At 33.0% G+C, this 72089-nt stretch overlaps 6 protein-coding genes across 6 annotated transcripts in view; all 6 read left to right on the plus strand.

The window, feature by feature from the left end:
• Nucleotides 1-906, plus strand: part of LOC107414382 (transcription factor bHLH126) — a 1397-nt gene extending 491 nt beyond the window's left edge. The window contains exons 2-3 of the mRNA XM_048470831.2: nucleotides 231-578; nucleotides 701-906. Of these exons, the coding sequence (XP_048326788.1) occupies nucleotides 231-578; nucleotides 701-769 (417 nt within the window). The 3' untranslated portion in view covers nucleotides 770-906. The remainder of the gene's footprint in view (nucleotides 1-230; nucleotides 579-700) is intronic.
• Nucleotides 907-8303: 7397 nt separating this feature from the next.
• On the plus strand, nucleotides 8304-9272 carry LOC107414385 (transcription factor bHLH118). The gene is made up of 3 exons (XM_016022498.4): nucleotides 8304-8474; nucleotides 8709-9062; nucleotides 9204-9272. Exons 1-3 carry the CDS (start codon nucleotides 8313-8315, stop codon nucleotides 9270-9272), a joined length of 585 nt encoding a protein of 194 aa, XP_015877984.3. The 5' UTR covers nucleotides 8304-8312.
• Nucleotides 9273-16643: 7371 nt separating this feature from the next.
• LOC107414374 (PTI1-like tyrosine-protein kinase At3g15890) lies at nucleotides 16644-18690 on the plus strand. Its single transcript, XM_060820001.1, has 3 exons — nucleotides 16644-16893; nucleotides 16997-17590; nucleotides 17837-18690. Exons 2-3 carry the CDS (start codon nucleotides 17205-17207, stop codon nucleotides 18480-18482), a joined length of 1032 nt encoding a protein of 343 aa, XP_060675984.1. The 5' UTR covers nucleotides 16644-16893; nucleotides 16997-17204; the 3' UTR covers nucleotides 18483-18690.
• A 26034-nt stretch (nucleotides 18691-44724) lies between these two features.
• Nucleotides 44725-49205, plus strand: LOC107414384 (uncharacterized). Its single transcript, XM_016022497.4, has 4 exons — nucleotides 44725-46115; nucleotides 46306-46728; nucleotides 46840-46890; nucleotides 47186-49205. The coding sequence occupies exons 1-4, from the start codon at nucleotides 44990-44992 to the stop codon at nucleotides 48685-48687; spliced, it is 3102 nt and encodes a 1033-aa protein (XP_015877983.3). The 5' UTR covers nucleotides 44725-44989; the 3' UTR covers nucleotides 48688-49205.
• A 17607-nt stretch (nucleotides 49206-66812) lies between these two features.
• Nucleotides 66813-68148, plus strand: LOC107414380 (carboxylesterase 1). The gene has a single exon (XM_016022493.4). The coding sequence runs from the start codon at nucleotides 67044-67046 to the stop codon at nucleotides 67989-67991; it is 948 nt and encodes a 315-aa protein (XP_015877979.3). The 5' UTR covers nucleotides 66813-67043; the 3' UTR covers nucleotides 67992-68148.
• A 3578-nt stretch (nucleotides 68149-71726) lies between these two features.
• LOC107414378 (carboxylesterase 1) overlaps nucleotides 71727-72089 on the plus strand; it is a 1340-nt gene continuing 977 nt past the window's right edge. The window contains exon 1 of the mRNA XM_025071456.3: nucleotides 71727-72089. This exon is cut by the window's right edge and continues 977 nt beyond it. Within this exon, the coding sequence (XP_024927224.3) occupies nucleotides 71835-72089 (255 nt within the window). The 5' untranslated portion in view covers nucleotides 71727-71834.

Genomic DNA, 72089 nt, shown 5'->3' on the forward strand with positions numbered 1-72089 from the left:
GTTTTCCTCTCTCTCTGGCTTTCATTTCTAGTTAAGTATTTTTTTCTTAATTTAGTATTAGCTAGTACAACTTTATTAACTAGGTTAATTTTGTAAAATTATATATTTTTACTATTTTGTATAAGATTATTTGCTAAAGATTTCTTTGTATATGGATATTGGAGAGAAGAGTGAGGTTTTCTAATTATTCCTTTTAGGGTTTTGTTAATGATGGAAATAATTAACTACAGGGAAAGCGCTCAGTCGCGGATCATATTAATGAGGCCGTAAATCATATAAATAACATGAAGAACAAGATCGAGCAACTCACAGTAGAGAAAGATAAGATTGAAAGTTCATTAAATATCTCAACAAATAGCCCCAAAAGTGAAACTAGTTCAGATAATAAGCAGTCTAACTCAGTTGTAATTAGGCCTTGTTGGGGTGGAATGGAGATTGTGATAAGTGGAGGCCTTAGTGGGGAGGATTTGCCTCTATCAAGTGTCCTTGAAGTACTAGTCCTCGAAGAAGGATTGAATGTGGTGAGGTGTGCTTCTACCAAAGCAAATGGAAGGCTGATTCACACAATTCAGGCCGAGGTACTTATATATATATATATATATATGGATCAACTTCTACAATCTCAATTTCTACTACTTAGGGTTTCTGATACGATATCATAATGCAAGAATGCCTTACATTGATGTTTTTTTCTTCACAGGTTGATGATATAAATCGTGTTGATTTGTCTGAGCTGCAACAAAAACTAAGTATGTGCAGCCGCGACTGACATGACAGTATTCTCTGGTTATGGAGTAGTGTATATATATATTTTCCTGCATTGCTTTGGTCTGAACATTGATCACAACTCTTAAATTTGGTTTTAATATCTGTGGGAACTTGTTGATGGCTTTGAAGTGTTTTTGAAACCTTTGCAGTGCACTATGTGAATTTTTAATAAGTTTCTCTTATATATATATATATATATATATATGTATGTTGTATGTTAATTTTTTTTTCTTTTAAGAAAATGATTTCTTTTAATGTTTGTGAGATTTTTATTTCTTGTATTCTTCTGCCAATCCAAATGCCTGTTGAAGTTAAAACTGAAATGGTGCAAGTAGAGCAACCGAAATGGTGCAAATAGCTTTGGCATTCAACCGTTCAGTAATATTTTATTTGTAATCATATTTGGGATCAATTAGTTGTATGTTCTAATGAAATGTTCATTACACATCTTTCTAATGAAATGTGTGCTAATTTCTAAGGAATGGACATTTCATTCATTCCTTTTCATATTTTTCTATATTTCTCTCCATTTTCTATCTTCCAAGTTTTTATTCCTTTTTTTCTCTCTTATCACTTTCTTTCTCATACAAGCTAGTTTCCCTTTCCAATTTAAGCCTTTATATATTAATATATATTGCTTATTTATCTCCAATTTGTTTACTATTTCTCTGGTTGATTTTAACTTAAATATAAATCTTCAACTTAAAAAAATTAATTCTTCAATGTAACATTTTTTATCTTCAATAATTTCTGTTTAATAATAGATGTATTATAGCTTTTCTGTTATGCATGTTGAATGTTTATTAATTCAAATACTTCTGATTGACTTTCCTTCAAACTTACAGATCCTCTAACCTCTAAAAGTTCAGGTTTAGTTTCCTTAACTAGAGTCTTCGTAATTGGTTAGAAGCTGTAGGCAGTTGTTTCGGTAGAGTTTCAAAGATTATTTAACTGTCCAAATCATCAAGATGAATCCTAGAATCAGTATGAGGCTTCATTTCTTGACTTATGTCTCTTTTATCTGAAGATTTCTTGACTTATGGCTCTTTTATCTGAAGTTGATTTGAAATTGGTTTTTTGAATCAAAATAAATGCTAATTGTTTACAATGTAAGAGATTCTAATTTCTTTTATAGCTAGTTTTCCATTGGATATTTTTTTTTTTTTTTTTTTGGAACGTTACAATAATTTCTTTCCCATGGGACTTATGTTTCTGTCACTATATGCAATGACAATAAACGAACTTTATTTCCTTTTTTTCAGAGGTGTCAATATATGACAGCTTAAAGGGGCATTGAGACCTTGAGATTAACTGAATATTTGGCTCATACAAACATAGAAGTCCAAAAACTTGGAAAGAAAAAAAAAAAAAAAAAAAAAAAAAAAAAAAGGGAAAAAGGTAGGCATGTTAATGTGGAAAAATGGAGATCAAAAAGGAAAAAGTTAAAGTAATAGAAAAATGTAGATAAAAAAGAGTAATAGTATTTATACTTTGAGTATCTTTGTTATCTTATACTAACAGAAAACTCAAACCCACTTCAGGAGTTACGAAAACACAACAGATTTGATAACTCAGTCACTGAGTCAGATTGACAGTCAGCTATGAGGCTAATTAACCACTCCAGAAGCTACTAACTCTTCGCACATAAAACAACCCGAACCTACACAAATAATGTACCTACCAAAAAATATATATATAATAAATTACATTGCAGATATTGCTGTATTGGGTACTTAATTAATGTTTTACTGCCGCAGAGCCATGAGGATCTTGAACGTTGATATAATTGCCTTTTCTAGAAATTGTATGAAAATGTTGTGATAAAGTTTAGAATAGAAGATCGTAGTAGAAATTGGTCTTTCTTGGAAGAATTGGAAGAATACTGAAGGTTGATCCCAATAAATAAATGAGATAATATAATAGAGAGAGTTATGTTATGTTAGAATTAAAATGTGCTGATATGTAAAATATTAAAAATGTCACTTTAATTAAGAATTTAAAATTAAAAATCTAATTAAACAAATTAGTAATTTTTAATACATGTCATATTTATATGTTGCTAACATATCGAAATTTTTTAAACTATGCATATATACAATATTGAAAAGATGCTTAAGATTTTAATAATTTTGTTCATCAGAAAAAAAAAAAAAATCAGCCTATTCGAATTTTGTGTATCATTAGGCTAGTACGTAGTTGGTTGAATGCCTTAGTCATTCAAGTTTATTGTTCAGAGATTCGAACTTTGAATGTTGCCATTCAGCTGTCTAAATGAACAATAACAATGTAATAATCTAATTTGCTATTTATTTATATAACTTAGACAAAAAATATAGGATAATTATTATAACAATGAAAGAAGGATCAAATAATTAAGAAACTGGACAACGTCTTCTTGAAAAATTATCATAATGTGGCCATTTCAAAAGTCAAATGGGTTCAAGGTTTTTTTCGTGCATTTTTTGGTTCCTCCATTTTTTGGGCTGGAGAAATTGAACGCTATATATAAATAAAAATCTTTGTGGTTTATTTGAAATTTAAGTTTCTAAGTACCTTTTTCTTTTCCGTTGCTTTGATGTGAATACTTGTAAACTTAGTCCTAATTAAAGAAGATGCCAGAGAATAGACACTTTAACATGTGTAAGCATTTTGATCACTAATTAATGTTGATTATAATTTCAACAACAAAAAAAAAAGAAGTAATAATGTTGATTATAGTGTACCAGCTAGGTAGTTGCGATATAGATAGAGCGATGTTCCCTACATCTATAAAGGTGCTTGCTTAGAAAGGATATCGTTGATTGAGAAGTCCATATTTGGCTGATCTTCTGCCCCTTTTTTTATTTTTATTAATTAATAATAAAACAATTTTAAAGTATAATTAGTAGAGAAATAAAACAAACCAAATAAAAAATAAAATAACTGCTTTGCATTTTAAGATAATATGAGATTATATCACAAAATTTTTTTTTTTAAAAAAAAAAAAGATCTCATTTTTCATTTAGAGCTTGAATTGTATGATCGGAATAGATTACGGTGGAATATAACATTCGCAAATCTGTCATAAATAAATAAAGAGAAAAATAAATAAAAGTCAAGTTTTCTTTACTTATAATATAAAGTAATCAATGAAAAAGATTAGTCCAGTATTTTTTTAAGAAAATTACATAAATCTCCTTTTTCTTGTTGTAATATTTTGAAATAATATATATATATATATTAAAATATATATTTTGAAATTTGTCATACATAATATTTTATTTTTTTTATTTTACGTGTAAATTCTTTGTACAGAACTACATAAAAGGGGGGTTAATACAATAGAAAGAGTATCCATTTGTAAATTTAATGTTGTTGACTACGTTCAAAGATTTCCATCATAATAAATTGTTAAAACCAGTACTTCCTCCAGTAAGAGTTTAGTGTTTAATCCCTTACCTCTAATATTAAAAAATATATATATAGATAAAATAAATTGTAATGCATGCAGATTAGAAAATGTGCAAACTTCAAGAATGCAATTAGATGGTTTCTGGATAGCCCAGTTGAAATTCATCATTGGTTTAAGATAAAATAACTTTTTAATTTCCTATTCAAAATTTGATGTTGAAATCTCATAATCTCCTTCTCTTTGTGTGTGTGTGAATATATATATATATATGTAAATAAAACTACCCAAAAAAAAAAAATACAATAGCTATTACACAAAAAGCTCACAACATTTTGGAACTAAGCCATTGACCGATAACTACTAAACCGGTAAAGGTAATTTATTTTGTGTGCCCAACGGGGTATAATAGAAGAGGAGAGTATTCATCCCTTCATAAATAAATATATATATATATATATATATATATAAAATAAAAAAATAGTAAAGTATCCCCAAAGAGTTTTAAACAAAAAATTCAAGCGGCCGGAGGAGCATCGGGATACTTAAAAACCATCTACTATATATTTAATATATTATCTCATTTAATTAGAAGCTTTTACTGGCAAAAAAATTAAAAAATTAAATTATTAGCTTTTCCGTGGCATTTCTGCAATTGCACTTAAATTCTGTCCTCTTTTTCTTTTTCTTTTTCTTTTTCCTTTTTTTTTTTTTGGGTAAATCTGTCCTCTTCTTTATATTTAGATCCCTAACAATATAAATTTAATGAGCATTAATATAAGGATCAAATTTCAGTTTTGTTCATTAATTGAGACCCTTTATTTAGCAGGTATGGAGTTTTTGTTTTTATTTTTATTTATTTATTTATTATTGGTATATTTCTCATCTTTTGAGCTTTTTTGCAGATTCCATTAAGATTGGCAGAGATAAATTTAGACATCAACTCTTATAATCAGTCAAAAAAAAAAAAAACTCTTATTTTTGTGGTTTTTATTTCTGTACCCCACTTGCTGCCTACCCAATCTTTGTTTATGCATTTGCTTTATTCTTTTCAATACCTTGTCTAATATAACAATCAAATCAAAGGTCCACACCATCCCTTCTATTTGTCATTATGCATTAATAAAAATTGATTAATTAGTTGGGATTCTAAAAATATTGTGGTCTTCTTTTTCTTAAATCACGGTAAAAGAGAGCCAGAAAAGAAGTTAGGTAGGGGAAAGAAAAATACAAGAAATTAAATGTTTTGCAAAATGTAAATAATTCTCTTATTGACTTAAGAATATTAATTAATTAAGAGCAATATTCTAGAGGTACCATAGAGTAGAAAATTGGATAATTTCAGTGGATAGTGGACTCCCCTGTTTCCCCACCCTAATAACAAGACAAATAGAAACCACATGCTATACTTCCTCTATGATCTAGCTGGCAATTAAGCCATCAAATATTTAGACTATGGATGGTCAACGAGCAGAGCCTCCTCAGAACAAGTACTGGAGGATCGATTTGGCAAGAAAACCAAATAACATTTGTATTATAGTGTTTGGAAAGCAAGAAAATAAAAATAAAAAGATAGAGAGAAAAAGAAGAGAGAAAATCTGATATGTTAATAGTACTTTTTCGTACAAAGCAATTACAGAGAAGAAAAAGCTTTTTCTACAAAGAAGCCTACACGCCTCGTTTCTTTTATGTTCCAACAAAATTAGTTAGAGCTGCCAACTATAAAATGCCACATCAGACACTTAGTTACACCGAACTTGGTTAACAGATAAACAAAAAGATAAGCTGACGCTGCACAACATATAAACATAGGGGATCCCAATTAATTCTTCATCTTTTTCACTGTGGGAGTTTGCATATTCAAATTCAAAATCATTTTTTTTTTTTGGAAAAAAAAAAAAATTCCTCTATTTGTTGTATGCGTGCTTGTTTTTGTTAAATTTTTTGTTGATAAAACGAGAAAGAATCTTACAACTTGATATTATCCATTGAATTGACAATTTAAATATGTGATTGAAAGTCAAACATAGATCGATCCTAATTTGCCAAGAAAGGGAGCCAAAACTCTATTGTTCTTGTTGGAAAGTATTAGCGGTCTTGTACTTGTAAAATCGTAACTTCTCTATCTTTTAAAATTTTACAAAAATATCTTTTATTAATTCACAAAAACAACACTGTTCACATTTCTTTTTTCTTTTTTTAATATGTAATCCTTTTTTTACAAAACTTTTTTTAATTTTTATATATAAGATAAAATGTATGAAAATATACAATATTTATATATTATTCGCACCAAAAAAAAAAAAGAAGTGATAATATAGTAACAAAAATTAAATGTTAAGAGATACCTTCGTAATTTTAAAAAATATGAAAGCGTTTATGTAAAACAAAATTTTCTCTGCTTTTTTAAAAAAAAAAAAAAAAGAAAGAAAAAAATCCATTAGTTCGGATTGGGCCGGGCTTGTCACTCGGGGACTGGACAGAGAAAAGGCATCTACCGACTAAAGGTCTGGCTTGTAAGAGTCTTAGTACAGGTAAAGTGAAGTGCCCAATAAAGGAGCTTTACCAAAAATAAGAGACAATACAAAAAATGCTTTATTAATAAGTGGCTCACAACTAAACCAAGTGTTTCCAAAGCCTTTATAGGATGGCGAGATTGCCACATGAAATTAAGGTTCCTGCCACTGCCACGGGCATTTAATGCCCTTCTTTTTTTTTTTTTTTTTTTTGGTAATTTCAATTTTATACTTTGTAACGTTTAAAGTTTCTTAAAAAAACATGTTTAAAGTTTTATTAATCATTAAATCGTTTACATTTACAATTAAAAGAATATAGTTCAAAATAATGGAGTAGAGAGAATTATTTTGAATGTTAAAGAAAAAAAAGATTAATCTATTTTATCTTTTTTTTTTTTATTGAGTCATATTACCTTTTCCTACTTAGATGAAATTTCTATTTTTAAAACTTTTAATTACTCACTTTTATTTTCCTTATAATTACTTATTCCTTTTAACTCAAATACATTTAATGAATAAATATCATGAAATAAATAATACATATAAAAACAAAAATAAAAAATATGGAATAAATTGAGGTTAAAATTACAATAAGTCAAAAAAAATAAAAATCAAACTATATACCAAACTAACAATCTAAAACAAATATGATAATATAACCAAAGTTGTTTAGTTGTTTCTAATCATAATATTTCCAACAACAAATGTTGATGATGGAAAATTTTTTTATCAAATATTGGTTCAATAATTAGATTTTTTGATTATTTATGATATTCTTCATTATTAATAAATAGAGAAATTAGATATATATAATATAGAATACTGAATTTTTTTTCAAACTAAATATTAAATTTTTCATAATTTACAAAAACATTAAAGCAATTGAAAATTTAACTAAAAAGGATTTCTAAACTACTAATTAAAAAAGTATAATACTAATTGCAATTTATTCTCTTCTTTAATAATATATATTATTGTTGTTTTTGGGTAAAAAACTCGTGTCAAAAGGAAAAGCCAATAATATAATAGAGAAAATATATAAAAAGGAGAAGTTGGAGAATAATATAGGGAAAAAAATTAGATGATTTAATTGTATGGTTAAAAGGACAAAACTAGAATTGCAAAACAATGGGCAACAAATGTTCGTGGCAGAAACCTTATTTCCCGTGGCAATAACACCTGCCGCCTTTTTTTTTTTTCTTTTTTTCTTTTTTTCTTTTTTTATTGTGGTGAAAATAACACCTGCCGCCATGACAAGGAAGAGATCTGACAGAGTCTTTGCCTGTTAATAATTAAATTCCATCAGACCCCTCATTCTCTTTAAATTGTAATCTTTTTAGCTCCATAGCAATCACATACCCAGAGGGCCAGAGAAATTATTTTTTAGCTTTTTTTTTTTCTTTTTTTTTTCCCCTTAAAATCTTTCAACCAAAAGACCTTGTATCACAGTGTCTCTGTTCACTGTTTTCATTCCAAAAAAGATATATATGAGTTGAAATTCCAAACCTCCTCGATCCCCACGAAGAACATATTATCCAATAAGATCTGATTTTGTGTCAGAACGATGATTAGAGGGAACTAATCACGCCAAGATAATAGGAAGGAAAAAAAAAAAAAAAATAGAAAGGCCAGCAATATATATGCTTCTAAAACTAACTATGTCTGGTTCGGACAACAGAAGAAACAGCAGCGAAAATGATAAGAAGAAGATGATGCATAGGGACAGTGAACGCCAAAGAAGGCAGCAAATGGCATTACTCAATGCTTCACTTCGATCCCAGCTGCCTTCTGAATCGATCAAGGTCAACAAATTGTTTTTCTCTCTCGCTGGCTATTATTTCTTTCTTAATTTTGTTTTTAGTACAACTTTACTAACTAGGTTAATTTTGCACAGTAGTTATTATATTTTTGCTTATTTGTACAAGATTAATTTCATACGAAACATTTTTTGGCATATGGATATTGGAGATCAGGACAGTGAGAGGTTCTGATTTTGCATTTAGGGTTTTGTTAATGATGAAAATTAAAATTAACAGGGAAAGCGCTCGGTCTCCGACCATATTAATGAAGCCGTGAATCATATAAATAACATGAAGAACAAGATCGAGCAACTTACGGTAAAGAAAGATAAGCTTGAAAGTTCATCAAATATATCAACAAGCAGCCCCAAAAGTGAGAGTAGTTCAGAAAAGCAGTGTTTGGCTAACTCGATTGTAATTCGGCCTTTTTGGGGTGGAATAGAGATTGTGATAAGTAGTGGAGGCCTTAGAGGGAAGGATCTGCCTCTATCATGTGTGCTTGAAGTACTAGTTCTTGAAGAAGGATTGAATGTGGTGAGGTGTGCTTCTACCAGAGCAAATGGAACGCTGATTCACACAGTTCAAGCCGAGGTAATTTCATAATACTTTCATATATATATATATATATATATGGATCACCATCCACAATCTAAATTTCTACCACATAGAGTTTCTAATACATTAGTTTATGATCATCATAATGCGAGAATTATGTCTTACACTGTTTCGCAGGTTGATGATATAAACCGTATTGATTTGTCTGAGCTGCAACAGAAACTAAGCATGTGCTGTCCCGACTGACATTACTGCAGTCTCTTTTTATGGAGTACTCTATATATATATATATATATATAGATATTCCCTGCATTGCTTTGGTCTGAACTTTGACATTAAATATCGTTTTGACGTCTGTAGAAACTTGCTGATGCTTCAGGTTCTATTTCCAGTGTATTTGAAACCTTTGCAGTGCTCTATGTGAAAATTATTTTAAGATATCTCTTATGTTACTCTTTAAAATATCTCCTATGTTACTCTTTAAAATTGTGTGCATGTTGTATATTTTTCTTTTTTCTTCTCTTTTTCTTTTAAGGAAAATGTTGTCTTTTTATGTTTGCGAGATTTGTTATTTCATTTATTCTTCTTCCTATCCAAATGCATGTCGAAATTAGCAACTAAAATGATGCAACTAGCTTTGGCATTCAACCGTTCAGAAATGTTTTGTACGATCATATTTGGGATGAATTAGTAGTGTGTTCTAATGAAATGTTCATTACACATTTTTCTTAAGAAATGTGTGTTAATCTCTAAGGAATGAACATTTCATTCATTCCTATTCTTATATATATATATATATATATATATATATATATATTTATTTATTTATTTATTTTCTCTCCATTCTGTGTAATTCTAGTTTTTCTTCCTATTTTTTTGTCATATTACTTTTTTCTCTCGCTAGCTAGTTTCTGTTTTCAATTTAAGTCTTTATATATAAATATATATTGAGAATTTATCTCTAATTTGTTTACTCTTTCTCTTCTTGATTGTAACTTAAAAATAAATCTACAGCTTAAAATAATTCTTCAATGTAACATTTTTTTGTCTTCAATAAATTTCTGTTTAATGGATATGTTATAGCTTTTCTGTTGCGCATGTTGAATGATTATTAATGCAAATACTCCTGATTGACTTTTCTTCAAACTTACAGATCCTCTAACCTCTATGTTCAGGTTTAATTTCTTTAACTAGAGTCTTCGTTATTGTCAATGAACAAAAATAATAATCTAATTTGCTAATTATTTATATAACTTATACAAAAATATAGGATAATAATAATAATAACACTAAAGAATGATCTAATAATTATGAAACTAAACAAGGTCGTTTCTATAAAAAAAACATAATGTGGACCTTTCAAAAGTCAAATGGATTCAAGGTTTTTTCCTACATTTATATACAGTAATATTGGTCCCTCCTCCATTTTTGGGGTGGAGAAATTGAACGCTATATATAAATAAAAGTATTTATGGTGAAACTTTTTCATTTCGTTGCTTTGATTTGAATACCTGTAACCTTTGTTCTAAAAAAGAATGCCAGGAGCGTTGACGCTTTAACATGTGTAAGCATTTTTGTCCCTAGTGTTGATTATAAAGTACCGGCTAGGTAATTGCGCTCTAGCTGTTTCCCCGCATATATATAAAGGTGCATGCTTGGAAATGATGTTCATTGAGGAGCTTTGGGTCTTCAATCACTTTTTTTATCTTCATTTTCATGTTCACTGTTTATTATATACTAACTCATTTAAAAGCATAATTAGCAAAGAAATAAAACAAACTAAGTAAAAAAATATAACCGCTTTGCTTTCCAGAGATGAAATGAAATTCCGTTATACAAGATTAGAAATGGAAGAAAAAAAGTGAACAGAAGATCCCATTCTTTACTGAGAGTTTGATATGAATTGGTTATGGTGGAAGACATATATCACATACACAAAATCTCTCCTCTCCCAAACAATTAAAAAAATAAATTAATTAAAACTCAAGTTTTCTGTCTAATATTTTTTAAAGAAAATTACATAAATCTCCTTTTTTTGGTTGTAATCTTATTTTTTTTTCATACGAATATACACACATATGACATATATATATATATTGATTGTGGTCATGCATAATATTTTTTATTTTATATGCGGATTGAATGTACAGAACTGCATTAAAGGAATGTTAATATATTAATGGAAAGAATTTTTACTTGTAAATTTAATGTTCCTAACTACATCCAAAACCATTGTAATAAATTGTTAAAACCATAATTCCTCAAATAAAAGTTTAAGGTTTAATACTTTAATCTCTCACTCCAACATAAAATAATAATAATAATGAATAGGATAAATATGTGAAGTTCCATATCGGTTAGAAAGGAAAACGAAGCACGCTTTATAAAGTGGTGTGGATATATTTTCCGTATGATCCGTTCCCATGAGGGAAAGTAAAACCGTGTGGGCTGGGTCCAAAACGGACAATATCATGATTGTGCCTGGAAGCCCGGACCAGTGGGACTGGCAAGTAGGGGTTGGAAGAGGATTCTCCCTAACCATTACGACGCGTTTTGACAAAACCTTGAGGGCTGGGTTGTAAAAAGATTCCCCAAAACCTTGAGGGCTGGGTTGTAAGAGGATTCTCCAAGTGCAAAAAGGACAATATCGGACGCGGCTTACAAATAAGTTGTAATGTATATATAATGGGTTGTAAAAGGATTCCCCAAGCCCAAAGAAGACAATATCGGACGCGGCTTACAAATAAGTTATGTATATATAATGGGTTGTAAGAGAATTCTCTAAGCCCAAAGAAAACAATATCGGACGCGGCTTACAAATAAGTTGTAATGTATATATAATAGCCATTTACTTTCAGTTTAACTTAAAATAACTTCAATAATATTATTTAACGAACAGCTCACAACATTTGTTGTATATTATTTTTATCACTTTTTAAAATAACAATGCTATTTAACAAATAGCTCACTACATTTATATAATCTCGTTGTATATTATTTTTATCATTATTTAAATTACTGTAAAAGATATTTAATAATTATTCATATTTACAAAAATCTATGATTGAATATTTTAAATATGTTTAGAAGTATACGATCAAAAACGTCTTCAAAGTTGTTCATAAATTTAATACCTAACACTTCAACAAATAAATCTTTGACATCCTTTAATAGTATGAAATCAAATGCCTCATTAATGTTTGATTGAGCACGGCTTTACATGTTCTTATATGTTCTACCAGTACTAGGGTCAAATATACCTATGATCTCAATTTCAAACATTTAAACAAAAAAATTGGCACCATGAGTTTATTTGTTAACACAAAAAAAGCCACTGCAATACGGGGGAAAGCTTTTTTGGCATCCACTTTTTCCACTCTTGGAATGAGATCCACTCTTGGCAACTCTTGGAATGAGATGCGACTGTCGATTTCCTTCGTCCAAAAGCCTCTAATCGTCATGTCAGTAGATTTGCAAAGACCAAAGATACACCAAGACAATATATGGAAGAAGCAAGTGAGATGAGATAGAAAGGCTGTCAAAGTATATGCTGAAACGAAGGTTTTGACTTATGGAGTGAGTTGTCGAAATTGTGGAGTGAGTAGTAAGAATTAAGCTTTTAGTCTTTAGATTTTGTGTCTAATTTTGGTGTTTGATTTTGTGAAAGAGACATTATTTTGAGTTCACTTTGGGATTGCATGAATTATAAGTGTTTTGAGTATTAATAATAATATATAAAATTATTTTATATTTTTTTATATATTTAAATGATAGTGTATAGAAATTAAAACTGTATAAAATTGTTTTGAAATTATAAAAAGAACTTTTCTAAGATACAATCTACCAATAACTACTAAATTAGTAGGTGATTAATTTTATATGTCAAACAGGTTATAATAAAATAGGAAAGTATTCATCACAAAAATAATAATAATAATAATAAAAGAAAATGAAGCTGTTACACCCGAAATCATATTAAATTCATGGCATCTTAAATAATTGTTTGACATTTTGCATTCTAAAAGCCCTTGCACTGCTAGTCACGTCATTTTCCATTGTCTTCTTCTTCTTCTTCTTCTTCTTCTTTGTGTGTGTGTGTGTGTGTGTGTGTGTGTGTGTGTGTGTGTGTGTGTGTGTGTGTGTGTGAAATTGCCTCTCCATCTGAATGAGAGAGACATATCAATTATCTCATTTCTGAAACCAATTCTTTCTGTGATTTTGCTTTGAATCATGCTGTTTTCTTGCTTGCTGGGAAGACCTCGGCATCGACCATGAATGTGGCTGGTGTGGTTAAGGATTGATTGCTTACAGCCTCCTCTTGGTCGGTTATCAAGGACACAGTGACACCCATCAATTTGTTCGGCTATGATATGGCTTTCTTGGGTGTTGCTTACTATAACCATTCGAAATTGCAGGTTCTTGAGGCCAAGAAAGCACAAAAGAAGGTTTCTTAGGCTAATGAGGAAGGTAGCAGATTGTTGGAGGGAGAGAAGAAGGACTGGAGAAAATAAATGATTCCCAATACTAAAAATTTTTTTAAAAAAATTTTAATTTTTTATTCAAAGGGAATGTGGATCAAAATGATGATAATAAGAGCAATATGACCGATGAGAGAGATTAAAAAAAAAGGGGTCGAATTCGGATGGATGAAATTCGTTTAATTTTGGCCCCTTTTTTTTTTTTTTTTTTTTCTCCCTTTTCATGGTTTTCTTTACTTTTCTAGAACATCGTGCCTATCGGGAATAATCCGGGTTCAGAAATACCATCAATTGGGATGAGAAGAAGAGTGAGGGTTTTGAGATCAAGAAGATGGTTATGGCCATACTCCGACGAATCCAAGCTAAGGAGATCCAATGATTGCAATTACTGGTTCAATATTATCAAGAGCGAAGGTAGGAAAGACGACAATGGCTGTGATGGACTAGCCTAAGTGGAAAAAAAAATAATAACAATAAACTGACGTTATTATCCCCTGCCTAAGCCTCACATGATCAGCACGTGTTGGGTTCCATTTGGGCTTTTCACATAATGACTAATGGTGCCGAATTATGTAAGTTCATGATGCAAAATATAAGACAAAATTTTATAGGGTGCTATATACCCAATCTGATATAGTTTGGTATTAATTTCCCTAGGAATAATAAAATAAGAGAAAGTACCCCAAGAGTTTTAAACGAAAAATTCAAGGGGGTGGAGGGGCATTAGGACACTTAAAAACGATCTACTATATATCTTTATTATAATATATCATTTTATTAGAAGCTTTTGAAAAAAAGGGGAACCTTTATGCAATTGCACTTTAACAATTCAACTCTGTCCTCTTTTTATATTTCACATCAATCCCTAACAATGTAAGTTGAATGAACATTAATACGAGAATCAAATCTCAGTTTCTGTTCATTATACTCTCTCATCCCTGGAATTACGTAATTAGTACATCCACGTATGAGTTACATATGTTAATTAATTAATTTGATACGTACCTTATACCAAATAAGACCCTTGAATATAAATCATTTGATGACCAAAAAAAAAAAATATTCGGTATTTATTTAGCAGATACAGTTTTTTTTTTTTTTTTTCCCTCATCTTTTGAGCTTCTTTTGCAGATTCCATTAAGATTGGCAGACATATACTCTGTTCCTGGCTTTAATTTAGTTGTCAACTCTTGTTTTTTTTGGATTTTATATCTATACTCCACCTTGCTACCTATCTAATTACTTTGTTTATGCATTTGCTTTATGTTTTTTTAACACTTTGGCTAATATAATAATCAAACAAAAGGTCCACATCATTCCTTCTATTTGTCAATATGCATTAACTAAAATCGATTAATTAGTAGGGATTTCTAAAATATTATGGTCTGCTATTCTTATTAATCAAGGTAAAAGAGCCAGAAAGGAAGAAGTTAGGTAGAGGAGAGCAAAATACAAGAAATTAATGTTTTGCAAAACGGAAACAATTCTTTCAAGAATATGAATTAAGACCAATATTGTAGAGGTATTGTAGAGTAGTATCTGGCTATCAGATGTCAAATAATGGATAATTTCAGTGGATATTAGAGCATTCGGCCTCCCTTTTCCCCACCATTAGAGAAAGACAAATAGAAACCCACAGCCTACTCTTCCTGCATGATCTACTGCTAGCAATTAAGCCACCATCAGATATTTGGAGGGTCATTGTGCAGAGCCTGACCAGCACAACTAGAGGATGGTACAAGGAAACCAAAAGACATATGTATTAGAGGATCCTAATTAATTCTTCATTTTTTTTTTTATCATCAGGTATGCAAGTTCAAACACAAAATCATTTTTTTGAAAAAAAATAAGTAAAGGATCCTCTTTTTTTTTTTTTTTTTTTTTCATGCTTATGTATGTTTGGTTTTTTCAACACTGGTGATATATATTAACGTATTTCTTTTAACTAAAAAATAATAAATGTTTAATTAATTTGAAATTGATTATCTTTTAAAAATAAATGATTTATTAGAGTAAAAATTCACGATCAGCCTTGAAAATCAAGCATACACACACACTCTATATTTGTTACCGTGTATTGATTAGCAGATGATCAGCATCAATCTTTAAAAGGACACGGCCCAAAATGGTCAGACTCAACCTTCCATGGTCATTTTACCAAGATTTGAGCCTTTAAATAGGTAATCGTTCAATTTCCTACCAAAAGAAAAACGTTACTAAATATAATTAAACAAATGTGTCCCTGACAGCACCATATACAATTATTTATGTGACCTTCCTTGAACTATTTTTGCTAATTTGCGACTTCTTTTAATCTTGTCGTAGTTGACGTGAACATTTTGGTTGTTTCATTTGATTGAACTTTCTACCTTTTTTCTTTTTTTTTATACTAAAAAAATCGGTGCTCCGATTGTCCCCTTTGAGTACACATCAATTTTAGACAATGAGGATTCTCTTTATATTTGTCATTTTTGAATGACAATTAACTTCCCTTAGTTTTCCTTAAAAATAAATAAATAAATAAAAATAAACGTTTCATTAGTTGCCCCCCCAAAAAAAAAAAAAAACTATATTTATTATAATGAATTGGGTACAGCTAATTGATGCTGACGTGTGGGGGAGCTGGTTTTGGTCTTTACATTTTGCTTACTCAAGGTTAAATAGCTGCTATAATCAACTCACACGCATCCTTAGTTTTGAAGGGTCAGGATTGAATCGATTGATGGATTAGTAAGGGTTGAGTTCATATTCATGCTAATAAAACTATAATAATGTCATTTTCAATTGAATAAATAAAAGCAATATCATAATATTACATTCAGTAATATTATTTCAATTTGAAATAAATAAACAAATATAAGAAAAATAAAATAGAAAAACACTATAAATTTGCTACTTAATTATCAATGTAAAGGGTAGTATTTGATTAAAGAGCATAAAATATTCCCTAAGAATGTGTGATTAATAACAAATTTTAAAAAAAATGTGATATTTCCAATGAAAAATATAGATTGACAAAAGCCAACAAACACTAGAATACATCAGCTTGAATAATGCTGATGCTAAAATTTGTTTAATTTGCCATTGAAAACCAAAGTGCTTGACTTCCAAGGTTTTCCTCTTGTCTTCACCATACGACTCCTTCTCTTTGCTTTGGCATTTCCAAGATATTTCATATCTTTCCTGCTTGATCAATCCTCTTCTTTCCCTCAGCCCATCTTCAAACCCCTTTGCTATACATATAATTCCATCTTCTTCTTTTTTTGCTTTTTTTATTTATTATTATTATTATTATTTTTTTTTTTTTTTGGGTCTTCCACAAGAAAAATGCAATACTTGAGCTGTTTTTGCTGCATCTCTCAGAAAGAAGATCCAGATGAATCTAGCAGGTGATTCATATGCTATTGAATTTGAACTACAACACACCTAAAATTCAAATGGGTATATAACCTTTTTTTTTTTTTATCTTTTCTTTATTTTGGGAATTTTTAGGGGACAGAATAAAGATTATCCGTGGCAAATATACTCACTGAAGGAGCTTTTGCATGCCACAAACAACTTCCATAATGATAGCAAAATTGGTGAAGGAGGGTTTGGAAGCGTCTATTGGGGTCGAACAAGTAAAGGCGTCGAGGCAATCATGTCCATCTTTTTTAATTCCTTTTTGAATATTTGATCATTTCTTTTGTTTATTAAAATTATGAAAAACAAATCCTCAGAATCTATTAAAAATTTGATTACAATCAAAGAAAAAGGCCAAAAAAAAAAAGTTTTAGTTACCGATTTAGGCTGCTTATTGACCAATATATTATTGCATGAGCAGATAGCTGTAAAACGCCTGAAGACGCTGAGTGCAAAGGCAGAGATGGAATTTGCAGTGGAAGTGGAAATACTTGGGAGGGTTAGACATAAGAACTTGTTAGGCTTAAGGGGATTCTACGCCGGCGGCGATGAAAGGCTTATAGTTTATGATTATATGCCTAATCATAGCTTAATCACTCATTTGCACGGCCAACTCTCTGCGGATTGTCTTCTTGATTGGCCAAGAAGGATGAACATCATCATTGGATCAGCTGAAGGTTTAGCGTAAGTAATTGACAAAAAATACCATCTTTATATAATTTGCACAACAGATTTTTAAGACATACTTTTTTTGAACCATTAATTCAAAGATTCTTCTTAAACCAATATAGTAGAAGAATATGCATGCTTAAGTTTTAGCAATTAATTTCTCACTGATCATGATTAATTAGTCCCAGTTAGATCAATTTGTTTCAGAATTTAGATGTCATATTTTTATTTATGTGTAAAATTCAATATTATATGTTTAAGGTACTTGCACCACGAGGCCAATCCTCATATAATACACAGAGATATAAAAGCCAGTAACGTGCTTTTAGACACTGAGTTTCAAGCAAAAGTTGCTGATTTTGGATTTGCAAAACTAATTCCCGAAGGTGTTACCCATCTGACAACTAGAGTAAAAGGAACACTTGGGTATTTGGCACCGGAATATGCTATGTGGGGAAAAGTTTCTGAGAGCTGTGATGTATACAGCTTTGGGATTTTGCTATTGGAAATAATTAGTGGTAAAAAACCCATAGAGAAACTACCCGGAGGAGTAAAACGTGACATTGTTCAATGGGTCACTCCCTATGTCCAAAAAGGTGCTTTTAATCACATAGCCGATCCGAGGTTGAAAGGTAAGTTTGACCGCGACCAGCTCAAATCCACAGTCATGCTTGCTTTGAAGTGTACAGATGGTAGTCCGGAGAATAGGCCTAGCATGTTTGAAGTGGTTGCTTGGCTTAAGAATAATGGAAGTGTAGGGAAAAGGAAAAAAGATGTTTCAGATTTGGAGGAAAAGGCCATGGTAGATGAAGACGAAGGGAAAGACAAAAGTGATACTGGCTATGAAGGATTTGCAGTGGAGCAGTACGGTGGGAAAATGATAAGGGCTAAATCACAAAGAAGATGACTTCTTCTTTTTTCTTTTTTTTTTCTTATTTTTTTTCCTTTTTTCTTATTTTTTTTTTTTTTTTTACTTTTAATTTTCTTTTGTGAAACTAGAATATTGTATCTTTACGGGCTTGGTTTTTGGTTTTTGGTTTTTTGCAAAACTTAGATGTATCTTCTTGGCCTTTGAGCTCTTTTACAATTAAATTAAGTTTACAACTTTACGTAAGCTTAAGAAATTGAACAAAATTAATTAGGGCTTGGTCTTCGATGTATATAAAGGGTTAATTAATTATTAAAAGAGCATATGTATCTGAATTATATAGTCCTCGATTTTATTTCCTCTAAATTTTGAATTCTGAACTATATCCCTTTGATTTGGTTCTTCAAGCCTGAGTTAGAAATTGACAAATTACACTGCTTTCTGCCTTTTTTTAAAAAAATAAATAATCCAAAATTGATTGTTAGAAAATGTTAAGTGGGTTCTTAGTTTTAAAACGATATATATATATATATATATATATATGATACATCCTCCGGATACTATGCCTTGAGAGTTGAGAACCAATAAAGGAATCTTGGCTTTCGAAAGCACAGGAGAGTTACCAGGAAACTTCCTAGTGTTTTAAAATACATTTTGTTAGACTTGGATAGAGCAAGAACGTTGGAGGCATAGAAAACCAACTAGATTTTTAAAATAAATACCCCACCAGACATTATAAAAAAATGATAATAATAATAATAATAATAAAAAAGGTAAAAACCACCCAGTCCAAAAAGCATCTTAATTTCGGCAACGTTTGCTTAGTCCTTAGGCTTGGAGTACGTACATGAAGGCCCAATAGAATGGGCTACCTTGTGATTGCCGACAAAAGCTTCTACTTGACTCTTTCAAGCATATTGCCATTTGTCGACTTGCCTGTTCTAAAACTCTATACCCCTTTTATTTTTGTCAAATTACCAAAAAAAATATAAAAATCTAAATTCCTCTTGCTTTTCATTTTTTTAATCAAACTTTCTAACAAGATATAATATTTTCTGGGAAAAAAAATACAAACCACCAATCAAAATCTACTATATGATCATTTGGGCAATTGAAGTACCTATGTTTGCCAACTGGTGGTATTTTATAAAAATAAATAAAATACAATAAAAGAGATAGAGAGAAGAAAAAAGAGTTTTGAAAAAGAAAATAAATGGGTTTGGGCTAACTAGTAAGGATACGTTGAGGAAGGCTTAATGGGCTTTGTGTTGGGCTTCCCAACTTCTTTTTGTTCCACGAGAGTGGGAGAGAGCGTAAAGAACAAAAACAAAGTGGAAAAAGGAATATTTGAGTGTGGATATATTGTACAACTGTACTACAACACATAGGAAAAGTTGCTTTCTACATGGAAAATTCAAGGGACATATAGACATGCATGCATGATATGTAATAAGGCAAAAAAATGTTTGTACCAAATTTATATCAGAGGAAAATTATGAATAAAATGAACCGTGACTTTGACAATACATTCTCATTTTTATTTTTATTTTTTTGCATAAGAATTTTTTTGTTTGCAAAATTTTAGTAGTTAAATAATGTTTTGGTAATCATCATCCATCACATTCACAGTCGATACGCAAGTAAAAAGCAAAATCCCATCTCAATCAGCTTGCTGATGATTCTGATCCCACTTCAGAAAATGAAAGATTTTTTCAAAGTAAAACCCACTATACACCTATCTTATCTGTCAGTATGTCGGTATCCCAGGTAACACCAGGGGATATTTCATTTTTTATTTCTTTCAAATATGAAATGCGCTTGGCTGTTGAAATTTCTCGACTACATGGGTCCCGCAACGAGCGCAACCCTCGTGTTTAGTTGTCATCGTTGAGTTTGGAATCCTGAGCAGACCGCCGGTGATAAGCCGGAGGAAGGGGTCAATAATGGTCCTTTTTTTTTTTGGGTGAAACTGGTCAATAATGGTCCTAGCCATGTATACACTGGTTTTTTTACGAAAGAATATAGAGTTCTCAATTCATATAAATGATGATCAAATCATCATATTATTAATTTTTTAAATTGAAAATAAATAAGCTGAATCATTTAGATATATTTAATCAAATATATTTGATGTAATAAATTTAATGCATAATATGTAATATAATAGATCTAAATAATCAAACTCTTTTATCCTTAATTTTTTAAATAAAAAATCATATCGGCATCTGAATTGGATTGTATATGGAAATACGCCCTAAGCCAATGAGAAGAGAGAAGTTGTGGGTTTCAATTTTCAGCCTTCGTTTTCATCGGAGTACAGACTTCTTCTTTTATTTTCTTTTATTTTTTTTTAAAGAAATTGGGGAAGGGGGACTTTCTCCTCATACACTGTTTTGGTGCTTGAAATTTCGACCGTGGAGCAGAGACTTTCCTTTCCTTTCCCCATTGTCAAATAACCACTAATTTCTGAGTAGGCATTATTTAAAGACGAAGTGCCTGTGCCACCAAGGAGGAGGTAATTTTTTTTTTTGTGGCTTTTAAATGCCTGCCTCAATTTATTCCCTAATAAGATTATTAAGTTATCAATAAGGCTCAAATTACTTAATTGTTTATCCAAAAAAAAAAAATGCGGTCCATCGTATATAAATGTTTTTTTGGCTTTTGTGTTTTTTTTTTTTATATATATTATTGACTTGTATTTAAGTTTCACTTTATTTATATTTAAATTATATTAATTTTTCATTTTAATATATTCATAGGCCATTTTACCGCATGATAGTAAATAAATTTAATGCGTCTAACTTTATTATTACTTTACTATTTATTTATAATGTATTTATGATCAACTTTAATGTGCTAGGAATATAATTCTTATTTTATATTGATATTTAGTGGCATAGTAAGTACCACAAATTGTTATTTATTAAACTAGATTTTTAGTATTAACTCATTAATTAAAGCAACACCTTCAAATTTTAGCATGCTAATACAATTTCATCTCATATTGAAAAAAAAATTTTAACATAGCTAATTTAAGATTATACAAAAGGGATGATATTTGTTTGTTCATTGTGAACAAAAATCACTCTTTTATGAATTATCAACATCTTTCACAATGGATAAGAAAAAATAGTTGGCTGTTTATTACAGTTGATAATAAATGGTGAATTCATACTATGAATGTAGTTAATTATACATGTATTATTTTTATGTTAAAAACTTAAAATAAAAAAGTAAATCATTTATTAATAGTTAATTAAATTGTTACATGGAAAATAGATTTCACTTGTGTTTTATCAGCCTTAAGATAAATAGTACTTTTTTAAAATTAAAAAGAAAACACATAAAATTGTTTTTTTAGTTGGAAAACAGATTCTAGAATGTGATTGATCCATATGATAGCCATGAAATATTTTAATTTCTTTTATATTTTTTTGAACAATAATATATTTTAAATGTTTTAAAATTTGACCGATAGAAATAAATATTGAAGGATAATTTTTTAAATCATACAAAGGATAATTAATCAGTGCTTAATGAAGATTTTTAAGAACAAGGGCCGAAACTGTACCATGAACTGCTGCGGGACTCGACCCACATTTTTCCAGCTATCTGTGGGACCTGGACGGAGTCATGTCTTTTCATTATCTTCTAAGATCCATTAGAAAATAAAATAATTTGATTTTATAATTAAAAAATTACTTAAATGGAAAATTCCTAGATTTAAAATCAAAAATGAAGTTTTGTGATGCCCAAATATAATTTTTCCTTCTCATTTATTTTACCGTATATTTCATCTAAGCTTTCTAAGCTTTGGACTAATTATAATATAATTTCATAGATATTCAATATTACAATTAGAATATTTAAAAAGAAATGTAGAGATGTAAATGGAAAAGGTATGAATGAAACATTATAATTAAAAAAAAAAAATTTTGATAATTTTTGAAATCTAAAAAATTATTGATGATATTTTGTTTTAAAATTAGAATTGTGAAATTGTATCTATGTTCAACCATAGGGAAGATGAATTACATTAACCTTTTTTTCTAAATGAAAAACATGTATTTGAGCAGAAGTGATAATATCTAGATTTTGGATTCACGATCGATCATAAAGTAGAAAACCTCAATGCTAATAACCATCACGTTTGACTTCAGTCTTAATAAATGAGCATTCAAAGATATAGAGTCTACAGTTTCTATCCATGAATATGAAGAGGAATTTTTCACAAAATTAAGTTGATAAAAAAAAAAAGGGTTTAGATAATAATAATAATAATAATTGAGAAGTCTGAAAGTAGCCAGAATGAAGAGAAAAATGGAGGTGTTGGATGATATAGAAGCAGCTTTTGGGTTTCCCAAATCCCAAGATGGCATAAGTTTTTGTAATTTGAAAAAGATGAAAAACCTAGTCAACCTACCTAAATCACCAGCTAATTAAGCAGTTAGGCATAGACAGAGTTAGGGGTTTAGGGGCGGCACCCTACTAATATGGGAAGCAGAAGCACGTTTTTGTTGTTAGCAACTTGAGCTGGCATACATGTATGCACTCAGTTTCATCTGATTCGATACCCACTGCTTTCTTTCACATACAAATAAAATAAAATTTAAAAAAAAAAAAAAAAAGCACTGTCCGATCTATCTCTCTCTCCAGTCTCCAGTTCAAAAGCATTTCTATTTAATGTTTGTGAAAGAAAGCATTTCTTTCTCTCTTTCTTTGTTTATATATGTACCCTTTGTGAGGAACATCTAAAGCAGTTGAGAGAGAAGAAAGAAGAAAGGGAGAAAGAAAGGCTAGCTAGTTGAAAAGGAACAAGAAGCCGTCCTAGCTAGGAAGGTTGAATGAATCAGAATTCAGTAGGGGCTCACGGAAATTTCTCAGATATAAGCGCCATTTAACTTTGTCATTCTGTGTTTCCATGGTTAACGGTTTCAGAAATTTTAGGGAGACCAGTTTCACAGTCAATGAGAAAGAAAGAATGCTAAAACCATGTATATATATGCGCATCATCCATCCACTCCATAGTTGCAGCCTTATATGTATATAGCACGAGAGGACAACAGAGACAGCGAGAGATCATGCCAAACTATATATATTATATTGATATATATATATATATATACGTATATATGTAAGTGGGTGTGCGTGTGTGTAGTGTGTATTTTGGAGAATTGATATTTTCATAACATATATATGGACTTATGATAAAGATAATGCCATGTTACCACATAAAAAACAATAATCATATTCATAAAAAAAAAAACAAAAAAACAAAAAACAAAGAACAAAAATCAATAAACTTAAAAAAGAACAAAATGGATGTGCCACTAAGAACCTATTTGTTAAACAGCACTAGATTGGATTGATCAATACTATTAATGCAACAAACAAACCTTAATAGTTATAAATATTGGATCCCATCTTCATTTTATGCTTCTTGGTTTTTTATTTAGGGTTTTTTTTACCAAAAAAAAATTAAAAATATTTAAATAATATGGTATTTTTTGGATTATGTGAATTAATCATCCCTTTCTACAATTTTTTTATGAAAAATAACTACCTATGATGGATGACATCATTTATAATGTTGGACATTTATTATCCAAATTCATACATAGTAATTTGTATGATATATTTCACCCTATTACATATACATGATAAGGTAGGCAATGTCGCCCCATAATATATATATACATATATATATATATATAATAATCATGAGATGGAGGTATAAAAAATATTCAATAAGTAATATTAATTTTTAAAAAGAAGGTACGGTTAAAAATAAAAGAAAAGATAATTATTATTTTAAATTAATATCATTTATATTTTCAGTTGAAGTTGACTTACTTAATAAGTGATTAAGTTGAAAGAAAATCTTTATAATTTATATTTTATATGAATGTGTAAAAAATTAATAAAGTATACGTATAGTTTTTTTGGTAGCTTTTGCAGCATTTGCTGCACTGCCACTCGAACTTGGGCATATTTATTATTTTTCCTATTATTATTTTTTTCTGGATTCAAATTTGAGATGATTGCCTCATTAAAATTTTAGAAGTTAATAAATGATGTGGCTGAACTATACACAAGGACAACTGATGGCGATCGAGAACCAAGAGAAATACCTCCTGGCTATCTCTTGATCTCCGCCGTGTATCTTGGCTTTTTGGTTTATTAAACACATCTTCTTAGCAAAAAAATAAATAATTATAATTACAATAAAGGGAAATTGAGGGATATATATATATATATATATAATAGTATATATGAAAAATATATATCGTGGTCTAGGGCAATTATGTAGGTTGTCAGGATATCATACCATGCTGTAAAGTTTTATTATTGTTGTTGTTCGGAGGTGACATTTTCTTATTTCTTTCTCCTTGTCGTGAATCCAAGTCTTGATGGATGGGCAGCTGAATTCCTGGAGCAGCATATGAATATATATGTATATATATATATATATATATACACATATATGTCTGATCCATTACAATCAGATCTACCATTTCATATATAATCCTTTCTTATTTCTCACTCATTCGGGCCCGGTTAGTCCAAGAGCTTCATCTTTTATTTAGCTAGATATAGAGCAGTAGAGATTGTCACGGATAAATGCCTGCTTCAATCATTAGTCTTCCCTTAAATGCACTGTAAGCCTAAAGCGTGTTTTTATAGCTATACATATGTGTATATATTATCTTTACAAAAAATAAAAAACAAAGAACAAACACTACGGTCAAACAAAGAGGTAATTTGGTTGCCCATGCCCTTTAAATTGGGCACTATCACCCTCGTTTCTTTAATACACACACACACACACACACACACACACACACACACACACGTATAAATGTATATATTCTGAAGATTAAGGATTCAAATTCAAATTATTACATAGGAAGATTATGATCTTTATTATTGCATTGTTCCCACATTGACATGTCTTTTGCAAACTTAAAAGTTAAAATTAAAAAATAAATAAATAACTAAAAACATATTTATGTACGGTCAGTAAGTAAAGTTAATTTTATTTTATTAAATTAAATTTCATTTTAATAATAGTTGGATTCTTATATAAATGATGCAATCTGATTCATTGGTAGATTTTAATTTAATAAAATAAAACAAATCTTATTTGAATTTAATTGTGCATCATTTATATATATATATATATATATATTTTAAAAAGTAATTTTATACTTATGAAATTTATTAATTAAATTTTTGATATCCAAACCATTAGGTATATTAATAATTTATTAATCACCTCTACAATGTCAACTCATAAAATATTTAATATTTGATTAATAAATTTGATACACGTGGCATGTTACATTTGAAAAGGCATATATATATATATATATATACACATATATCTTTTATATATCTTTTTGGTTAAGGTGTTTTCTTTGAAAAAAGAAAAAGAAGCAGAAATCAAAAAAATTCGCTTAGTTAAAACACCAAGGATAGAAGATTCACATGAAAGAATATTAGAAAAGCAGATAGATGGAATAGGACGAGTGATAAAAAAAAGAGTTTGGAACTTGAAAGTGGAAGGGGCATCGAATAGCGAGAAGGGAAGTACAGTTTCGGAAGGAATTAATTGGGGAAAAGCAATGCATTTATAATTAAATAACAGAGAGAAACAGAGAGAGAGAGAGAGAGAGAGAGAGTGGATATAGAAATTAAAAATGGAGATGATGATTCAGAAAAAAGGTTGGCTGGCGGGTGGAGTTTGTGCTGGCGATGGGTTGGTAGTCAGTAGTAGTACGTAGTGTTCCAGTATATATGCTGTAGCTGCCAACTCTGCCTCTGCGTTGCGACCTGTGTTTCATGATTTGGCTGACCCCTCCTTATATCTCCTTTCATTTTTTCAAGGAAAAAAAGAAAAAGGGCTAACAGAGTTCATATAACATGGATTTTGAGATCACAGACTGATCACACATAATTAACAGTCGAATGAGTAAATGAAGATCCTGTAGTTCTAATTTTACGGAACAAGCAAAAATAATAATAATAATAATAATCCTAATTTAAAATAATTAAAAATAATTATTGCATTAATTAATTGATTAATTAATCAATTTCATCATCTTTAGTTATATATGGAATCACGTTATTGCTGTATAAAGCTGAGTCAGCATATTTTAATCTAGTCAGCTAATGATATGGTGTTATTATTATGTTAATTGTGATAAGCTCAGGGCTATTATTTGCTGTATTCATTAAACAGATTGGGTTAGTTGTTCGGTTGGGGGCGTAGTATAAGCTTGTAAATAAAAGTTGACTTTAGATGTGTGGAAGCTTCGCGAATATTAAGAGCTTTTCTTGTTCTCTCTTTTTCTCTCTTTTTTTTTATTTTTTTATTTTTTTATTCCCACTTTTTATATTTATTTTTTAAATTGAAATTTAAAATTATATTTATTATTTATTAAATTTTAATAGTATTTATTTTTATTTTAATATATTATTAAATTTAAATTTTATTATTTTTTAAATTTAAATTATAACATTTAATGTGACAAAAAAATTGATATTAAATTTATTAAATTATTCTAGTATTAAAATTATTAGATTAAATCATGATATGGCGTCAATTATATATATAAATACATGTTTAGCCCTTTCGAAAGAATATTAGAAGCTTTCAATATTTTAATCTTTTAAATTTGATGTTTATGTAAAATTATAATTTGATTTTTGAATGAACTAAGTGAAAAACTAGCATCATCGATCTCCTGTGTATATTTATAATCATAATAGATAATTTTAAAAATAATTTAAAATAATTAGTTATACTTAAAACTAATATATAATGACATGTGAGAAATAATTTTTCAATTAATTATTTAATATTATAATAATAAAATATATATTTTTTTATACAACCAATAAATATAAAAAAATTTATATTTTTAAATAGCTATTCTATTTTATATTATTTAATATTTTAATAAAATTATAAATAATAATAAAATAATATTTTTTTTTATTGATGATTGTGGAAGAAATTCGAAATGATAATATAATAACACACCGCATATACTTTTCTACTTTTATTATATAGATATTATATTGTTTTATTTGTAAGTTTCCAATTAATATTATATGTCTACGCTAACTTCTATTTTGTTGTTTTTTATCTTATTTATTTTAAATTTTTAAATTTGCAATTAATATTAAGTTAATGTTCATTATATTATAATAATAAAATACTATTTGTTATTATTGATAAATAATTATAATAAAATTTACATATTAAATGGTAATTAATATAATTATTATTAAAAAATATTTTTAAAATTTTATGATAAAAAATAATAAAATTAAATATATATCATAAAAAATAATTATTATTATCATAACAACTACCCTTGTTTTTTTTTTTTTTTTTTTTCTGTTAAGGTTCAAAATGCAGTTCATAAATTGAAATGTTAATGCCTCTAACTATCACACTACCAGACTATCACGCTACCAGACTATCACGCTACCAGACGACCTGTAAAGTTTTTTCCCTCAAACTTGAGAATTAGTGGTATAAATTTGATAGCAGGAGTACGACCTCCTTGTCTGTTAAAGTTGAAATGTACCAGAGAAGGGGCCTCCCCAAGAAATGGAAATGGAGTTCACGTAAGCCAGCTCAATAAAAACTTGTCTTCCCAAACTGGCCGGGTTTTGTCAGAATTTCTATATCGACCCTTATATATCTATCTATTTGGAAAGACACATATATAGATTGCATACTATATTATGTATATTTATCCACCATATTATTATTTCAGATAATTCCGCAATACCAAATTTCTCGCGCAACCCCAACAACATCCCACTTTATGATTTTACCATTCTCTCTTTCTCTCTCTCTCGATTGTTTAAATTAATTTGGTTGTGGAGCAGTACAGCAGTACTGAGAACTCTTCTAATATATATATTGTATTTTTCTATTTCAATTTTAAAAGATATTCTCTCAAATATAATCATAAAACTTCTTATTCATAAATTTGTTAACAGACGCTTGATAACTTAATTTACCAAAGATTTAGAGTAATTTCTTAAAGGTACCGTGTGTACATGGAAAATATATAATTTATATAATTCAAGGGAAACTAGTTCCAAACCAAAAACAAAAAACAAAAACAATAAAATAAAAATAAAATACATAAAATCTCCTTAAGTATTAACTTCTTATTAATAGCGGCGTTACAAACTGGGTTAATTTTTTATTTGACAAATTGGGAAACTAGGTCGTTATGGGTGGGGGCAATAACTCATTGATTTGACAAACAAAAAAACTTATAGAATAAGAATATTATTAAAATATTATTACCAATAACTTTAAAATAACAAAATTATCTTATAAAATAAAACAATAAATTTACACTTTATAATCAAATTTAGAATTATGTACATATCAAAACTATTTTCAACATACATTATTAGACATATAGGAGATGGTTAAGTAGAACTTCTAATTGAATTGCAACTAGTCCCAGGATAAAACTTAATTATAATTATTGACATCTAAGTTATGAAAAAAAAGAAAAAAGAAAAAAGAAAAAGAAGAGAGTTATCTCCTAAGAAAACAACTACTTAATGAAGATCTACTTAATTATTGTATTGAAAGGAGATAGTTATGCATGTTGTTCCAGAATTTATAATTATATCTTTAAAAGTTTATTACATTTTAATATTTTGACTTTTGCAATTTAAACATTTTCCGCCTACCTTTTCCCTTTAATAGATCTTTTTTTGGAATTAGGTATCTAAAATTCTCCAAATCTTGTAGTCGGATCGGGCCATTTGAGTTCCACTTTCCCCCTTTTTTCTAGAGATGGGGCGATTCCCTACTCTTTGCCCGACTCAATTGAAGTCATTAAAGAATTTTTGTATAGATCGTACACCTCCTGTCCAGGCAAGGTGGCGATCTTCTTTTAGTTGCGGGGCGAAATCCGGCATCCAATTGCTGGCTCTGAATAACCAGCCCAGCAATAAGTTCAATTCTTCCATAACATAACGGGGCGGGGTTTCGCACGAGCCGAGTGAGAAAATAAATATAAAAAGATTGCGTTCCAAAAGGGCTTCTTTCAAAAGGGCTTCTGCTTCCTCGCTAAATGTCTTGGTAAAAGATATGATTTCTTGGTATCGCGGTTTATTCGTTTTTAAGTAAGTACGTAACTCAACAAGAAATTTCCTTACCTGTCCAATTTCTAATGAATCAAGATAACCATTGGTTCCCGTATAAATAGTGATTATCTGTTCTTCTGCTCTTCAAGTTAGAGAGGGACTTAGACCATGCGGGGGACCGGCTTGGAGCAATCAAGCTCAAAGAGCACTACTGGGCGAAGCTTCTCAATCCAATTCCTTCATAATCCAATGAGAGAAAGAAGAGACACAGACAAGATGCTGATTGCTTATCTTACGTAAAATAAGACTAGGAATAAAAAACCAGACGAAATAGTAGGTATAAAGTAAATTGCCCAATGTTTCCAAATTAGTCCAACTTCATACCTGCTCGCCAGGAGGAATCTTTGATTCATGGCCGGAGATGCACAGATCGGCCTTTAGAGATAGGGGCGAGCAGCAACCAGCTGCCATATGGTTGGTTCGCCTTCCTTAAATTAAAGCCTTAAAGAAGGAGAAGGGGAGGAGCAGTTATCTATGTAATTACGGTCTTTGAGGAACGTTTCCCCTCTCTAGCTCTCCCTCGGGGAGAGTACTAGAAGCAGTAGCCCCTTACTCTATTTCCTTTCTTTAACTTTTTTATTAGTGCTGGTTCTCCGGTAAGACATGAAATCTTTCTATTTCCTTTATGTTTTCTGTCTCTTCTAGCTTGATTCGATCCTGGCCCTGGCTAATTATTTTTTTAGTGTTGCCAGTCTGAATAGGCTCGCTACTGTATTGAAAATAGCTAAGCCCTCTGGGCTTTGCTGATCAATCCGAGCGGAGCGAGGGCCTCCTCTCTCTCTGATTCACTTCCGGGGATTGTTAAGGAGAAATAGGCTCCGCAAAAGAACTCGACAACAACAACACCCATTCCATCAACAAAGGTGGAACACTCACTTAATATAAATGAAATTAAGTACACGCAACTACGCCTGTGAACTCGGATAGCTGAAATCATCTACGTCTGTACCGCTCTCGTGGAGTAAATCTTGCATCCAACCAAGTCTTTGACCAAAGAAAAGAGAGTGCTCGACCGGAACAACGGCCAACAAAGACCGTAATTACATAGATAACTCCCCGTCCTATAACCACTCGACGTTCAATACAGAGCTTCAAGGAAATAGGTAGCTCTACTTTATTAGCAGTCTACCCCTTCGGGCCGACTTGGAATCAAGCTACCTGTCGCCTATCTCACCCCCTTTCTTATTATTAGTAAGATAGGTCTCCAATTGCAAGCAATTACCGCTTTAGTAAATGAAGCACCTCCACTAGTGACCAAGTTACCAACCAAGGATACATGATTGGGCCATGACAGTTTTGGCAAGGTTCAAAATGGATGGTACCTATAACCAAACCCAACCGTTGCAGTACCTTAGAGGAAAGAAAAAATGATTTTCTTTTTTTCTCAAGGCTGCTACCGATTCCTTACCTGTTATCCTGACGTCATGTATCAGGGTTGTTCGGAAATCCCTTTGCAACTTCCTGGACGTCCGATTCCATGCTTCTATTACTCTCTTACCTTGTTTCGGTACTCGTTTTTCTGGGTGTCAACTTTCTTTGTAAAATGCTAGATCTTCCTATTTTTATCCCCCTTGTCATCTGAATGAAACCAAAGTTTCACGTTCGGTTTTGAATTAGATCGTGGAGCGGTCCATACTGCAATCTTATCTCCTAGTTCTTTTCTGACTTCTTCTCCTTTAATCAAGGAGCGGAACAGTATCAGTTTAAAGAATAGGTCAGGTCTGGAGGTTCACCGGTCCTAAGCCTTGGGCTGCGGACATGTCCTAATCTACGATGCCACAGCAGAAAAGGCAAAAGACTGAGGTAAAGGAAGTTTCTCCAAAAAAGAGAGCTTGCCAGCTCTCGGGTCCTTCCCAGTTCCCTTACCTTACTCCATAGGGCCTCTCGCATGATCTTGTACAAGACAGGAGGGAGGTAGGAGAGAAGTTAATATAAGCATTTTTTTTTCAAGCCCGAAAGAAGATTCACTGAGAGAGCGAGAAGATTAAAAAGAGCTTAAATAAGAAATTCGATGATAACGAGAGAGAGTACCAAGACTGGCTAGAAGGAATTGTTCGGAGTTTGCAGTTTAAACAATAAGTAACTTAGATGGAGAACAAAAAGGAACCCAGCCCATGGATATACGACAAGAACTGATTGGACCACTGGCCAGACAGAACGAGGAGAGAAGAAGAAGCTAAAAGAGAGTGAAGTGACCCTTGGGTAAAGGGCACGAACGTCCTCTTCTAGCTTCTATGCCCCGCCATTCTTTATAAAAAGAATTGAATAAAGGGGCTACTTTATCTGCTTCCTTTGCGTTAAGGAGTTCCCCGAAGTTTTACCTTTTGTTTTAGCTCTAACAACCCCCAATTCCCTCGTATGGAGCCACCTTCTTCGTCGGCATGCTCTACCGTGTTAAACGGGGATGGCCACCAGAAAACCATCCAAGCTACCACTGCAGTATCGGTAGCAAACCCGCCTTCGCTTCATTATAAATTTGACCTGTACCTTCTTTCTTCTCTTGCGGAGCCCTGAGAAAGTAACCGTTGGCAGGTTAGTACAGTTCTCCTGCTGCTAATAGCCCCTTTACTCCATTCCTTTGACAAGGAATGGCGGGGCATCCCCTCAACATGCATGAGGACATCTTCTCTCAAAAAAGACGCTATGTGGGCAAATTGATCAAAGTCAAAGCGGGGAGGGAATGTTTACAGTTGTTGTAGTACGACTTTTCATTTCCTGCTCGGTCTCTTTTCTTTACGAATCCGGCAAGCGAAAATCCTGTCTTCTCTTGAGTGATTGCTTGAGTTAAGCCTTCTTGACTAGTTTTTAGTCCGGATTTGAAGTCCTTGGATGATCGTTCGGGTCTTAGTACAATGGATTCCATAGGCTTATCTTGGACAACCTGAGCCGTCTTGTCTTCATCCTTGTGCCACTATCAAGTGTTTTACAGGCTTGATTCAAGTAATAGAATCGAGTTACCGAGCAGCTAGGGGGAGAATGTCAGGACCCGTCCAGAATTCCTTCCCCGGAACCCTAGACAAGCCCTGATCCCAGAGAAATACCACCGAACCTTCCAACGGAAAATCCGGTAGCACCTCCCCTAAGGGTAGGACTAACCAAAAATCACCTGCACTGAAAACACACTTCAAAAAAAATTCATCCCCTTATTCCTCCCACAACTACAAATTGATTCCACAATTTTCAGCACTTCAAAAATAAAAACAGCAGCAATCCAGTGCATAAATAACAACTACACGTCCAATATAGTATACAGAGCATTATACAGATACATGCGGAATTTATACAATGACAAATAAGGAAGCAATACAAGATAGAGAGGAAAAAGGGAAGAAAAAACTTCTTGAACCTTCGGCAACGAACTGAGACGTTGGGTTCGTCCCGGACAATCAACGTCTCCAACCTGGACCTAGGGGAACGGAATTTAAGAGTGTGAGATGCTAATCATCTCAGTGAGTGACCCTGTCTACTATACAATATAATACCACAGTAATACAGTAGATATATAATAATTAATTGGAAAATAATAATTTCTCTCAAAACCTTTACAGTTCTCTCAGTTGGAAAAGTTCCCCTTTTAAAACCTTTTCACAAAACCCTTTATTCGTATTCCCCGAAAACCAAGACATCAGATAAATACCAGAACAGTAATAATTATATTTTAAATTCCAATACAGCTTTAAAACATTTTATTTTTTAAAACCCAGTTCTGAAAATCATTTGATGCACCCACTATATATCAGTGGCGCCAACAGTACCCAGCGTCCCGAGGTACCGCCAAACAGGAGGTTATAGAGAGAAACCGGCATACGGTAGCGTGGCGTCCCACTGCGCCGCTGCTAACCTGGTGTCCCGGCCATGGGAGGTGGCCTACCCTCATCCGATGGCAACCACAGGACAACCTCATAATATCACCTGCGCGCTACTCACACCCACCTACGCGCTAATCACAACCGTGTGCACACTAACCATATCACATATAAACAGAACACCAGTACGTGCACGGTGCATCTAAAAATCATAAAATCCACATATTGAATTTATATAACAAAACTCACACCTTTGCATAAACACAGCGGGTATATTCCATCCGCTTGAACCCGGAAAATTCTCCACAATTTCTTTATAATCAATACCATAAATTCCATGATTTTCAAATCCACCAACTCCCAAATCCACCAATTCAAATATTCACATTTTCCCAATAGCATAAATAATTTCTCGAAATATAATAATTAAATCTCACAATATTCCATGGGCATATTTTATAAAAATTGGAGTCACCAACATAAACAAATATTTTCCTTGAAATATTTGAAAATCAAATCATGCCCGATTTAATGTTAAAACCACAAGAATTTCAAAATTCTCAAAAACCATAAAATAATTTCACATGGCATAAATTTTATAGAATGCACATTTTCTTAAATCCAATAAATTCACCAATAAATCCACAATAAATCAAATAAATATTTGGCACATAAAATTTAAATTCCAATATTTAAATCACACATAATATTCACCAATTAAATTCCCAAAATTAATTTGAAGGTGGGTCACTCACCTTATGCACGTATCTCAATCAAGATCCTCCGTAGGATCGACTCTGCTACTCGCACGTGCACCTAAACATCCACAGTACCAAACCACAAATATTAATATTTTATTCGGATAATCCCCAAATGGGTATCCGGGGAGCGAACACCAAACGATATCTAAAATTTACGAATTATATACCGAATCGAAGCTCGAGTGATAGTGATCACAGATTCGGTCTTAATTTCCGGTGATCGTACCCGACGGGGTCGAAATTTCGCTGGAAAGCTTTTCGGGTTTCGGCTCCGCAATTCTCCCAAACCATCGCGAATTGGCAGAAACGGATGCCGGATTCGGGTTCAGGAGGTCGAACACAGTGGACTGGAGCCGGCCGGGAAATTGGGTACTCGCCGGAACAGTAACTTCAGGCGAGCCGCCGCGGTCATCGGCAACCGTCGCCGGCGGTGGCGCGTGCGGTGGCCGTTGGCTGTGATTTTTTGCAGAATTGTAGATCGTGGGGAGAGCAATCCAACGGGACCGGTGGTGAGGCAAACGGAGGCTGGACGCCGGAGAAATCACGGTTTGAAGATTTCCGGCCCCTCGCCGGAAAACACTCCGATCCCGGTGCGTCGGTGGTCCGATGGCCGCGAAACTTGGTGGGTCGGCCGGACTTGAGGAGAGGATGAAGGGTGTCAGGCGCATGTGGCCAGAAAATGGCCGGAAGTGGGTCGATCGGCGGTGGCCGGCGGTGGAGGGAAAAACTCACCGCCGATCTTCGAACGTCCAATCCGGGCGCGTCCGGCGGCCGATCGTCGTGGAAATTTAAGGTTTTGCCGGAAATGGGGAGGGGAACCTTGCTGGCCGGTGCATGTACAGTAATTCGGCCAGAAAATTTGAAAAATTTCAACGCCGGTCGGACTCTCTCTCTCTCTCTCTCTCTTTCTCTCTCTTCCCCGAGAATTTTATCAAATAAAAGCCACCGTGTGACACTGTTCATGCACGTGGACCAATCAAAAGCTGACACGTGGTGTCACTGTGCACTTAAGCCAGATATAATAAAATAATACGGTATCCGGCGAATTTCAAACGTCTATAACTTTTTAACCAAGCATCCGATTCAAGCGTGCCGCTAGTCTATGAACTCGTATCGACGAGTACTTTAAAACTATACAAGAGTCAACACAAAATCACATCTCAAGAAAAAGTCAACTCCCAGCACCTTTTGGACTGTTTGCACTTCGACTTGTTTTGCCTATAACTTTCAAACCGTAGCTCCGTTTTCGACGTGCTGCTAGTCTACGAACTCAGGGCGTCATGCACTTCACCACGGTACCCTGGTCAACTCGAAATTCCAACTGGAGCAAAAAGTCAACTTTTGACCCGCTCGGTTAACGGTCAACCTCGGTCAACGTGCACGGATTCCGGTGCGATTTGGGACGGGGTGTTACAGAGAAGGTTCACCTTTTCTTCTGTATAAATGTATCTGTATAAATCGATATTATTACATTCCAATTCCTTCTTGATACCTCCCAATGAAAATCCCGAATTGGATCCCAAATTGACGGGTTAGTGTGAATTGCAAACATGGGGGTGAAAGAGAAGGTGTTTCCTTATTCTACTTTCAGAAAGATAAGGAGAGCTCTTCCTCATGCTAAAGCTAAAGGTAGAACTAAGAAGATAACATTAGTGGGTTATTTTATCGATGAGACATTTTTGAGCATGATGAGCTTACCCTTGAGAAGGCAAGGGATAAAAAAACCAGCTTTCACTGGAAATTTCTCACTTGAGTGAGACATAGGAGAGTGGAATTTTGTGTGTAGGGGTGAAATTCGCCAAAATTGAAGGCAGCTCTCTGGGTCCCTACCGACATTGGAGTGCGAAAGCATGGGGAGCGAACGGGATTAGATACCCTGGTAGTCCATGCCGTAAACGATGAGTGTTCGCCCTTGGTCTACGCGGATCAGGGGCTCAGCTAACGCGTGAAACACTCCGCCTGGGGAGTACGGTCGCAAGACCGAAACTCAAAGGAATTGATGGGGGCCTGCAAGCGGTGTGCAACAGGAAGTCTCAATCCATCTTCTTTCCGAAATTCGCAAATGAGATCGGCGACTTTGTTTTCGCGATCAGTAACCCATTGGTAGCGACCTCAATCATGTGGGAGCCATGGGATAAGGCCTCCCTACCTAAGCAGCAGGAAGGTGGCTTGAAATTAGAAATTTGGGAGCCAGCGTCGAACATTGTAAGCAGTTGATTCCCTGCAGCTTATAGGGTTCATGCGTCTAACCAAAAAATCCCTTCTTCTTCCAACTTTTTGATCTTCCCATTCATTACCTGTGGGCCCAGTTGACATCTCTTCTAATTCGTCGATACGAGAAGCAAATTGTTGTGTGGAGGAATCAATATCTTGACTTCGCGAATGAAGGGAAGCCCTTCGAGCTTTCTCCGTCAGCGGCTTATGTAGTGGTCGGCCCTATAAAGCTCGCTAAGCGAAGCTTACCTCCCCCCTCCCCCTATTAAATGAAGTGGAAAGTCTTCACTTAGTAGTCGGCATTCTATAAACGACTTGTCAAGTCTACGAAGCTTTGCTTTTTGTAGTCAGCCCGTAATGCCTCCCTTCATTTGCTTGCCTCCTTCTAGCTCAGAATGCTTGGAACTGGGGGGCCTTCTCGAGCACAGGATAGGCAATTGAGCTAGCCTATTCGTTATGGGGAATCAATGCTCCGGGTGGCTACTTTCACTTGTTAGGAGTAGAGGCTGGAAAGAGCTTTTTGTATAGGTTGGGTTTGCTGGGCTTTGATGCTTTGCTTACCTTATTCTTAGAGAAAGGGGAAGGTTTGATAAAGGAGCTTTTAAGCCCTTTTGTTGGATTGTCGGTCCGCAGCCCCGCCCTATAAAATGAATAAGGAGAGGCCTATTGATGACCGAGCCACTCTTATACTAGTCCTTACTTCACCCCCCTTGTTTGTCACTTAAAGGGTGAAGTCGTTGAAGCGAGTCTAAAGGCCAAAGAGTGCTCTTTGAATGCTACTACGCATCCTTACTAATAGTATTAAAATCTGGAAGTAGGTACGGCTTGAAGGTTCACTGGTCACTTACGATAAAATGTTGATACTTCTTCGAGGCCTCGTCGTCTAGGACAGAGAGGCTGTACGTATAGAGAAGGGAAGTCTATTCCAATTCGGTTCCGGCGGAGGTAGGCGTATCCTCCCAACCTTCCCCTCTCCCCAATGGGGACGGCTCCGCTATTAGGGCAGCAGTAGCCCCAAATCATCGTCTCCTATGTGGAGCGGCTCGTAAGAGAACCTACAGTGAATGAACTTAAAGAACCGCAGATTTTGACTAGATTGTACACCTTTGTGTCTGGCTATGTATATGGATGTGCATAAAGAAGGGACGGGACATCTCTCTCCTTTTTTTTGGGGAGTGGAAACAAGCAACCTTACTAATAAGGGTGCTTGAGCGCATCTTTCTCATATCGATCAAGGCTTTCCTTGAGTTTTCAATAAGGGGCACAGCTACGTGCTGGCACTCAATTAGTAGCGCTGGCACGTCAGTCGGCTCCTCAGCTCACCTCGGTTGCAAAGACTTTATCCTTAGGCGCATGTCTCAGCAACACAAAACGAAGGTTTCGCTCGTTATAGGACTTGACCAAACATCTCACGACAGGAGCTGACGACAGCCATGCAGCACCTGTATGAAAGTTAGTACGCCAGAATCCATGTTGTATATTTGAAAGAGGTTGACCCCCTTGCTTCTCTCATGTTACAATCCTCTTCCCGTTGAACCCCCTTTCTCCTTGGTCCACAGAGACAAAATGTAGGACTGGTGCCAACAGGGGAATTAGTAATGTGCTAGGAGAAATTGGTACAAGAAGCCGTGGATACACTTCTTGATAATGGAATCCGCGGACAACCAATGAGGGACGATCATAATAAGGTTTACAAGTCATTTCATAATAATAAGGTAAGTAGTCAAGCCCAGAAAGAAAAGGCCCCTCTCTATGGGTAGCGCCTTATATTATGTAATAGAATATTATTATTTATTTAACCTTTTGCGCTCCCCATCCTAAAAGGTTTAGCTCCAAATAGGAGGTCCCTTTCTGATCATGATTGATTGGGAATAGACCCCCTAACAACCCCCCCGATGGTGGACCAAAGCAGAGCTTGGCATCCAGAAACAAGATCGGATGTTATTCCAGTTCGTCTCCATTTTTGTGAAACTATTCCTCAAGCAAGGCAGCCGATAAGTCATCGAAGGGTTTGTGTGGGCCGGGCCTGAATTCAGGCCAGACCAAACTCTTCTTTGTTTGAGCTACTCCCACGCACGCAGACCGGAAGATCTTTCCATTTATAGATAAGAGGGCTCGGCTCCTCCCTTGAACAGACTCTTAAAGGTTAGGTTACTACCTGCCTCTACGGAAGCGGTGTACTTTGTACCGCCCGGAGGTCATAGAGATTTTCAAAGCTGTATTAAGGGCAGCTTTCCTGAGGTCAATGAGAAAGAGAACGTGTCTACAGTTCCATTATATTTATGTGCCAACCATGTTTCACGGACTAGCAATCCCACCCTTGTCCAGTACACCAAGGCGAGCGTAGCAAGCAAGCGAATGGATAGCTAGTTTACAAGGTAACCTGCGAGCTATAGGAAAGGCAGGCTAAAGGGATAAGGGTTACAATTTCCTTCCCGACGGTTTCATTTGAGGTCCAGTCGCCGTATGCTTAACACATACTGGAGCGAGCGTTCTTCGACTATCAATCCTGAGGTCATAGGGGAACGGATGAAGACAAGACGGCACTGGTTGTTCAATGCACCTCTAAATGGATTCATTGGTCAGCAGGGGAAGGGGAGCTGTATTGGAACACCAATACATTAAGTTAAGGCTATTAAGCTTTAATAGAGTCTGTAACAGGCAAATAAAGCGATAAAACCAGTGTTAGAGATATTAGAAGCGACCCGAGACCATGATAAAATACTACCCTCATGATTAGACCATGTCCCTGAGATTTGATAAAAGAAAGGTGCATTAGCGGTTAATACATTGTAATTGGATAAGTTATTAGGAATATGACGGAACGAAAGACCAAGGAAAGAAAGAAGAATGCACCAAAATCCAGGTGTTGCACCAAACGCTGGTGGTTGTTTCTTTTGCGAGACTCCATCAAAATCCGCCACTCATTGGTTGGTGTTCAATTCTTTTTATTGAGACTATGCCTTCAATTCCATTCTTCGTTTCCCTAGTCGCAGTATTTTTGCTCAACTCAAACACTTGATAGTGGCACAAGGATGAAGACAAGACGGCTCAGGTTGTCTAAGATCATGACGAGCACACAGAGCGGTCCATTGTGCTTAGAACGAGTGGAGCATCTTCAATGCGAGTTGTGCGTGGAGTTTCGCATAAACAGTTAAATAGTGGCGTTTGCTGTTTTTGAGTTGCTTCTACTATCCCCCCGAGGGGGACATAGGGGGGTAACATTCCTTATTTGAGTTATAGCTACTAAGACTTTTAGTTATCGGCGAATTCTTAGAGCCGTCCAAGCGAATAATCTCCTTTTAGAACGCTAAGGGGCATCTTTCTTTCTCCCATTCTTTCTATTGGTCAACAACCAACCACAGTTCTCTAACATCCAGATCCCTTTCCCTGTATAGATTTATGGGAGTTTCAACTTCTTCTTCCCCCACAAACTTGAAAAGTAACAAGTTAACACTCAATTTAGAATTATTACGTTTTGGACCATTTTTAAGTTTTAACTAATGAATTTTAATGATTATCTCATGTACAGTTACATGATTTGTTAAAAGATATCAAATTTCAAATTAAAGAGACTTAATATGTAAAATTTTAAAAGTAGATTCTATTAAAAATATAATTATGATACGTTTGGACCGATTCTTTATTCCAAATGCATCATCAAGTGGATAAAGGCACTTTAAAAAGTGTTTGACCAAAAAAAAAAAAAAAAGAGAGAGCATATAAGTGATTTCGTTTTACATAAATTATCTATTTAGTGATTCTAAAAAAACGTCAATTTAGTAATTTTTCAAAAATTACTTTATACAGGAGAATTTTAGTAATCATTTCCAAACAAATCCTCAAAACTTTATATTTCTATAATTTTGCATTTTACAATTCCCTATTTATTTTTTTAAAAATTGCAGTTTGATATCCAATACTCACATGGTAGTATCCTTAAATAACATGTTAGTCAAAATTAAATATAATTCTAATTGTAACATATTGTATATTGAGGGACTACATTACATATTTGGAAAACTAATAGTAAAATTTTAAAAAATACGTATATGTATTTATTTCATTTCAAGTCAAAATGGAAAAATGATATTTATTCTTAACATTTGTTTGAGTCATTAATATCAAGGTTTAAAATATCCAATAATTCCTCGATATTTTTATTTTTTGAAGAGGTCGAAATAAAATTTAGATTCGAAATGGAAATGGATAGAATTTCTATAATATACAATGAAATTTCCGAAATTTCACCAAAAATTCCATGGAAATTTCTGTAAAATATTCACATCAAATCCTTAACGATTTGGTTAAGAAAATCTATAATTTCCATAGAAATTTCTAAAATTTCGAAAATATCCAGCGAATTTTTTCAATTTTTTTAAAAAAATTCATAAATATTATTGATATTTAGTAATTTTTTTTATCAAATTAACTTCATTGATAATTTTTTTATGCTTTAATGGTTTTTTAGACATTTAGTGATATAAGAAAAATAGAATGAATTAAATTGAATAACATTAATAACTTCCACTTATTGAATATCGATAAAGCGAAAATACAATAATTGTAGATTATATTTTTTAATCTGGCAAATTTGATTGGCGGGAATATATGTTTTACAAATGTGGATAGATAGACGATGAAATATATACATGTGAAATAATAATGTTTATTTGAAAAATAAAAAAAAAATCTTGACAATTCACAAGTTTTTTTTTTTTTAAATACATTTTTGAAGAAGTTAGAAGAAGTAGTGGCCAAAGGAAATCACCTAGTTGAGAAGTTGGATTAAGTCCATTTACTGGTGAGTAATATTACACACATGCAACACAAGATAAAGATCATGAGAGTAGAGATGTAGATCAAGGATTTGGTACTGTTGGAAAAGACTATATATGTAAACAGAAATGTATAATAGAAATGTCATAATAAGAAGAAGATTTAATTTCTATGAATTTTGGATCTATGAGGGTTGGAAGTCATTTTCATAATCCTTATTCAATGGATATTTATGGAATGTCATCAAGTAGCGACTCATGGGTACCATCTCAAACTCAACCATCAGAAAGTAATAGTTATGCACATAGTCAACCAATAATGCAAGATTCATATGGTTAGCATATTAATAATTATATGCAAAATTATCTGGGGTATACACCTTGTCAACTACTTATCACATTTCACATTTTAAAATGAAAATGAGAAAGAAACCGATGATTTTTAACTACTTAGAAGTTCTATGTGGTATTAAGATGTCATTTATGAATTATAATGTAATTATAATAATTGTTTTATGTATTTTAGTTAAGAAATAATTTTATCATATATATTTTTTTTGATATATTTTATTAATAATAATTCATCTGTGGTCATTAGTGCTTATTATAAATCAATTCACTATGAAGAATATAATATCCATTCAATATTTTAGCAAGTTTTATAATCAATTTGATAATTGATAGATTAAATAAGCTAATTCCAAAGTGTTAATAAAAATTTATATTTTTTAAAACAATTTCCATCATTTTTTATAATTTTTATCGATATTCGATATTTTTCCGATATTTCTATAGAAATTTTCGTAGTTTAAACTTTTGATATTTCTATCCAAATCGATTTTTTGAAACTTAATTAATATGTATTAGTACAATAATATTTTTATTTATTTTTTTTTTTTTTGGTGAAATCTGGATCACATGATGTCTTATTCCGTTTCTTGTCGAACATATTACAATTTTTATATATGATCCATATATACTATTTTATAATCATGTAAAATTGCATATGGTTATCATCTATTAAATTTACATGACATGCCAGGATGGCATGGCAATCTGTTAGATATAATACCTTTGTATTTTAATATGTACAGCACGGGCAAGTGGAATAAACATGGCATGCCGCAAGTGGATCAGAAATCGAAACTCCCTTCTCGACATCATGGCATTGCGGGAATGACCAAGCCCATATGAGGGTCATATGATACACACATATATTTACATGAACTCAGGCTTGCATATTCAGATTCTATGTATCAAAAACCATCATTTCAATTCGCATCGGTTTTCTTATCAAGTTTTTGGCTACTAATTTCCGATGTGGCATTTTACAAAATCCTTTTCCTATTGTCCAATTCCCCACTGTCTAACTAATAAACTGATAATAGTGATCATGGTAACAGTACTACTTACATCATATTCCATTACTAATCCATGCAACCTATGGAAGTCAATGTGTCATCCAAAACAACTATTTTAGGTGCCGTGTCTTGTTTTTGTTTTGTTCTCCTTTAAATTTAAATTGTGTGTTATTTATTTACTTTAATATAAATTGATATTTGATTGTTAAATACTTTTATTGATTGAATATAAAAAAATAAATAAAAATAAAAATATAACTTAAAAATGTATTAGCTTTTATTTTTATTTTTAAATATTTGTAGTTACTTGATCTTTCTAATAAATTTTAATTATTACTAACTAATACTAAAAAATAATTAAAATGAATAAACTACTTACAATCTATTTAAAAAAAAAAAGAACGATTTATAAATGACACCTTATACAATGTATCATATATGTACTTGAAAATCATATAAATATTCACTTCTCTTTTTTTTTTTAAATAAAAAATTATTAATATATAACCTAAGTCTAATTGTTCTAAATTTTTTAGTAGAATTGAACCAATGGATTACAATAAAATGTAATAGGACTCATATCTTTAAACTCTTCTTAAACATAATAAGCGCGCATACAAAGCAGGATTCAAACTCATTTTTTTCTCTCTTAATTTATTTTTTAAATTTTATTTTGTTTGGACTTAATGTATTCTTTTTATTCTTTTGAGTCAATTATTACTTTCTCTGTTTGGAAATAGACCGAGACTTATTTGGGTTTTCTTGAAAGATATGTAATAATCAATAATGCCAGTAACCAATAACAATCCCGGCCCATATCACGGACTTTGACTTCCCAAAGGCCCCCCCCTTCTCTCTCTCTCTCTCCCCCTACCGAAAAAAATGAAAAAAAAAAAAAAAAAAGCATAGTTATATCCCAGTCTAAAAATATATATATATATCGTTTAAGGTTTAACCAAATCTTAATTAAAATAGAATGTTTTATCATAAGTTGGTACTTTTGCTAATAATGCATAATTGGATGTTTATACACGAATAAATTAAAAAAAAAAACCTTTTTTGTTGGAAGAAAATAAATAAATAAACACATTTGACAACTAATTGCAGACTAGACATAAGAGACGAGAATTTATTCTCTAAGCTTAAACTATATTCGTCTTTAAAAAAACAAAAAAACAAAAGCAATTGATATTTCATCTGTTTTTGCAAACAAATAAAGAATGATTTTTCTTTATAGAAATTGAATCAAAAAACGTTTAGAAAAAAGAAAAAGAAAAAAAACACTTAGAAATATTTTTGTTTTATTAACAGAGAAAGAAAGAGCCTTTATTGGGTATGCTTTTCTTCAAATCTCTCTTTAATGGTATCGTTGTTCAATTAAAAGGAGGCACATGATTAAAAAGACAGAGGATCTGTACTAGAAAAGTAGGGGGAGCAGTTTAATGAGCAGCCATAAAAAATTTAAAAATAAAAATTAAAAATTAAAAATAAGGAAAAGAAAATAGAGAGAGAGAGAGAGAGAGAGAGAGAGAGAGCAACAAACAAAAATAAGCCAACCAGGACGTGGCTTAAGAGCCATACGAGTCATTGAAGCAGAGCCATCGATTCGACCAGTCCACATCGCTCTGTGAAACCAAAATACCCTTCCCCGGCTCCCCCCCCCCCCCCCCCCCCCTCTCTCTCTCTCTCTTTCTCTCTCACTATCAGTCTCCACTCACTCCCTCACTCTACGCGGGAAGCCCCCTACCCTTTTTCTTTCTCTTTCTCTCTCCCTAAACAGCAACAACAACCCAAAAAAAAAAAAAAAAAAAAAAACCTAAATGCATGCCAAGCTCTTCCCGTCTTGGACAAAACAATGTAGTTCTTAGAGCCGCGTTTCTCAGTCCCAGTACAATCATGACCCTTCTCTAATCATGCATATTGCACATACTCTCTCTCTCTCTCTCATACACTCATATATATGGTAGTCAAAATCAATCTTCAACAAATATATAATTATATAAACAACAAACCCATTGTTAGTTTTGTTGTATTAATTAATTAATTAATTTGCTTAATACACTGACTGGTCATATTCATAGCAGTTCCACAACCCCCCCCCCCCCCCCCCCCCCCCCTCTTTCCGACTTTTTTCTGTTTCTTCTTTTTCTATGTTTAGTTGTTCTACCTTTTAAGCTTTGGCGCTATGATCCCTATACTTTCTTTGTGAACTTTCTCTTTTGGAGATGTTTGCCCATCAATCTTTAATTCCCACCCAATGGAAAAACTACTTAACCAAACCATACTACAAATTCTAGTTCCACACTAATGCTGTTTTGTTTTTCTTGTTCTGTTTGTTGTCTTGAAAGATTTTCTCTCTTCCAAATTACTCCTTCCCTTTTTTTCTTTTTAAATTTTTTTTTTCTGTTTTGTTTATTTTGGGCCCATTAAGGAATGGGTGACAACAAGGGAGATACATCAAAGAAGCAACAAACCCAGCAGCAACAACAACAAATTTCATCTTCCCCTAAAGATCCACTTGACGAATCAACAGAAACAAGACCAATAATCCTCCACCAACAACAACAACAACCACCACCACCACCACCTGCGGTTGTTGTGGTTACTGGAGCTCCTGCTTTCTATGTCCCTAGTGGTGCAACTTCATCATCACCATTTGAGCAACAACAATTCGAATCGGTCAATCCCAAGAGACCTAGATACACTACTACTACAGGACAATGGAAGCTCCTTCCTTCTCCATCTTCTCAGCAAAAACAGACCCCTACCCAAATAACCAGCATTCACACAACCGAGCAATCAAGTCCATCACCGACAGCAAACCCGACCAACAACCCCCCTCCAACAACAACAACAACAGCTCAACCCCAACATCTACTCCACAGTACAGCTGCTTCTTCCTCAGACACAGCCTCTTCTCCATCTCATTCCCCTCTGCCTTCTCTCTCAGCAGCTTCCGGTCAGGACACAAACAAATCGGAGGGAGAAAACCCGGTTCACCACCATCATCAATTTAGAAAAGGCAAATATGTTAGCCCCGTTTGGAAACCAAACGAGATGCTATGGTTAGCAAGAGCTTGGAGGATTCAATACCAAGGTAGTGTTGGTAGTGGTGATGGATCTGGTTCATCGTCTTTGAGAACAGAGCATCATCATACAGATTTGGGTACTCAAACCAGAAGCAAAACCAGGGCTGAGAAAGATAAAGAAGTAGCTGAGTTTTTACAGAGGCAAGGTATTAACAGAGACGCTAAAACGGCAGGAACGAAATGGGATAATATGCTGGGAGAGTTTAGGAAAGTTTATGAGTGGGAAAGAGGGGGTGAGAGAGAACAAGTTGGTAAAAGCTACTTCAGGCTTTCGCCGTATGAGAGAAAACTGCATAGATTGCCTGCGTCGTTCGATGAAGAGGTCTTTGAAGAATTGTCTCAGTTCATGGGGTCTAGAATGCGAAGTACTCCGCAGGGCAGAGGAGGATCTGCGATTGTTGAAGCGGCAAGAATTTTGCCCGCACCCCCTTCTTTTAAAGACGACGAGCTTCATCTCTCAGCGTCTGCAGGTACATATATATATATATATATATATACACGCACAAATGTATTATATAAAATTCAGTCTCTCTCTTGCATGTTCAAGAACTATTCTTTGGAAAGTTACAATCTTCTTTAGTTGCACTTGAAAGCGAAAGATCTGAAAACAATTTCTTTTTCTTTTCTTTTCTTTTTTTAAATTTTTGATATCTTATGTAGGGAGGACAAAGCAGTTGATGATGAGCAGTAGCGGAGGTGAACCATCTTACCATGGTGGGAGACCTTCTTCCTTATTGGGTTTTGAATCTTCATCAATGGACGTAGGAGGTCCATCGCCACTGTTATCATCTTCAAAGGAGCTTCGTAGGATTGGTAAGATAAGAATGATATGGGAAGAATCGGTTAGTTTGTGGGGTGAAGAAGGTGAGCACCATAGAGGTAGAGTGAGACTCCAAGGTTCGAGCTTTTTGAATGCGGATGAGCTTACTTACTTTGATGACGGTATGGTTGCTTGCACCATGGAAGCCTTTGAAGATGGTCCTCTGAGAGGTTTCTCTGTTGATAGATTCGTTTCCGGACAGCAAGTCAAAGTCTTTGGCAGAAGGAAGTCTTCATTTTACTCCGCTGCCACCACTTCTTCTGGTACGCTCAAAACCAAATAATCTTTTTAATCTTTCAACACTCTATCATGTGTTCACAGATCTTGGAATTTACAATAGTCTTACACTGTGTCTTAATGTCTTTCAATGCCAGGCTTCTCTGAGAAAATCCAGCTTCCTTTAACTGAACCATCCATCATAAGATGTAAGTTTTAATATGGATTGACTAATTTAATTTATATTTGAATATATAAGATATAATTTGTGGGTCATTCTCATTTTATGGGTATTTATTTTGTATATTTAAATATATATGTATATATATATATTTTGCTGAATGTGTATTTATTTTATATTATGTTTCTTGAAATATGGTAAATTCTATACAAGTTCTATACCATCAGAAATCTCTGTTGCATTAATTAATTAAAACAGTTTTTAAACCGTAGAATATTCTTGTTTCACTCGTTATAGTAAATTGTGTTTTTTTTTTTTGGCAGCCTTTCCTCCATGGGAATTTCAAGACCCAACCGAGTACTATGTTGGATGTCTTCGAGTTCCACCACAATCACTTCCAAGCCTATTCGAGCTTTCATGGTACTTACAAGAACCACCTTCCGAGGAATTGCGATTTCCACTTCGCAAGGACGTTTACCGAGATTTGCCACAAGGAAAAGATCTTTTCCTCACCACCTCTTCGGAAATGTTAGATTGCAGGTCCATCACATACGATATACTCAGTCCCATTATACGAATCAACCCTAGTATCACAACCTCAACTGCCACTAGTAGAGACTCATTTATCGGCCTTTGGGACGATTGCATCAATAGGATTGTCTCTAAATTTTGTTCGGTTGAAATGGTTACCATACGCAAACCCACATCGACATCACCATCCGAGCCTTTGCAAGATCAATGGCCGAATGTCACAGGTTTCGTGAGGAATTTTTGTCTATGGAGAGGTGAGGAAGTTGACCAATTGAGAGAAGGTCATGTAGATCCTTCTAGCTCATTAGTCGAGAAACTTCTTTGGACCTATGTAGACCTGCCATATATATTAGGCTACTATGCAGTTGGCTATGTGGTAACATTTTGCGCATTGAGCCGAATACAGGATCGGATAATTCGAACCGATTTACACACGGTAGATTTATCATCACCATCAGAGAGGATTAAAGCCCTAGTACCATGTTATAGGATAGCTGGTTTGCTACCATTGTTAGCTGACCGATGCTTAAACAATATCAACAACAATGGCGGTGGTGGTGGTGGTGGCAGCAGCAGTTTCAAGATGCTTCCTTACAGCGATTTCGAGAGGATCGATGCGGGAAGTGGAGAAGTGATCGAAATGACACCCAACACCGTGACGAGATATTTCTCGAACAGAAGGAAATGGACGGCCGTGAAAGAGATCTATGATTTTCTCGATCACCGAATACCTCATGCAGAATTCATTCACAGATCGTCGGAGAAAGATTTAGCATTGGTGTTCAAACCGAGAGGTTGCAAATTCAAGCCCTCGAATTTCGACCAGTTGGTGGAGGCTCTGAAGTATGTAACGAAGGCGTTGGTGGCGCTTCATGATCTATCTTTCATGCACAGGGATTTGAGCTGGGATAAGGTGATGAGGAGGTGCGACAGAGAGAACGAGTGGTTCGTCTGCGGGTTCGATGAGGCGGTGAGTGCGCCGCAGATATACCCGTCGCATCCAATGATGATGGGTATGGGTGGTGATGGGGAGACGGAGGCGACGATGGCGCGTGGGAGGCGTGCGCCGGAGATGGAAAGGGGGTTGCATGGGGTGAAGGTGGACGTCTGGGGAGTGGGGCATCTGGTTCGGAGCTGTGGGTTGGCGGGTATGCCGAAGATGCTAAGGGAGCTGCAGAAGCGGTGTTTGGATCAGAACCCGGAGCAGAGGCCCACTGCCGCCGACTGCTACCACCACCTGCTTCAGCTGCAGTCGTCCTTGTCAGTCTCCTCTGCTGCTGGGGTTTTGATTTGACTCGGTTTTTACCCCTCAAATATCATGGAACAAAATTCACCAAGATCAACGGTTCTGATTAAAATGCATCTCCGAAACACCAGCTTTTTTTTTTTTCCTTTAATTTTGATTGCATTGGGGATTGGGATCTGGGGGAGTTTTCTTTTGGGGGTTTTGATACCTTAAAAATTGAATGAAAGCATTTATTTAAAAAGGGTATTTAATTTAATTTTTTTTATTTTGAAGATTGAATTTGGCGGCTGCTTTCTTTCTGCGGTTTCTGGTTCTTGCGGCTTCTGCTTTTTCTTACGGTTAGTTCCATCAAATCAAAACTACTGATGTGTAAGTTTTAGGATTGGCACTTCTTGGAATGTGGAGAAGATAGGATAAGGGTATTGTTTGGCGATGATATGGACGTTTCTGGTCTTAACTTAGATTACTTTAAAATCTTCATTTTTTTTATTGTTATTTTTAAGTTTCATTCATTGCTCCTTCCCTTCCTTAACTATTCTTTGTAGAAGTTCTTTATTTTCTTTTTTATTTATTTTTTTGTTTCTTTTAAGTTTTGCTTATTTATGTGGAATTTACTTTATTTTAAAAATTACTTATATGGTACAAATCTGTCATCTATTGTGTCGATCGGTACTTGTCTTTGACTCTTTTGAGTTTATAGTTATACACAATTATTGAATTATTCTGTTTATCATATTTTAAACTTATTAAATAGTAATAATAATATTAATAATAAACTTGTACTCTACATTTCTCCCCAAAAAAAAAAAAAAAAAAAAAAAAAACTGCTGATGTAAAACTAATTTGTGATGCTGATGGTTTAATGAGGGAGGAATTGAACTGTTTCTAACGATATGCGGATATGATCTGATGCCTTTGAAAATGACATGGAACTTCTTCTCAAGTAGCAATGTGTTTGATTTACCGAAAGTGGGTTAAGGGTATGGCATTAGGTCCTTTTCATAGCCAGGTGAATTATCGTATGGCCTAAATAAATGTTGTGAAACCTCTTTTAACTTTTATGTATGCATAAATCTACCACGTGGTAAGTTAAAGAGTGTGAAAGCTTACGCCATATATGCCATTGGTTATCTCGAAGACTCTAGCATTGCTAGTTGACACCACAAGGTACACACCTATTAATTAGGAAACTGTAGTTGCATTTAATTTAGTAGACTGCACAACCTAGTGACACTTTGTTTCCAAATCAAGGTACAGAAGTTCGAATCCCATATCCTAGGCCACAAAAAAGAAATTAATAATAATAAAATAAAAATCTCTCAGAACAACCAAAAAATTACAATTTGTTTTTATAATATTTGTGTATATATTGGGATTGGAGGAATTCTAACCCTATATTTTTTTTGGCCAGTGGAAGAACCTCGATATGGTTCGTGTTATCCTTTTATTATATATGGCTCTTTTGTAAATTAAGTCCTAAAATAAAATTTATAAATCAAAGTTATGTTTGTATTTAAATCATTCTTGTTGTATGATTAAAAATATTTTAAACAGGATGTAATGTTAAAATTTTGAAATATTAGAATAGTATGGGATTTTCATTGTTTGAAAAAATAATGTTTTTGCGACTAACTTTGGGACTTAGAATATATTAGGTAAAAAAAAAATATTAACATAATATATATATATATATATATATATTAATCTCCAAGACAAGCATCAGTATTCAAACTGTTTTTTCTTAAAGAATCTCCTCTCCAAAAACAGAAACCATAAGTAATTAAAATTATTCTTTCAATGAAATGAAGTGCTTTATCAAATATACATGGGAAATAAAAGTATATTTTGGAAGAGTAACTTATGAAGTAAAGTATAGAAAGAAATTAATTTTCGATAATTAATTTTTTGGAATTCAAATTTTCAAAAATGAGTTTTTTTAGAATTTTTTAATGATGTTTGGTTAATAATAAGAGAATATATGATTTATAAGTAATTAAATAAATTTATCATTAAAATTAAAAGGTAAAACTGAATTTAAAAAAATACTTAAAATTAATTTACCTAAGAATTTGAAAATGACATCTCTTGGAAATATTAACTTTCCATTTTAGTTTTTTACATTATAAGATTTATTTTTTATTGGATCTAATAAATTTTTCCTTTTAAAAATCATCCAAAAAAAAAATTTTTTTCCTTTCCCTAGAATTTCATATTTCTACTAACTTTGCCGTCATCCAAACATTCTTTTAATGTTTCAACTTGGCTTTTATGTAAAAATATGATATTAGAGAATGGATCATCTAATATCATTTACCTAATTATGATATTAAAAATGGATCATCTATATTCTTTACCTAATTGATCTTCTTACCAAGTGGTAAAAACCACCATAGTTTTGCACTATGATCCAAATTCAAATTGTATCACCTTTAATGTATATATATATATTAAAAAAAAGGAAAAAATAGAAATTGTCTTTTAAGAGATGAGTGGCTGAAAATGTAATAAGATAAAAACAAAAATATGAATTATAACCGCTCAATTATATATTACTTGTATATCTTAAGATGAAATATATAAGAATCCTACTTTCAAAAAAAAATGTATGAATCATACATATAGAGGAATTTGATGGGTCAGAAACCTACATACATGAAAATTAGTATTAAGGAATACCATTTAACCAACTCAAGTTTTTAGTTTAAAATTTTTAATTAACGTGACAGAGAGTATGCCACATTTCAAAACATTCCTTTCGGGGGAAAAAAAAAGAAAAAAAAAAGAAAAAGAGAAATCCTCATATATATATATATATATATGTATAATAACCATAACTTACATAAACAAAAAACAAAAAAAAAGGCATCCTAATTCATAAAGAACGGATTAATTTATTTGATGTTTTGGAACTTTAGACCACGTGCTCAATGACTCTCTATGTTGGACCAGGGTGAACTATATATTTTGACGTGACCTAAACCATGTGAATTTAACTTTCAATGCAAGATTGTTAATTTTGCCTCTAATACGTCGACATAATTATGAAAACTAAAACTAGATCAGGCAAGCAAAGTTCAAAAGACCCACGTAAGGAAAAATGCATATAGATAAACATTTTTATTCAATTTTCAATGTCATTATCTTTTTCAATTTGCAATTTTGGAATTTTATTAAGGTGATCCATTTCATGATTGATGCACCAGCATTTGGGGCCAAATAAATATTTTCCTCGGAAATAATCATTTTATAAGTTCTCTATTATTCTTATATATGTTACCGTTGTTTCAGGTATATTTCACATTTAACTTAAAAAGGTAAATCAATAGGCTTATATACACGTAACACAATTAATCCACATGGTTTGCAAAAGTATGTAACAAATCACTTTTTGTTTGATATTGGGGTATGGAAATTCAAAGTTGTAATTATTGTTCAAAGAGTTTTCACAGAGGGACACTTATATATATATGTATAATCATGCCACATTTTATTAGAAAATTGAGCTTCTGAAAAGTAATTTATAAATTTTAACATGATATATGTACCATATTGTGTATCAGATTTGTACATATACAGCAACAATTGGTGTTGGTTGAGGCACGCATATTGTTTAAAGTTTAAAAGCTAGGTAGCTAGAATATATATATATATATATATATATGAGTACAAATAAAATATAATGTAAAATCTCCATGTTGCACTAGTGGTAGAAGCTCAAGTAGGGAAAGCCTTCGTATTGGGTGTGCGGGTGGGGACAATGTCTTCCATTTTGGTACACCTCTGCACCATATAACCCCAACTGTTGTCTACTTTTATAAATATGTGCCATCATGATTTGGATTTCATAAAAGATTGATCACATATATGTGGTTCGCAGTTTTCAGTTTACACATTTTATATATTAAAATCCACCATAATTTGTTGAGTCACTCTGATAGTACACAGCTTCAAGATTTATGTCTCTTTTTGGTCGGACAAGTAGCTTCAAAAATATTGGCTATTACTGCCTTTAAAAAAAACAAAAGCCTGGCTTTTTGCTATGCCAGAGAGCTTGTTCAAAGTTTTCCCCAGATGAATACAGATACTGAAAAAACCTTTTAGGTATTGCGTGGTTTGCGCATACAACATCAGGACAACTGCTATTGACACAGTCCATCATTCACCCTCTATTGCCCTATGTATCACCTATAAATATCTCTATACGTATTCAAAACTGCTTTTTCAATTTTTTTTTTTTTTCCCTCTTTTGCTGGACAGAAATTTGAACATCCGAGTGTTAAAGTGAACTAAAAACAGATATAATTTATTAAAGCCAAACACAGCCGAACCTATTAGACAAGTTGGCACAAAAGGAAATTATTTTGGGCTATAAGTGGGTAATGAATTAGCAGGGGAAGATGTACGAAAGGAGAAGTTTGGTAGGTAGGGTGTGGAAAGAGTGAAAGCTAGAATTGAGAGTAATGAATGAATTCTCACACTTAGCTGTGAAACAATTTTTTGGGCCAATCTAATACCTATATAGACTTAGTGTGGTCCATATTTATTGAAGGCCCAGTGCCTGCAAGTTAACCCTGCTACGTTTGAGGAAGGTTAAAAAAACTTAACTGTTTCACCTATTTTTGGCGTGTGCAAAAAGGACTCCATCAAATTTTGAGGTTGGTGAGCTGAACAATCGTTTTGCAATGAGGTTTTGTTCTAGGTTCCGGAATTTCCAACATCCTGGTTATTTAACCCGGAATAAATTAAAACATGTACAAATTTTTTAACTCGGTTCAAATTAATGAACGGGCCCACCCAAACTCGGCCTGGACTCAATCATGGATCTTTCATGGTACTTTTAGATATTCCAAAAATAGACTGGACTTGAGGCCCAACTGTGAGGCTTAAAGGTTGTCACTCTTTGATCATTCTCCGAAAAGTTTGTTTTTGTTTCGTTTTATTTATTTATTTTTTCTTTAACTAAAGTATAATTGAATGTTGACCAAACTTCAATATTTTCTATATCTATTAATATATTTTAAAGTACAGTTCATCCGGAAAGTTAGATGAGTTATATGTGAGCATTAATTAGGATGTATTTTCCTTTGTATTTTACATTTATCAGTTTATTCCCAAATCAATCACCCTGCAGCAAGGTCCAAGAAAAAGATATAAATTTATATATATATATATATATATATATTATTATTTTTTGTTGAAAGGAAGAAAAGATATCTCTAGCTGATATTGTGTGTGTCAGGCCAGAAGTCCCGTGGCATGTAGATTTTTTTTTTTTTTGGGTAAATCTGTGTCATGTAGAATTGTGTAATGATAGAATGACTTTTTTTTTCTTTTTTTTTATAGTAAACTATCATTCTAGTTGCTATTTTAATATCTTTCAGTTCTCATTACTTGCGCAATAATTTTATTGATCCTTCCAAATTCTTTCTTTTATATATTAAAAAACAACCAATTTTGCAATTAATCTCAATCTTCCTATTATAATAAGAGCAAAAATTTGGTACAAACTGGTGTGGAAGTCAAACTTCATCTAGTACTATTGCATCATTCTTCTTTTCCATATGTGTTGTTCTACTATTAATTGTTCCTCCAAACCAAGTATATGTCATCGTCTAGCCACTAAAGTTCACCTTAGGTTTTAGAGGTTTCATCTTAGCCACGGATAACATGTTGCAATGGAAGTGGATAATACTGATGTTGTGGTCACTTAATTCTTGGAACATTTCTAGCAAATCCTTATCATTATTTACATGGGACCAAGTCTCTTTTGTCCAGGATAACTTAACCTTAACACTCATTAAGGGCTTTTCCCCTCAAACCAACCTTTCATTACATGTAATGAACTTTAGATTGTTATACAGATATACAAAACTAAATCGGTCCTCATCTACCTCAAAAGACTCAAACTGTTGCCCAAAACAATGAATAACTATTTCAAAAACCATGGCTCTGTCAAATCAAATAAAACAATCAAGTTTTATTTCCAGCAATCATATACACAAACAGTCAAATTCAGCTTACTTAAGTTATACATGAAAACACATTGATAATAGATAATCTGGCTTCTGGAATTTATATAATGAAATTTTGGAAAACTTACATGAAGTATATACAACAGTAAATTAGTAACGTTTATGTTTAAACATGTATAAAATATAGAATTTGTAATTGTAAAAAAAAAAAAAAAAAAAAAAGTAAACAGGACGCAATGTGCACAACAAGATGCATCCGGTATATTCACAAAACCAACACATAACAAGCAAACAAAACAGATTAAAACAAGCACTTGGTGGCACAGATAAAAATGAGAAACTTTGGAGAGATAGTGTTGCATTTTTCTCAAAATTAACCCAATTGAGCTTCAAGCTATTCGATAACAACAAAGCCATAAATAAATAAAATCCAGAAAGCATAACACAACAAATTCTGAGCCTAAAAACAACAACAATTATTCAAACACAAACACAAACACAAAAATGACTTAATGAGTCAACCGAAATCCCAACGTACCTCTCAAATTTGCTTTAAAAAACAAATTAAAAAGATTCTCAAACCAAAAAAATAAAAAAAGTACCTTTCATGAAAACCCAAAATTCAATAAGCATGGGCATAATTAGCAAGAAATATTTGAGAAAAAAATTAAAAAATAAATTACAAGGTGGGGTAAGGAAAAGAAGGAGAAGAAAGTACCTTAGAAGTGAGAAAAAAAGGAGATCAAAGGTGAAACGGTAGGATCAAAAGGTGTCCAAATAAAGAGAATGCAATGGCCTGCGAACAAGATCCACCCCCTCTTTCTCTGTGATTATTGTCCTTCAGTTTCAATTTTCTACTTTGTAGTTGGGTAAAGAAAATTAGAATATAACAAAGCCAAAGAAATGGATTAGAGAGAGAGAGAGGTGGAAATGGAGAGAGAAGAGGAGGAAGAGAAGAGAAGAGAAGGAAACTTGGACTCCAAGAACCAAGATTCGCTCGAGATCCGTCCGTCGAAGAAATGCGATTCGAGACCTCTATCGGGCATGAAGGTGAAAATAGATCGTTTGATGAAGGTGAAATCTAAAAATAATGGAAAATATCTTTTTTATGTTTTTTATTTTTATTTTTTTGTTTTATGGTTCGGTGAAGGTGAAACATAAAAACAATGGAAAACAGATTTTTTTATTTAAATTTCTTTTTTGGATGGCTATTAAATGACTATTATACCTTCCTCCGTTAACTTTAATGCCAATGTGGTAACGGTAGGGATTGATTTGTAATTACCACATACATAAGGGTATTTGATTGTACTTAAAAGAAACCACAGGGATGTGCAGTGTAATTAATCCTTAAAAAAAATATAAATTTATTTATATATATATATATATTTTTTTTTTGTTGAAAGGAAAAATAGATATCTCTAGCTGATATTGTGTGTGTCAGGCCAAAAGTCCTGTGTCATGTAGAATTGTGTAATGGTAGAATGACTTTTTTTATAGTAAACTATCATTCTAGTAGCTATTTTAATATCTTTTAGTTCTCATTACTTGTGCTATAATTTCATTGGTCCTTCCAAATTCTTTCTTTTATGTATTAAAAAATAACCAATTTTGCAATTAATCTCAATCTTCCTATTATAGTAAGAGAAAAGACTTGCTACAAAGTGGTGTGGAAGTCAAACTTGATATAGTACTACTGCCTTGTTCTTCTTTTTCATATGTGTTGTTCTACTATTAATTGTTCCTCCAAGCCAAGGATATATCATCGTCTAGCCACCAAAGTTCACAATTAGAAGATGGCTCGGCAACCATCTTCAACCCCGAAGGTGCTCATCATTTGTGACCCATAAACCTGCCACAAACAAAACCCCATGCGGATGCCTTCTTTTAAATAGTAACAAGTAATGGATAATAATGTTTGAATTGCACTTTTACGAGAAATAAATAGTGCTATTTTTACTTTCAATTTTCATTCGCAAACTTTGAAAGGATAGAAGAACACGAAGAAGTAGATGAAGAAGTTTGGTATATAGACTGAAGATGACCAAGCTAGAAATTAAAATGCCAAAGGTAAATTTACTTGAACTCCCCTTTTAGTTTCAAATTTTTTCATATATACCTTCCAATTGTTAAGCATTGTATAGTTTTAACTTTCTTTTACAAGCTCTTCTTCTCTTGGTCAAACTTTAAAATTTGATAGTTGATGATGTTTAATTTTTAATAATTATAAAAATACCTTCAAGTAGAAATATTAAAATAAAAAAAATTCAATGGGATTTTTATAATTTGCCTTTAAACGAATGATATTAAACCGTATTTATGATTAAGTTTCAAAATTCAATTAAATAAAAGGGGAGTATACCAAAGAAAATTGAAACTATAAAAGAAGTCTACGTAATTTTAAAAAAATAAAGATTGGATGGGAAAAAAATTTGCAATTGAAAAGTTATTTAATTTTCCAAAATAAAAATAATTCCCACACTCGCATAAAAGAAATCTTTGGGCCAATCTAAACCTATAGACACATCTAGTCAAATTCAACTTAGCCTCTCCAAATGAAGGCCTATCGGCTACAAGATTGTCCCGTGAGCTTTGACGTTGGCATTACTGTATTTTCCACCTATTTTAGGTGAATTTAGGAGGAATACAATCAGCTATCAGTGTCAGACAATAATGCAAAATTATGTTAATATGTCTCTGCAAAGGCTGAAGTATCGGAGAATTTGGCCCATTGTCCCTTTGGACAGGGCTTTAACGATGTATGCCCCTTCCTTATGTATCTTTTTTGTTTTGCCCTTGAATATTAATTGTATCCTTAACAAACTTTCAAAAGATATATATGTCTTCTTATTTTCACTTTACCTTCGTCCAATTTCACACCACACCACCACACCATAGTAATTGTTTAAAACTTTTCAACTCAAACAAAAATCCACTGTTGTCATCTTATTGTAATCGTTACTTTTTAATTCAATACAGACAAAAAAGAATAGGAAGTGAGGAAAGACAAAAGAAATGAAGAAAAAATAAAAATAAAAAATAAAAAAGAAGTAAACTATCTTGATGAATGAGAAGAGAAGAGCTGGGTTTTGACAGGGGAAAAAACAATCCAGAAAGGTGGTGGAAAAGAAAGGAAAAAAAAAAGAAAAAAGAAACGGAAGTGAGGAAAGGACAAAAGAAACGAAGAAAAAAAATAAAATAAAAAAGAAGTAAAACGACTTGATGAAGGAGAAAAGAAGAGTCGATTTGCAGGAGTAGACTTTGAAAGAGTTTTTGACAGTGAAAGAAAAAAAAAACTAAAAAAGAAGTTTAATTTCGACATAAAGGTATTCTAGGAATATTAAAATAAAATGAAAGGGTAAAATAAAAAAGATGCCTAAGGAAAAGGTATAAATTGTTAAGGTAGTGGCCAAAGGGGCAATGTGCCAAATTCCCTTAAATTTCCATTTAGCTAAGGGGAATTTGGCTTATTGCCCCATTGGGCAGAGCCTTAACGATTTATACCACTTCCTTATGTATCTTTTTTGTTTTTCCCTTAAATATTAATTGTACCTTTAAGAAACTTTCAAAAGATATATATGTCCTATTTTCACTTTACCTTCATCCAATTTCACACCACACCACACCACAGTAATTTTTAAAACTTGTCATCTCAAACAAAAACCCACTTTTATCATTCTATTGTAATCGTTGTTTTTTTATTCAATACAGATGAAAAAGAAAAAGAAGTAAGGAAAAGACAAAAGAAAGGAATAATAAACAAAAATAAAAAAGAAGTAAACAGTCTTGATGAATTAGAAAAGAAGAGCTGGATTTTGATAGGGAAAAAAAAAGTAGAGAGTTGGTGGAAAAGAAAGGAAAAAAAATAAAAACGAAATGAGAAAAAGACAAAAGAAAAGAAGAAAAAATAAAAAACAAAATAAAAAAGAAGTAAAATGTTTTGATGAAGTAGAAGAGAAGAGCCGGTTTACAGTAGTGGATTTTGGGCAGGGTCTTAACGATTCATACCCTTTCTTTTGGCATCTTTTTGGTTTTACCCTCTCATTTTTTAATATCCCTAAAATACCTTTATGTCAAAATTAAAATTTTTTTTATTTTTATTTTTTGTTTTTTCTTTCTTTCACTGTTGAAAACTCCTTTAAAGTGTTTCAAAAATTCCTTTAAAGTCCACTCCTGTAAACCGGCTCTTCTCTTCTCTTCATCAAGACGTTTTACTTCTTTTTTATTTTTTCTTCCTTTTTTTTTTGGTCTTTTTCTCACTTCCTTTTCTTTTTTATTTTCTTTTTCCTTTCTTTTCTACCACCTCTTTTCATTTTTTCCCCTGTCAAAACCCAACTATTTTCTTCTCATTCATCAAGATAGTTAACTTCTTTTTTTTTTTTTTGTTTTTTTTTTCCTTCCTTTTGTCTTTTCCTCCCCTCTTTTTCTTTTTTGTCCGTATTGAATCAAAAAGTAACGATAACAATAGGATAACAAAAGTGAGTTTTTGTTTGAGTTGAAAAGTTTTAAAAAATTACTGTGGTGTGGTGATGTGGTGTGAAATTGGACGAAGGTAAAGTGAAATTAGAAGGACATATATGTCTTTTGAAAGTTTTTTAAAGGTACAATTGATATTTAAGGGCAAAACAAAAAAGCTACATTAAAAGGGTATATAAATTGTTAAGGTCCTGTCCAAAGAGGCAATGGGCCAAATTCCTTTTATAGACTATGTAACGCATGCTTACCTTATTCATATAGATTAGGCTTGAGGCCCAGTTATGCGGGGCTTTGTGTTTTTTTTGTTTGTTTTGTTTTAGTTTATTTTTGTTTTTTTTTAAAACTAATTTTATAAAAATTACACTCATCTGTGCTGTGTTTGGCTAGTATTATAATTAAGGACTTTTTTTTTCTTTTTTTATTTTTTTGGATAAAAGTTGAGGATTTTCCTTGGATTGAAAATAATTACACTCTACATTTAAGTTGAAAAGCATTTTTAGATGAGCTATAATGTACAAGTAAAAAAAAAATAAAGGTAGGGTGTCACCTAAATTTATAAAGGTGAGCTATGCAAAGTTTTTATTTATTTATTATTATTTTCAAATAAATGGTTCTTTCAGTATGAAAATAATAGGTTTATAAACTTGAATAAAAATTGACCTACATTCCTACAAGACTGTAGACAACTGATATCCTCACCAAAGCACTTCCAAGGACCAATTTTGAAGAATTCAGATCCAAGCTGGGATTGTATAACATATGCAATCCAGCTTAAGGGGGAGTGTAGAAAGGAATAGATTCTTATTTAATTAATTAGGAAGATTTTCATTATTATTAGGATATTTACTTACTTAGTTTGTTTCCTAATTAATAGGACCAGTCCATTGACTGATTCTTTGGAATTCAATTTTCCTGATTTACAGGGATTACTTTCCTAGTTTTGTGGATTGGAATACCAGCCACATCTATGTTAAATAGGCTTGTAATTCTTTTTTAGATTAGGATGAGAATTTCTTCCCTTTCATCTCAAAATTCTACATGGTATCAAAGCCAAGTTTGGAACCCTAATTTCTTTGTTGCCAGTTTCTCACTACCATGACTAAATCCGAGCAAATTCCTTCAGCCAACATTCAAGAAAATTCATCTTTTATTATCACAAATCACAGACTTAATGGCCATAATTTTCTTCAATGGTCACAATCCGTTTTCATGTATGTCTAAGGCAAAAGGAAGGATGAATATCTCACAGGCGAGATCTCCATTCTAGAAAAATCAGATCCTAAGTATCGGACCTGGAACACAGAAAACCACACGGTTATGTCATGGTTAATCAATTCTATGACCACTGAAGTAGGAGAAAATTTTCTGCTTTACAAGACAGCCAAAGAGATTCGGGAAGCAGCCCGTGAAACCTACTCTAGTTCCGAAAATACTTCAGAGTTGTTTGAAATTGAAACCAGGCTCCATGACCTTCGACAAGGGGATTTAAATGTCACTCAATATTTTAATATCCTTACACGATACTGGCAGCATCTGATATGTTTGAGATATATTCCTGGAAATGTCTTGATGATGTTGCTTTGTATAGGAAAATTGTTGAACAAAAGAGAATGTTTAAGTTTCTTCTTTGTCTCAACAAAGACCTAGACGAGGTAAGGGGGAGAATCATGGGAATTAAACCCCTGCCTACGCTTCGAGAAGCGTTTTCAGAAGTTCGACGGGAAGAGAGCCAAAGGAAACTAATGATGATAAGTGATTCCAGCACTGCTCCAACCATGCAAGGCTCAGCCCTCTACACGCATACTTCTTCTCAAGATAACAAACTGAAAAGGGAAGGCCATGGTGCGAACATTGCAGGAAACTCAGGCACACTAAGGAAACATGCTGGAAAATACATGGACAACCAGTAAATTGGAAGCCTAATCGTGTACAGAATGATCGTGAGAGTCGCGCTCATGCTGTTACAATATCGGATGATACCAACAATGTCGAAACCAGCCCTTTTACCAAGGAGCAACTTGATGCATTGTAGAAAATATTTGGTCAGATTTCTAATTCCTCTCAATCGACTCCAAGAATTTCACAACAGCATGCTAGTACGTTAGCACACCAAGGTACTCTCTCCTCTGCCTTAATTGCAAAAGTCATAAAATCAAAGCCTTAGATAGTTGATTCGGGAGCTTTCGATCACATGACAGGTGATGTTAGTATTTTTCAACACTATAAGCCAACTCATGGTGTTTCTACAGTAAGGACAGTAGATGATTTACTCTCAAAAGTGGCTGGAACAGGAACAATACAATTGACAGAAGATTTCTTCTCTCTCCTGTTCTTTATGTGCCGAACTTGGAGTGTAATTTGATTTCCATAAGCAAACTTACTCGGATTTAAATTGTGTTACTAAATTCTATCCAAATTTGTGTGAATTTCAGGCAGTGGATCGGGGAAGGTGATTGGCAGTGCTGAGTTGTGTGGTGGACACTATTTGCTCAAAGAAAGTATTTCACTTCATCAAAAAGATCCTTCTACCAGTTGTGTCTTTCAATCTGTTTTAAATTCTGTGTCAATTTCGGATGAAAATAAAGTTATGTTATGGCATTTTCGCCTTGGTCATCCAAACTTTGTGTATCTTGAAAAGATGTTCCCTCAGTTTTTCGTAATAAAATTTCAATTTTTATCATTGTGAAATCTGCCAACTTGCTAAGCACACTAGAAATGTCTATCCAACCATCCAATATACACCTTCATATACATTTTCTATGATCCATAGTGACATTTGGGGACGCTTAAGAGTTAAAAACATAAATGGAACCCGTTGGTTTGTGACGTTCATTGATGACCACACTAGAATCACATGGACCTTTCCCATGAAAGAAAAATTAGAAACAGATGCAATCTTTAGATCTTTCCACTCGATGATTAATACTCAATTCAAAAGCAAAATTCAGGTCCTAAAAACTGATAATGCGAGAGAGTACTTCAATTCTATTCTTGGTTCCTATCTTTTGGAACAAGGCATTATACACTTAAGCTCATGTGTAGATACCCCTCAATAAAACGGAATGGTGGAAAGGAAAAATAGACACCTACTTGAAGTGGCTCGATCAATCATGTTCTCCAACAATGTTCCTAAATATTTTTGGGGAGAAGCTATCTTAACAGCCACCTATCTCATCAACAGAATGCCAAGCCAACTTCTAAAATTTCAAAATCCTCATAAGGTTCTTATACAATCATTTCCTCACTTCAAATTATTCACTTCAGATCTTCCACTTAAAGTCTTTGGTTGTTCAGCTTTTGTCCATATTCATCAGCACAATTTAACCAAACTTGACCCAAAATCACTCAAGTGTATCTTTTTAGGTTACTCATCCCATTAAAAATGATACAAGTGCTCTCCCTTCTTACTAAAAAATATATATATCTCCATGGATGTCACTTTCTTTGAGCACTAGTCCTACTTTTCCAAACTTGAAATTGAGGGGGAGCATTTAAGGGAATATCAGTTTTGGGACATTCTACAAGACACTCACTCTCAATTTTCTCACTTTCATCATCTTCAAAAATCATCAATAACCCCATTCTCATCCTCATCAAAACAACTCGAATGTTTCACAAATCTGTCTGAACCTCAAAACACTTAAATAGCTATACCAGATCAGCCCAAACCTATTCCACAGCTAGCAAAGACCAACAATGAGCAGGAACTTCACGTCTATGTTAGAAAGAGGAGGAAACCTATTGAGCATATGGAGCACACTACACAAATCAGGCAAGGTCAAGAACTAGAACCGGTTCCTCTTGCTTTAGAAATTTGCATAGGTATGGATCCATTAAATCATGAGGTCATTGGTCCTATTGTTGATAATTCTGACTTGCCTATTGCTCTAAGGAAAGGTGTTTGATCATGCACAAAACACCACATTGGAAAGTATGTTGCTTATGAGAAGCTACTACCTCCCTATAGTGCATTTATTTCTGCTCTTGATAATACGCGAGTTCCAAACTCTATTCAAGAAGCTCTAAAAATTCAAGCATGGAAACAAGCAGTGGAAGAAGAACTCAGGGCATTAGAAAGCAATGGTGCTTGGCTACTTTCAGAGCTTCCTCATGGGAAGAAACCAGTGGGATGCAAGTGGATATTCACAGTTAAGTACAAGGCAGATGGCAACATTGAGAGGTACAAAGCCTGTTTGGTAGCAAAAGGCTTCATGCAGTCTTACGGTATTGATTATCAAGAGACGTTTGCACCTGTTGCCAAGCTTAATATAGTCCAAGTTCTACTCTCCCTTGCAGTGAATCAAGACTGGCCACTACACCAACTTGATGTCAAGAATGCATTCTTAAATGGCAATCTAGAAGAAGAAGTATATATGGAAGTACCACGGGGATTAGAGAATTCCTCCAATAGTCGAATGGTATGTAAACTCAAGAAAGCACTTCATGGTTTAAAGCAGTCACCTCGTGTTTGGTTTGAAGCAGTCACCTCGTGTTTGGTTTGGCAGATTTGCCAAAACAATAGTCTCCCAAGGATATAAAACTGATCATATATTGTTTGTGAAATTCTCATCTGAGAATAAGATTGTTATTCTAATTGTGTATGTCGATGACATTATCCTAACTGGAGACTATGAAGAGGAGATTATCAAGTTGAAGAAGCTGCTGGCTGTCGAATTTGAAATTAAGGATCTTGGCCCCCTTAGATACTTCCTAGGGATGGAGATTGCTCGATCTAAAGAAGGGATTTTTATCTCTCAAAGGAAGTACATTCTAGATTTACTTAATGAAACAAGCATGCTTGGATGTAGACCAATTGATACCCCTATGGATCCCAATAAGAAGATGAAGACAAGTGAAGAGAGTACTCTAGTGGACAAAGAGAGATATCAAAGACTCGTGGGAAAATTGATATACCTCTTACATACCAGACCAAACATTGCATTCTCAGTTAGTATGGTAAGTCAACACATGAACAATCCAACAGAAGATCATCTACAAGCTGTGTATCGGATTTTGAGGTACTTGAAGATGACACCAGGGCATGGATTGTTATTCAAAAAATGTAAAAACCGAGAAATAGAGATCTACACAGATGCAAGTTGGGCTGGAGAATTAATTGATAGAAGATCTACCACTAGCTACTGTTCATATGTATGGGGAAATCTAGTGACATGGAGAAGTAAGAAACAATTAGTAGTTTCTAGAAGCAGTGCCGAGTCAGAATACCGTGCACTTGCTCTAGGCATATGTGAGGGAATGTGGCTTCAAAGACTACTTAGCGAACTTGGAGCCATCACAGAAAACACCACAAGAATGCTTTCAGATAGCCAAGCTGCTATTAGTATTGCCAAAAATCCCGTTCGTCACGACAGGACGAAATACATTGAGATAGACAATCATTTTATCTCCGAGAAGGTTAGCAAAGGGATAGTTCAATTGACCTACATTCCTACAAGACTGCAGACAGCTGATATCCTCACCAAAGCACTTCTAATGACCAATTTCGAGAAATTCAAATCCAAGCTGGGATTGTATAACATATGCAATCCAGCTTGATGGGGAGTGTAGAAAGGAGTAGATTCTTATTTAATTAATTAGGAAGATTTACATTATTATTAGGATATTTACTTACTTAGTTTGTTTCTTAATAAATAGGATCAATCCATTGACTAATTTTTTGGAATTTAATTTTTCTTATTTACAGGGATTACTTTTCTAATTTTGTGGATTGGAACACCAGCCACATCTACATTAAATAAGCCTGTAATTCTTTTTCAAATAAGGATGAGAATTTCTTCCCTTTCATCTCAAAATGCTATAGAATAAGTTAGTTATACATGTGCGATAAGTAGGTCGCAAATATTATTTCGATCAGCAAACATATTAGTTCAACAAAAACAAAATTATTAATTATTATATAAGGAAGCGGCAACTCCCATGTAAGACTTGCATACAAAGATGTTGTTAATCTACCAACATTTATTTTTTAAGAATATAAATAAATGTACGTCATTTTCTTGAGTTGAAGATGACCTCAATTGAACACATCTTTTCTACCCATAAAAAAAAAAAAAAGAAAAAAAGAAAAAAAAGAAAAGATGACCTCAGTTGATATTACATCCACGCATCTCGTTCAACTATACCCAGAAGCCGAACCGAACCCGACTCGTCCACCACCACTTTCCGGATCCTTTCCAAGGGCATCCCTGTGAACCTTCAAACCAAACCTTTATCCGACTATTCCTACCTAGAAAACAACTACTTGAGTTTGATTCTTCGCCCACCACCATTAACCAAAAAACTCCCACTTATAGGTGGTGGGTTTGAGAGAACCGGGTTGGAGCTTTAGGATGGAGGTTGACCCAGTTGCGCCTCCATACATGTTGACGAAGTATGGCATTTCTCGCTGCCTGTGGGTGCTAATCGGGATCATGAGTTTAGCAAGATGATCCATGGTACACCACATCGCTGTAATGGGATTCAAAAAATGGGTTGCTGGGTCTTGGTGCGGGTTGTTTTGGGGATCCAAATCATCGGATGATGAAGTCTTGCTTGCGGGTTGTTTTGGGGATCCGAATCATCGAATGATTCATCATCGTCAAATTGAAGTGGCAAAGGTGTTGGAGGGAAAAAGTATTGAAACGATGACGCATTATGCAGAGGGTATTCACAAGCTGTCCAAAGCCCAAGGTTCGTTTATGGTCCTAAAGAGCTTCATATCCGGTTGATTGTTTATCCTTGTTGTAGATTTATGTGCTTGTCTAACAAATAAAAATGGCAATTAATTTTTTGATCAGAAAAAGGAAATACAAAGTGAAAATTAATGGACAAAGCTTGTAGTTGTGCAAATAGTATTAACTTTCCTGTATGGGCCGGAATAGAGGTCCAGTTTTTTTTTCCATCTTTTGGTAACTAAACTTCTGAACATTTTTTTTTTTATATGTAAATATTTTATATAGTACATTAACGTTTCTTTTTTTTTTTTTAAATTATATATTATATTAATTTTATAATTTAATATTTATACTTTAAACAATGCTTACGTAAAGCAAAAGATTTTATATAATCTTTTTATTCTAAAAGAATACGTAATTACTAATTTATAACCTTTAGACCTTTGAATGCGATTCTTAATATTTTTTTTAATATTATCTAATGATATTATAAAATAAAAACAATATTTTAAACGGTTGCTTAGGAGTTATTATTATTATTTTTGATAAACTATGGTCTATGGAGTTGACTGAATCAACCTTTGTTTTTATTTATCCATCAGATCATAATTCATTTTCTTTTTAAAAATATTGGAAATATGATAATATTCAAGCACCTCACCTCATGCTTTGGCTGTCTCCTATAATTTAACAAATTTAAACATTAAAAGTGACAACTACAGTTTTGGAACTTCTGATTATAGTGGTCCTCCATACTATTCATTTTTATCAATTGAGAAACTTAAATTTGAACTTTATATAATTTCTAAAAATTTTCAATTGAGACCCTCTCAACTTTAAATTTGATTTCAATTAGGGCAATAGACTTTTGGCCACTCTATTTTTTCTCAAAGTTTCACAATAAACTCCATTTTAATTAGAGTTTTGGTTGTCTTTTAAGCTAAACCCAGCTTAGAACAGGTGGCAAAACAAAAAAGTGTGCAGAAGAGCCTAAAATGGCACCTTTTTTTTTTTTTTTTTTTCTGTTGGATCCATTCTTTTTAATTAATTTTCTAAGTCTTCCTTATTATATAATAAAAAATTTTATTAACCTTAACAAGCTATATTGGCCAATATGATGAGAACAAAAACTCACCCAATCTGAGAATTATGCGCCGGCATCTTCTTGTGTATATATCGTCTTTAAATATGGCTTTAACGAAATAGTAGTTCTACCAGCCCAAACGAAAAAGAGAATACCATCTTAATCTCTCTGAACCTTTTTTACTAAAAGTCTAAAAGCATGTCAAGCAGCGGCCAAAATCCACCATCAGACCCCTCAAAACCTTCACAACCCTTACTCCTACCGAGCTCTCCGGCGGAGCCCGATCCTTCTACGGCCACTTCCTCTGTACTCTCCAAAGATATCCCACTAAATCCCACAAACCAAACCTTCGTCCGACTATTCCTTCCCCGGAAAACACTCGAAGGATATTCCTCTTCCACCACCAACCAAAAACTTCCGCTCATATTTTACTACCATGGCGGTGGCTTCGTTCGTCTCAGTGCAACTTCCACTCCTTTCCATGTCTTCTGCTCCAACATGGCTCTCCATCTCCAAGCCATCATTGTCTCCGTCGAGTACCGCCTCGCCCCACAACACCGCCTTCCTGCTGCCTACGACGACGCCGTGGAGGCGCTGCACTGGATCAAAACCACCCACGAAGATTGGATCGCGAAATTCGCCGATTTATCCAGCTGTTTTCTAATGGGTACCAGTGCCGGTGGAAACATAGCTTATCACGCAGCGATACGAGCCTTTGAAGAAGATCTTGGACCTCTGATAATCAGAGGGCTTCTATTGCACCATCCGTTTTTCGGCGGTGCAGAGAGAACCGGGTCGGAGCTTAGGATGGAGAACGACCAGTTTTTGCCCCTGCACGCTAGTGACCAGGCGTGGAAATTGTCGTTGCCTGTGGGTGCTAACAGGGATCATGAGTATTGTTGTGCGGTGGCTGGGGCTGGATCGGATCGTTGCGATCGGATTCTGAAGATGGGTTGGCGGGTATTTGTTGCGGGTTGCTATGGAGATCCGTTGATTGATCGTCAGATGGAGCTGGTCAAGATGTTCGAAGGGAAAGGTGTTGAAACGGTGACGTATTACAGTGAGGGTAACCATGGGTTGGAGATAACAGAGCCGTCGAAAGCCCATTATCTGTTTTTGGCCCTAAAATGCTTCATATCTGGTTGATGACTACCGCATTTTACTTTTTGCTTTTGTGTTGTTTTGTTTTTGTATGCTGGATGACTACCACATTTACTCGATGTATATGTTTTTTTTGGGTGAAATGATGTACTGAATGTGTGCTTTGCCCCAAAAAAAAGATAAAGTAAATTGAATTTGTGTTTGTGTTTGTGCAGCTTGTGTTTTATAAAAAATTGGTTTCCTGTCCTCGTTTTTTTTGTTCTAAGCGAATGGAAATTTTGTCCCCGCCAATTCGCGTTGATTGCGAGTGTGGTGGTTTATTTATTTATTTAAATTTGGCGAGTATCACGGTGCAAGTATGGCAGGCCATGCTGTTGTGATGGGACCCACTTTATTTTTGACCGTTAATTTGTGCTCGACAAAATTTTTGTGCACCAGGCGAAAGAAGCTTAGTATCTTCAATTTATGTAATAACAGGTTTTTAATGTAGAATTTTTTTTAGTAGAAGAGTTTATATAAAAATAATTTGTATTAAAAAAATTAATGAGTGTTTAATAATTAATTTTAAAAATATTTATGCTAATTTTTTTATATTTTTTTGAACTTATGAGAATTTTAGTTATTAGTTTAGAAAGTAGTTAATCGAATTTTTTTTAAAAAAAGTATAAATTTTCATTTTTTTTATTTTGGTTTTACTTTTTAATTAATAAGAACTTTTTAATTTGTAGCCAAATATCTATTTGTTAAATTTAAAAAATTTATAACAATCAATAAACTCTTTTTTTGTTAAAAATTAAATCATACCAAATAATGGCTAAATATTTTCTAATTATATATATATATATATATTTTATAACTGTCTATGAGAAAGTTCGTTACCATCACTTGCTATATTTGCATTTTTTATTTTTTTAAAAATAGTTTTTAACAACGTGTCAAGCAATGAATGTTTCAAATACGACACAGCTAAAAGGCTTCTATTTTTTTTTTAATTTTTTGTTAATTTTTGTTTTAAGTAAAAAATAGAGTTAAATTTTTTTAATATTATCTATTAAAACTAAATTTAATTTTAATTATTTTTGTTTATTGAAATTGAAAATTATAGGTAGTCGTATTTTTATTGCTTAAGGTATAGGTAATCGTATTTTTTATTGCTTAAGGCTGTAAAATGTTGATCATTGCTCGTCATCATCATGAAAAAGTATTCTATGGTACTCCAAAATAATAATTAAAAAAGAAAAAGAGTTTTTTATTGTAAGATCATTACCATAAGCAGGAGTGGGCAAAATAAAATCCAATCCGTTTATTTTGTCCGATCCAATTTATTTTTAACGGTTTGGATTAGATTTATATATTAATTGGATTAGATTGAGTTTAAAATATTATAAATTGTATGAATTAAATTGATTATGGATTAAAAATATAAATCCAATTTAATCCAATCCAAATAATATATTATATAATTAAAAAATTATATATTTTTTATTTTTTTTATTTTTATATATTAATTTTAATATATTGTTTTCTTTTTTTATATATCAATTTTTAACTTTTATTTTGTCATTTTTATATATTAATTTTTAATATATATATATATATATTTTTTTTTTTACATTTCAAATTTCAAATCGAATTGTAAATTGTAATCTTAAACTAAATATTTACTTCCGTTGCTACCCATCACCAATCCATGACCATAACCATTAACCACGCCAAGCTTCGATTCGACCATTTGCTTATTTGCTTTGAGACTCATGACTTCAAGATTCAAGATAACTTTAGCATCTGTTTTTCTGTTTCAAAACTTATGGCAGCTTTAGCATTTATTCTTAAATTATATTTAAAAATTTTTTTATTTGTATTATATATTTATAAATTAGTAAGTTTCAAAAAGATTAATCAATTTAAATTAATGTGATTATAAATAATTTAATTTGATTTAAATTTAATATTTTAATAATTTAATTTATATTTTATATTAATAAAACCAATAAATATAAATTAAATTATATTTTAATTTAAAACATAAACAATTCAATACATGTCCACTCCTAACAATAAATCATAGAGTCTGGAGACTTGTAGACGGTAGACCACCATTCTCACATTCTTCCGTCTCCTTCAAGATCAGCAATACCATGTCCCTTCCAACAGTTGATCCGTACGTACCAGAAACTTCAGATTGTTGGCAACGTATATTGTAGGACAACGTGCAGCTGGCGGATGTTGACCAGCTGGAGCAGTTTAAGATCGGAGGGTTGATATTGCAGCTAACCTTCTTTCGTGGGACCCAGAGAACTGCGTCGGAGTCAAATGCTAGTGGATGACCCCGTTTAGCCAGTTTGTCGTAGCGATCTTTACGTGGCAATTGTCGTTACCAATGGGCGTTCAACGCGATCACGAATATTGTAATCCAACGGTGGGTGATGGATCTGAGCAATTGAACCATATATAAAAATTGCAGGGACAGAGATTTTTTGGTGACCGGGTGGGATGGGTACTGTGAGGACCAACTGATTGGACCGTCCGATACTGGTGGTGAAAATGTTAGAGAGAATGGATTTACAGGTGTTGGGCAACTTTTGGTCAGCAGAATATCATGTGGCTGAGATTATGGAGCCCACAAAAGCACAGGCATTCAACAAGCTTGTTAAAAGTTTCTCAATATATCATACTACGTATAAAATCCAGAGTGTTTATTGTCCTTGGGAAGAAATTAGAAGCAAAGTCTGTTTTTAGAGAAAGGTCAACGAGTGTTTGCATGCTCTTTTTTATTTTTATTTTTTAAATAACGTTGAAAATGAAGGGTTTCGAATCTAAATCGTTATTTGAAAAAGATGGTTTTCACTATTGAACTCTTCATCGGTTGATTCTCAAGAATTTTACAAATAATAATAAAAAAAAGAGTAAAATCTTATAATTATTTTTTTAGTAAAAAAATTTCAGTATTGGCTGCCTCCTAAGTTTTTTTCACAGGAAGAGTTTTTTGTTTTTGGTTTTGGCTGAATTCATAAGAAGACTTACTCACCACCAATCACCATTCTTCAGTCATTTTTCATCGCCTGTCAGCGATAGAAAAGTTTTGTTTTAATTTTCTCAAAAGTGATATATCATTATCTCATCTAACAATATTTCAACAAAAACAAAAAAAATAAAAATATTCAATAGTTCTTTATTTCCTGTCAGCCAGTCAACAGTTTGATTTTAATGATTTTGATTTTCTCCAAAGTGATATAACTTTAGCTCATCTAAGAATATTTCAACCAAAAAAAACACGCTCTTATAAAATGCTTAAAATATATACATATATATATATATATATATATATATGCACATACTCTCAGAAGAAAAACTCTAGAACAAAAGAAAAAAAGACATTTTCTCAGCCTCTTAAGAGGTGGCACATCCCACATTTTCGGCGAGTACTTACAAAGTAACAATTGAGGGCTATATAAATTGTGTTCTCTATTTTACTAATCAAGCATTTAAGGATTATCTTAGCGAAAACAAAATAAATAAATATATATATATATATATATATATATAGTTTGGATTAGTTTCGTCAACTTAAAAAATAATAATAAAACAAAAAAGCCGTCCAAAAATATATATATATATATATATATATATTTTTTTTTTTCTTCATGGACATTGGACAATAACGATATTTTGATATTAATTAAATATCTTATGATACATTTTTTTTTTTGGGAGTCTAACGGTAACATCATCATTTGAATTAATCTATTGCCGACTAAAGTAAAAATGGTAAAACAAAAAAAAAAAAAAAAAAATTTGAAAATCAGTTTGTAGTGGTTGAAAAAATATACAGCCAGGAAAAAAAAAAATCTTTCAGAATGTAATATATAATACCACTAAAAAGAAAGAATGTCACCAAATTGGAGATTCCACCAACTCACTCACGTCTCAACTTTCTTCTCCTCCAACATCTACAACACCATGTCCGATGGAACAGAACCATCCCATCCCATCCCCACCACCATCGATCCCTATGAAAAACTTCAGATTGTTCGCAACGCCGACGGCACGATCACTCGATTATTCAAACTTCCAGAAACCCCAGCCTCATCTGATCCCAATTCTCCCCTTCCAGTGTTCTCCAAGGATATTCCCATCAACCAA

This window comes from Ziziphus jujuba, chromosome 8, assembly GCF_031755915.1.
Source record: "Ziziphus jujuba cultivar Dongzao chromosome 8, ASM3175591v1".
NCBI lineage: Eukaryota > Viridiplantae > Streptophyta > Magnoliopsida > Rosales > Rhamnaceae > Ziziphus > Ziziphus jujuba.

Excerpts from the sequence above, each read along its gene's own strand:
- LOC107414385 (XM_016022498.4), top strand. The coding sequence starts at position 8,313 with ATGCTTCTAAAACTAACTATGTCTGGTTCGGACAACAGAAGAAACAGC. Across the intron at positions 8,475-8,708 it reads TGCCTTCTGAATCGATCAAG|GGAAAGCGCTCGGTCTCCGA; the intron begins GTCAACAAATTG and ends TAAAATTAACAG. Across the intron at positions 9,063-9,203 it reads TTCACACAGTTCAAGCCGAG|GTTGATGATATAAACCGTAT; the intron begins GTAATTTCATAA and ends ACTGTTTCGCAG.
- LOC107414374 (XM_060820001.1), top strand. The coding sequence starts at position 17,205 with ATGAAAAACAAATCCTCAGAATCTATTAAAAATTTGATTACAATCAAA. Across the intron at positions 17,591-17,836 it reads GGATCAGCTGAAGGTTTAGC|GTACTTGCACCACGAGGCCA; the intron begins GTAAGTAATTGA and ends TATATGTTTAAG.
- LOC107414384 (XM_016022497.4), top strand. The coding sequence starts at position 44,990 with ATGGGTGACAACAAGGGAGATACATCAAAGAAGCAACAAACCCAGCAG. Across the intron at positions 46,116-46,305 it reads TCATCTCTCAGCGTCTGCAG|GGAGGACAAAGCAGTTGATG; the intron begins GTACATATATAT and ends TATCTTATGTAG. Across the intron at positions 46,729-46,839 it reads CGCTGCCACCACTTCTTCTG|GCTTCTCTGAGAAAATCCAG; the intron begins GTACGCTCAAAA and ends TTTCAATGCCAG.
- LOC107414380 (XM_016022493.4), top strand. The coding sequence starts at position 67,044 with ATGTCAAGCAGCGGCCAAAATCCACCATCAGACCCCTCAAAACCTTCA.